The sequence below is a fragment of the Magallana gigas genome, chromosome 6, assembly GCF_963853765.1.
Source record: "Magallana gigas chromosome 6, xbMagGiga1.1, whole genome shotgun sequence".
NCBI lineage: Eukaryota > Metazoa > Mollusca > Bivalvia > Ostreida > Ostreidae > Magallana > Magallana gigas.
In genome coordinates, this window is record NC_088858.1 from 22,772,562 (window position 1) to 22,829,171 (window position 56,610).

The 56,610-nt window shown below is 32.4% G+C and overlaps 3 protein-coding genes across 3 annotated transcripts; 1 reads left to right on the forward strand and 2 right to left on the reverse strand.

The window, feature by feature from the left end:
- The first annotated feature begins 30,257 nt into the window (after positions 1–30,257).
- Positions 30,258–38,801, forward strand: LOC105346980 (melatonin receptor type 1A). Its single transcript, XM_034470998.2, has 2 exons — positions 30,258–30,490; positions 37,107–38,801. Exon 2 carries the CDS (start codon positions 37,536–37,538, stop codon positions 38,634–38,636), a length of 1,101 nt encoding a protein of 366 aa, XP_034326889.2. The 5' UTR covers positions 30,258–30,490; positions 37,107–37,535; the 3' UTR covers positions 38,637–38,801.
- Positions 38,802–41,530: 2,729 nt separating this feature from the next.
- LOC105346979 (lysosomal proton-coupled steroid conjugate and bile acid symporter SLC46A3) lies at positions 41,531–45,145 on the reverse strand. Its single transcript, XM_066088430.1, has 5 exons — positions 45,125–45,145; positions 43,179–44,302; positions 42,681–42,764; positions 42,367–42,523; positions 41,531–41,644 (listed from the first exon to the last, which is right to left on the reverse strand). The coding sequence occupies exons 1-5, from the start codon at positions 45,127–45,129 to the stop codon at positions 41,548–41,550; spliced, it is 1,467 nt and encodes a 488-aa protein (XP_065944502.1). The 5' UTR covers positions 45,130–45,145; the 3' UTR covers positions 41,531–41,547.
- A 4,797-nt stretch (positions 45,146–49,942) lies between these two features.
- Positions 49,943–53,058, reverse strand: LOC105341133 (lysosomal proton-coupled steroid conjugate and bile acid symporter SLC46A3). Its single transcript, XM_011447486.4, has 5 exons — positions 53,010–53,058; positions 51,279–52,447; positions 50,859–50,942; positions 50,404–50,560; positions 49,943–50,310 (listed from the first exon to the last, which is right to left on the reverse strand). The coding sequence occupies exons 2-3, from the start codon at positions 52,412–52,414 to the stop codon at positions 50,882–50,884; spliced, it is 1,197 nt and encodes a 398-aa protein (XP_011445788.4). The 5' UTR covers positions 52,415–52,447; positions 53,010–53,058; the 3' UTR covers positions 49,943–50,310; positions 50,404–50,560; positions 50,859–50,881.
- Positions 53,059–56,610: the final 3,552 nt, after the last annotated feature.

Genomic DNA, 56,610 nt, shown 5'->3' on the forward strand with positions numbered 1-56,610 from the left:
GACACTTGTGTGGAAGGATCCTCAGGTAGTGTAGATTCAAAGTTATGAAAATCATGACCCCCGGGGTACGGTGAGGCCACAGTGGGGGATCGAAGTTTAACATATATAGGAATATATAGAGTAAATCTTTAAAAATCTTCTTCTCAGAAACTAATCAGCCAGGAAAGCTGACACTTGTGTGGAAGGATCCTCAGGTAGTGTAAATTCAAAGTTGTGAAAATCATGACCCCCGGGGGTAGGGTGGGGCCACAATGGGGGATCGAAGTTAAACATAGGAATATTTAGAGTAAATCTTTAAAAATCTTCTTCTCAGAAACTAATCAGCCGGCAATGCTGAAACTTTTTCGGAAGCATCATCAGGTAGTGTTGATTCAAAGTTGTGAAAATAATAACCCCTGGGGGTAGAATGGGGCCACAATGGGGGGTCGAAGTTTAACATGATTATATAGAGTAAATCTTTAAAAATCTTCTTCTCAGAAACTAATTAGCAAGGAAAGCTGAAACATGTGTGGAAACATCCTTAGGTAGTGTAGATTCAAATTTGTGAAAATCATAACCCTGGGGGTAGGTTTGGGCCACAATTGGAGGTCGATGTTTTACATAGGAATAAACAGAGTAAATCTTTAAAAATCTTCTTCTCAGAAACTAATCAGCCAGGAAAGCTGAAACTTGTGTGAAAGCATCCTCATGTAGTGTAGATTCATAGTTGTGAAAATCATGATCCCCAGGGGTAGGGTGGGGCCACAATAGGGGGTCAAAATTTAACAAAGGAATATATAGGGTAAATCTTTAAAAATCTTCTCAGAAACTAATCAGCCAGATGTTTCTTTATAATTGTTAAGACTTTGGCCCCAGGACAATTCTTTGGCCTCCCGAGAAGGTTCAGAGTTTGATGTACGTTTATATCTAATATATAAACTATTGTTAAGGATCATTTTGAGAACTGTAATACTCAACATATGATATGACTATAAAATCATCTTGTTAGAAAAGGGACTAATGATTATAAACATAAGAATATCCAGGGGAAATGGATTTTATTTATACAGGATCTACATGTATTATTGTACATTGTCCAGATAGTTTGTATTAAGACTCCATTAAGCTGATTTTATCATACCTATTGTTCCTCAGGTGAGCGATGTGGCCCATGGGCCTCTTGTTTGTGTATATGTTTTATATATACAATTAAACAAAGTGGCTAGTACATGTAACTATGCATGTTTCATTTAAAACAACCCTAGGGGCTTCCTTTTGCGAATATTAAAAAAAACAGCTTTCAAAGCTATAAACTATTTCTCACTTGTCCTGTGCTACAAAGATGTAGCTTTTGAATATTCAACCTTTATTATGTTAATCACCATATGGCATTTATACATAAAAAATCATTTTACATGTTCTGCATATCAGTAATTTTGTTTTGTTTATTTAAAGAGTTCAAAAACTATTTTTGTTTTTAATGATAAAAATGATTGCATAACTCTTGGATCATACAGCTTCTTAATTACATTATATACAATAATTAATTTTCGAAATGTGAAAAACCAAAGGAAAACAACACTATATTACGAATAAGCAAGGGAAGATAACTCCATAAATTGTCTGAACTCTATCCAAATGCTTTCACAATATCTTAATTTTGATAGACAGTTTCATTCTTTCTCCTCTCTAAATATGTGAATTTACTAATTTATATAATTGAAATTCCTGAGCTGAATAAAATAATAAGACAATTATATACCCTCCCCTTTTTCAACCATCACCACTTGCCTTACATGTAGGGGTCATGAAATGGTATCATTAAAGATGACAGCTTAATCTTTTTGTTTTTAAATATTCAGTCAGTTTTAATTCTATGTGAATAGACGTTTTTTAAACATTATATACATTAACACTTGACTCTGTCCCGAGATTTTGCTTCCACCGCTTTTTGCTCGATATTTCGATAATCATAAATACCTCTGTGCTCAAACTACGTTCATCCACTAATATGAAAAATGTCCAGATTATCTGTTTTGAAACGCCCCTCTACCGCTTCAGGTTTCAATACACATCCAACAATAGAAAGTCTAAGGGGATTTTGCATTGCACCAGCCATAAATAAGACCGGATAATAACGTTGAAAAATTGCGCGAGGTGTCCCGAGTACTTCTGAATGAAGAAAAGATGTAAACATCTCCCATTATAAATCTCCGTAAAAAAATTGTTTTCGTTCCTGTGAACTTTTATGAGTGAAAAATGAAGATATCTTGGATATTTTCCATTTCATCGATTTCAACTGTACTTCTTTCACAGGCATGTGTATTTTTATTAAAAAATCATCAAAAAGCGGTCGAAGCAAAAACTTGGGACAGACTATAAATGAACAAGTTCGCTACACCCTGCATTAAGAACTCCTTCCCTATATGAATGTTTTGGCTCCGCTCTTGATTCAAATCCCTACATTGGGAGACATGGAATATAAAGTTTTGATAGATAGCTTTACTTTCTTTCTTTCTTTGCAGTCAGTTTTCATTCAGTATCAGTAGAAGTAAAGAAGATAATCATTAAAACATTAAATGTATTACCACTATATCACTATTTTGGCCCCGCCCTAGAGTCAAAACCCCTACCTACATGAAATTTATAATTTTGGTCGACAAAATTCTGGTCTACAAAGTTATGAATTGATTTCAGTTTTCCTTACAGGTGTGTGGAAGTAGAGAAAATAACTTTTAAACATTGTACATGTATGTATTCACACTATAATCATTTTGGCTCCGACCTAGAGTCAAAACTCAAACTCCAGTGGGCATGACATTTATGATTTTAGTAGAGGACTTTCTGGTTAACATAATTATGACGTCAGTTTTTCATATAGATGTGTGAGAGTAGAAAGGAGATTTTAAAACATAATATGCACTAACAGGGGCCACAAATTTCACAATTTCGGTAGAAGGCTTCATGAACATCATAACCATGCATTCTGGTTTTTTTTCCTCAGATGTATGGGGGTAGAGAAAATTTTTGAAATTTGGCTTTCTTGCATATTTGGACCCGTCTGTAGTGCCCGGGGGTGGTAGCGCCATAAATTACATAAATTGAAGCTGATAAATCATGCAATTCTAGAGAACATTGCACGATTGCATAAGACACGTTGAGCAACATTCTCATCGTCGCGAAGCACACGCATAGACAGCTGCTAATCATATCACGATCTTTATAAATCGTGATTCATTCTAGTGAGTACACATTGTAAGACGTTCGTACAAATATTCATGCGTTGCATAGCGATAATTTGGATCGCATTCGGTTGCGTCTGAATAGTGTGCATGTCCACTAATTTGAGGAAACTTGATGCGACCCCTAATCCGAATGCGATACATTGTGTAACGTACGCGAGTGCTCGTGCGAAGCTAAATCATGCCGATAGTAAAGTGTTGTAAAGTACTCGTGTGCCAATTGTGAAAGGGCCTTTACTACTGTACAGTGGTTTGAAAAAGGCATGAAACGTAAAATAAGTACGCGTTTTTGTTGTTTGGTTAATTTGTCGTTTCTTTAATTAATAGAAATGCATAATTATATACATTATTTGTAAAAGAACAATTAAAACCCATATTCTTCGAAATATTTAGAAAAAGACTGCAAGAAAAATTTCAAATTTCTATAGGTCTTTATCATTCCCTGCTAAGGAAATAGTGGTCGTTCGATATTGATTATAACTTGCTGATGTTTCAATGGCAGACAATTCTGACGCCATATATTAGCCATTCGGAAAATCGAAAAAGTTATAAGCTACATGCGCGAACTAACTAAAACACATAAATTCTTTGAGGAATCATGGCGGTCAACAAATTATCTATCAGATTTACCTTGAGTGTTTTTTAAATGATTTTTAAAATAATTACAAACTACTTTTAAGTACAGAAAATTTTTGTTTGAACTTTAAAATGTAAAAAGTTGTTTGTATCTTCATACGAGTTCTTCTAATAAAGGTAGATAGAGTCCAAAATTGACCATCAAGCCTTCTTCAGGCAATTTATTTTCTTTCTACCGTCGGAGCAATCTGCGTAGATAACCTCTTTATTTATAGAAAATTAATCATCTGTTTACATATTGATTATAGTATGTGATTTATTACTATTTAAAGAGAACAATAAATAGCATCTAGTGTAGAGTATAGTTACAATTTAAACTGAAGTCAACAAAATTGCGGCTTGCCTAGCAATTAGAGTTGGTTTTCAATTTATCAACTATATCCAATCTCTAACACTCCCAACAGCAAGTACATGTAATATGCAAGTCCAACTTTTCATACTGAAGGTGTGAACGTCGCCATTCCTCAATCAGTGGAGCTTTCTACTTGTTAATTTTTCTACATAATTTATGGTCTTACATACGAGTTATGTGCTCAAGACCAAGAGAATGATGCATATGGAACAAGAATATGCTTCAATGCCTTATTTGTTAAGGTACTACTCCTTTTCTTATCGGGTCCATGCAATATATGTCTTTTGGTGCAGGTGGGCTTGCAAATGAGTGAGTAAAAAAACCGAGTCACAGCTGTTGTTCTAGTACTTTTGTGCAGTCATCAATGTTGTGCAGATCCAAATTACACTGCATGAGAAACACTCCACTCCGTTACGTCTTTTCCATGAACAGTTTTGTACATGAAACGATTTCGTGTACTGATTAATGTGTAATGTCTCAAAGACCAGCTGATGTTTTGTATAAAGAGCTTGAAGGCTTCGTACTAGTTTTCACTGGCATGGTTAATGCACTCTGTCTTTGCCAGGATCGAATATGTAACCGCTTATATGCTATTGTGTTTACTCCAATTTTACCACGTGTGTCTTTGGAAGTAAGGCGAAGTTTTCATTGACTTGGAGTCAAGTTTCGTCTTCCGTTACTGTGATTCTCCCGGTTCTAGTTTAAGAATTTTCTTTTCTTCTTGATGCCTTTCTAAGTGTCTAATTCTTTTTTTATTATACATTTACATGTCACCATGTTCCAATTTTTCACATTTCTTGTAGAACACCTACATGTATCTGCAGAGATAAGCTAAAATCTACATAAAAATTATGATAAAAACATAAACAAATTTTGTTTGACGAAGAAATGGAAAGTAAAAAATAATTTTTAACGTGTTTATAATGTGAAAATCTTTTTAATATACATTTGAAAGTTTATGGAACACATCATACATATTGTTAACATAGCCTGAACCACTGCTACATAATGATGCAGATGCCAAGACGGCATTTTTGCACCCGTTTAACTGTTATTCACTCCTCGTTTTTATTTCATTTCAGTTCATCATTAAGCTTGCCACGCAATATGGTCCATGATTTTATACAAAACATCACTTCAAAAAGACAAAACCCTTTTCATAAAATTTTCGTACATATGAGATTAAATCATGATTAATGCGGAACAAACAGGAAGCAATATGTTGTACATTATAAACGCACGGCATTTAATGGTGATTATTATGAGAAACAGATCAGCATTGAATTTGCTAAAAGGAAATGAAACATTTATGACATGTGTGTTATATTAGTTGTATATATTAAAACGAGCGCAACAATCAACAATGACCATGATGCGTTCATAAAAAGAACCAATGTACCGTGTCTGTTAGTTTCGTCTTCCGTCACTGTGATTCGCCCGATTCTAGCTTGGGAATTACCTTTTCTTCTTGAAGCGTTTCTAAGAGTCAAATTTATTCTATTTATACATTTACATGTAATATGCTCCAAGGTTTCATTTTTTTTCCATTTCTTGTAGAATATCTTTTAAAAACCACCTACATGTATTTGCAAAGACAAGTTTAAACCTACATATGATAAAAATATGTCCCATGTAATAAATAATTATAGTTTTGTCTCACAAGGGTGAGAACCTTTTTAAGTTGCTAGAACCTGTGTCCAAACCTATCCATAGTATTTAAATATTTAAATAGATATATACAATAAATTATGTTCAAACCAACAAATGTTTATTAAATTTGAGATTTATTCTCGCAAATATCGAAAAAATGACTGTCTTAAGCTAAACGTAGTTTTAATAAGAAGAAATACATTTGTTTACAACTGAATACAATATCGATGAATAAAGGTAATTGTTTATAGTATTGCTTGAAAAGTTCATTTCTTTGAAGTACCCCCCCCCCCCCCGGCAAGATTTGAACGATCAATACCATACTCAGCTTCCTAGAAGACATACAAACAGATCTAGAGCTGCCAATTTACTACGCTAATGCTTTTACGTCTCAGTTAAACATTTACACCCTTGGTCGGCGAGAGTGCACAAGTAAAGTACATGTAACTTGCCCAAGGTAAAAATATAAATGCAGAATTTAAATACAATAGTAATGACAGACCTGACTCGAACCCGAGGCCAATGTGTCCCGATCGGCCTACGCTATCAACTGCGTATCGTAATTCAGCAATAATTTTTGAAACTAAACTGTATAATATTGTAACAAACAAGTATTTTAGTATATTTTATTTGAAGCAATGAAAGCACAATTTTTCTTAGTAACTTTGAACGTTCACAAATGAACAAGGCCAGGGCAAATCTATAGGTCATAGGCAGTATTTGTGTCAGGACTTTGCTTTTAACTAATTTCTATTACAAGTTATTGCTTAGACAGGAATCATACATTTTTGAAAGTGTCCTTGAACCTCTGTAAAATGGTCATTTTTGACAGTGACCTTGAAATTACTGTAAAAAAGTTGTTTACGCATAGGCTGTAAGCTTAAAACCGTATCCGCTTGTAAAACACCCCTGAGCGTATGGTATTAAATCTAAACTTTAGTTTTGTATATCACGCATCCGCGTATATAATACCCATGCGTTTTGTTTGACTGTAGAAAACGCGTGCTTAGCCACCAGCGAAGATACCCACTTTTACACTTTACACAAATGACTATAGGTCAAGACCATGACACACCCTCTAAAAATAAGCAATCAATAAGTAAAGTAGGGAATTTCCATGTTTATCTCAAAGAAATGTAAAGAGCGGACACAAATTAAGCACGTTTTTTTTCAAGTGACCTTAAACTTGCACGATGAATGGGTCAAAATCATGACACACCCACAGGTCATGAGTAATCTTTATGTGAAGTGGGAACTTTAATCAATGTTTTGTTATAAATAAAAGTAAAGACCAACCACGAATTATGTACTTTTCCTTCCGGTGACACTGGACTTGCAAAAATGACAATGGGTCAAAATTGTAACACACCCTCAGGTCATTAAACAATTTGTAAAGTTAGCGATTCAAGTGTCCTTCCATAAGAAAATATATTCGTTGAACGACGGAGGATAAGGTATACCCCCCCCCCCCCCCCGAAAAAAAAATCTTTTGTTTGTGGGGGAATGTAACAAAGCCAGATTATTACAGTATTTCTTTTGTGATAAGATTTCCAATTTCATAGGATAATAAGGCTTTTTAAGATATAATTCTTTTTTCTTCAAATTTTTATATAAAACTGAATTATAAAACTTTAAAATCTAAGTTCATATAAAGAAAACAATTATGAGAAAAAATACTTGATTTATTCGTTTACCGCTCGGCTTAAAAAAGTACACGGTATTGTAATACCCCCACTCCGAACGATAGGGGGTAAAACTATTAACACTGTTTTACTATTGAACGTCTGCCCGTTTGTAACAAATTTCTGTTGCATTTTCTTAGCAACCATTAATCTCGGATGCTTGCAATTTTAAACACTTGCTTGTTTTATGTATGCCATATGGTGGAATTCATTTTGGTTCCAGTCAGACGTCAACTCCCTGTAATGACGACTTTGTTTAGTTTTAGCCTAAATTTTCGAGAACATTTTTGTCAAAGATTTCTAAATTATTTTTATTTATCGCAAATAATTGTAATTTTAACAAGCAATCTTTGTTTATAGTGTTTTATAAAACAAATTCATTGTCCAATTCCCGTATACTGTCGACTTTGCTTATTATGGAATGTATATATTCACATCAGAGCGAAGGTATCACTAGTGAGCATTAACTCACAGATAACATTTTTTAAAGTATTACACACTAATCAACGGTTTAACAAATATCTTTGAAAACTGTATCATTATGATTATTTTGCAACAAATTGACTATAGTAGGCAATTTTTATTTTTTAGAAAACAAGACTTCGTAATTTAACTAATTTTGAATGGATTTATGTGTTGCATGAAAAATAACTATTTTAATGACAGATTTAAGCTATAATTAGGATATACAAAATTCAAACCCCCGCGGTGTCACTCATGCTAATGGCTTTGGTATAAAATTCTGTTTTTCTGAAAATGTAAAATAAGACCTCAATAGACCGAAAGGAACTACATGTATTTGCTAATTGGTGTTTTTTTTTGCTGAACTTGTGTGGGTCTCGGTTTTATTTTCACGGTAAAAACAATACTTGTACTGAAAAAAGGATCGGACCTATTGCCCCTGATACAATTTAATTAATTCGATGTCAGCTCGAAGCAGATTAATGCCTGTCACTTCCAGAGAGACGTTTAACTAGATTAAATGGTTATAACATGACCCATTTCGTGTATCAGGGTTGCATATTTTCATAGTCGTCCATAAAGCAAATCGAATCCTGAATTACATGTACACAATGATGAGAAAATGTTGCAATTTTAAACTACCTGTGCTCTAAAAAAAAAACCAGACAGTCTGAGACAATTTTTCATTTTGTTTAATTGGAATTTAGAATCGCGGAAGTAAGAATATCTTGAGCTTTGATGACGCTTTCGAGGATGTTTTCCTTGCGTTTGATACTACACTGAAGAGACATTTCAACGTTGATGGCATTCACGTAGAGGGAGATAGTGGAAGTAATGATTTTGGCTTCAGAAGCCACACGGCTACACTAAATGGTTTGACGTGTCAGCGCATTTCTAAAATCAAAGTATTGAATTTCTAAGACGAGCGATTTTGCTTTGTAACTACTTTCCAGGCACCTTTAGCTCTAGTTCGACGCTTGGGTTAATAATTTTTCTTAGATACAGATAATACTTTACACACTTTACACTTGATGACTTTCAACCTAAAATAAGATGTCTGAATATGCATCTATTGTAGCATCAAGAATCCCAAGTTTATACAAAAAAAATATTATCTTGCTGTACTTGTAATTGGAATTTTAAAGAAATTTAAGATTCTTATGACATTTTTAGTGTTTTTTTTCATATTTTGTGTCAATTTTATACGATCAAAGATATTGACTAATGAAAACTGTTTAATTGTTCTTGTAGAGTCATATACGGTTAAATTGTTTTTTTTCTTCGAGATATATATCATAACCATATTTTGTTTCAGTTTATATAACAAGTTCTTAATTGAATTTTAATACTGTAAATATGAATCAATTATCAAAATTCATTATGGAAAATTTCTAAAAATGTGCATATATAAATATTTTAAAAAATTCATTATGCAATAAGTTATTTTTTCAAACTATATTTGTTTCTCATAACGACCTTTAAGATTTCTTTTAAAATATTCTCTCGGTATTCGTTATTACTGCAATGAACATGTGTTCAAATCATGTAAAATTTACTGTTCTTTCTATATACCAACGTATTCATCGACAATATCGATGATTTCTAGGTGGATTATTGAAGAAAGATTCAAAAGTTAGCGTATTTTTCGACAATGCTCGCTACCTTCATAGGTAGTATGATAAAAAAGCAAATCAAATTTTAATTATATCTGTTGTGTGCCATTCAAATTGATATGGTCCATTTTCCATTTCAACACCGAGTCCGACAATTTTACCAGTGTCATGGTGGAACTTTTGTATCAGATCCCTCTAAAGTACCAAATGTACATTTTTTCAATATACTAGTATGCATGATGTATGCCATATGATAGATCATCACCTGTTAGGAATAAAACCACATAGTGTGTCTAGCATGGCAGGTGAAAAAGGATACTTTTAAAAAGTAATACTGATAGTCCATAAAAAAGATATTTAAAGGGAGAAACTATTTCCTTAAGGGCATTTTGAAATAGTTTGAATTTTCAAATCTATCCTCTTTTAAAAAAAAATTATTATCTATAGAGTTACTTTACATGTAACCTAATAGAAGGTTTTTCCCTACTGAAGATATCTCTTATATATATATATATATATATATATATATATATATATATATATATATATATATATATATATATATATTGTGTAAGTATATATATGTTTGTAAGATTAAATGAAACTTTCAATGTTACAAAAACAATTGATATGTGCTTTAAAAAAATCATTAATATATATCTACTCCTTAATAAAAAAGATTTTTCTTCACAAATTTCTGGCACTATATTTTTGTCGCGGAAGCTAACTAAATAACATGTTAATATAGCTAGGAGCGCAAATAATGGCTTTATAGCGGCGATACACAATATTTCATACAAATAGACATCAGTATGAAATTATAGATGTAAGCATTGGATGCTTATTTCTGGATGGCGTCGGTCCTATGACACACCAAGCGTTTCAGACAAATTATCATACCGTGCTAACGCGCGGTATTCAATTTGTCTGCAAACAGAGTTTGTCCTTTAACCATGCTTATAAAGTGTACGAAGTTTGATAAACATGCATGCGATGGTTTTCTTTGAATTTTGCTTCAAGGCTGAAATGGACACACATACATACACACACATGCACAAAAGCGATGCTATATCCCCCTCGCAACAAGTTGCGCGAGGGGATAATGAGATATTTTCATAACCCGAGACATGAATCTTCCTTGAAAATATTATCTTGAACGCGTGCAAGTTAACATAACATTGATTCGATGACAGTTGGGATCTCTGCGGAATTATTAAGCACATAATACCTCAAATAACTCTAACGTCGGAAATGGTAACCAGAATCTCCCTGATAGCTTGTTCGCCTGTCTAAGTTTAAGTTATTAATCTGATGACTGGAACAAAATAATCGACCAAGGAAGCAAGCAAGTTTTCTGAAAGAGAGTCACGAGGTGTACAAATGCGGTCACTTTTGAACAGTTGATTGTTTTAACAGTTGATTTCGTTAATTGATCAATCAATGAACTAATGAAAACCCAACAATGAAATGAAACATTTTCCGTCATTTCTCATTTTCGTTCTCTGGTTACTATAAAGTGAAAAGTTTTGCTGGGAACGCTGACGATCTAGTTTCTACAGATTAAAGTTGTAGCAGAATCCCCTTCCGTGTTTTGGATTTATCTGGCAAGGTTTCGATAAGCCATATTTAATCTGACGATGTTAATGCCGACAGCAGTACGTTAATTCCAAATAATAATCCTCTTTTAAACATTTTTATGTGTCAAGAACTATTCAGTAACCCGCCCGAAATATGTCAACTAGTTGTAATCCAACCAAAGTCGTTTTCACTTGCGCACCAGCAGATAATATCTATCTGCATAAATCGATGTTTTATATAAATTGATTCAACCCTTGAAGGACCGACTACTTCTGCGGCGAAAGCCCTATTTTCTGATGAGGCAATGATTTCATCATTGGAAATGACAAGATAAATAAAATCACAGCAGACGTTACAAATTCCCATGGTGCCCATTTTGTTGCTCTTTACAAATCTTGGGACATTACCCACATCATCTGGTATCTTTTGTGATTGAATACGACACGAAAAAAGTAATCAGAGACGTCATAATACTCAATCTGGTCGCAAAACACGGTCAATGTTAACTACAAACCTTAGCCTGTGAACAAACTGTGCCCTTAAACATTGTTTTCGTTTCTATAGGCAATATTTTGTCAGTACACTTAAAACGAATACTTTATTATCCTGTTTTATGTTGTTTTTATTATTAAGGCTATGTTATGTAGCAAAAATATAGGATTTCTATCTCCGTACAAACCAGATGGACAACAATAAATGATGGGGAATTAAATCAGTAAATTTACAGAATGAAATATTTCATATACAATGCTGATGTGTACGTGATAAGTTCAGCATACATCAGTTCAGTAAGGTTGAAGCTGATGGCATTTATACAAAATGGTTGATCACCTAATCTAATTGAATGTCCAAGGAAATAAACTAAATAAAACCCCACTATCTTAATGGTGACTGCCTAAATAATCTATCCAAAATGACAATAATTTGGGTCATCATCTTTAAGTCTAAACATTGCTATTTAAAAAATCATTTCAATTAGCCCTATTTGGTAATGAGATGTTTGTCGTTTTGCATCAGATCTGGCATTTGAAGAGAATTCTACGAATTAAGCCAACGCGTAAATAGGATGAGATGTCTCAGTGGGATCAGAGTGGCTAGTTCGTCCAATGAATATTTCAAGTAAGCGGTATAGCAATTAAGGGACGTGGCAGTTATATACTAGTGGAGGATGGTCAATGTATGAACCATTCTTAAGAAAAAAAAACCTGGAATAGTGGTTTGGATGAAGACACATTGAAAACGGTGGTTACGATCTTCATTGACATTTTAGTAAAAAAAAAAGATTTAGTTCAGTTTTCCAAACACTGCTTTGAGCTCCCTTGTCAATCAGAGACGCAGAAGTGTTACATAATTAACCTAATTTACGGTTGATGACAGTTATTGCTAACACCTTATGGTGCCATGATCTTCGTTTGTTTTTATTGCAGGAAATACTAGTCTGCATCCCCTGAATCGGAAGAAGGAATACTGTGAAACTTGTGTGGGTACTCTGACCTTCGATGTTAACGTGTAAATGTGTCATGGCCATTTGAATAAACTGTTTTGGTACATCTAGATAAAAACACTTTTTAAAGCTATATGTACCGTATTCAATGGACCTATGTTCATTGGTTGCTGATTTGGTTCTAGTGTATTCTAGTGTATTTTACGACAAAATTATCAATTAATAAAGTTTGTCAATTTACATACAATGTACAAACACGAGCCATGTCTACTTAACAAACTGTTTTTAGAGAGATGGATGGTCTTGGGTATTTTTAACTATAAAACCAGCAGACATGTTCATGAAGCTATCTTAGGACTATGATGTGTCCTAAGTACATCTTAGATATGTCTTAGTCTTAAGTCTGTGTCTCGAAGCTCTCCTAAATTTAGGAACCGCCATAACTTAGTCCTAACTTTAGGACATCACTTACCTTGTCCTAAGACCGCCCCAAGGCTGTAAAATCACTCTTTTTGGAATATTGGGACTGTTGTGAAGATTTTTCTTAAGACCGGTAGAATAAAGCAATATTTTTTCTACAGGTCCAGCATATCCGACAAACCTCAAACTCCCAATCCGTGAGGAGGGGTGGGGGGTGGGGGCATAGTCATTTATTCTATGATTTATGTTCATTTTAATAAAATTATGTGGAGAGAGACCTAAAACTCTCACCCACCCACCGACCCCCCTCCCCTTCCCCGTTGCAACATGCCTGGCTTTAAGCAATTTTTTAACGCAAATACTGTCTCTGTTTGGCGAATAAAATGTATTCACTTATTTTTAACATCTATAATGTACACTACGTGAGATACATTTTTAGTTTTAATTCTTTTGTAAATTCAAATATCCTTGGATAAAAAGAAAATTTACATCGGCTTATTTTTATCACTTCAATCTGAAAAAAAAATAATCTTGAAAAAAATAGTAATGTTGAATACTAGTAAACTGTATTTATGTATTTTCGAGGTATATTATGACTTATTTCTTATTTGATATGTTCGTGTATTTAATATTTTGCAGATTAAAGGGAAAATGGTTGTGTTTGTACGTGTGTTTATTCTACATGTAACGTTAAATTCTAAGACAAGTATTTCGTGGGGGGGGGGGGGGTTCTTTTTGTTTTTTGTTTTGTTTTTGTATTGGGTTTTTTTTAAACTAAATTGTTATTGGACACTGATATATATTTAAGAATTTGTAAATTTTTAAAAATGAATATATTAAAATTACTGGTTTTAGGCATAATGTGTAAACTACCGACACGTACACTATTCTCTGGTAAACTGTTTAATGATTTATCACCACAAAAGTCTCTCAAAATCTATCTGTATAAATATATATGAAAAATAAGAATACTGTGGAATCACTAGATTTCGTGTTGGCTCAATTTTCGTGGAATTCGTGGGTACCTCTCATCCACGAATTAACATCCCCCACGAATAAATAAATTAGGGCTATAAAGTCATATTCTTTTTGGATGTATACGAAAATACACGAAATTACGTCCCCACGAACCTGTAAAATTTAAGCAATCCACGAAAAATGGCCCCACGAATTTTAATGATTTCACAGTTGTTGTAGAAGGTTAGGATATCCTTACTTAAGATGTTCCTAAGTTACCGTCGAGCTACATCTTAAGACGTGTCATAAGTTGATCTTAGGGTGTTCCTAACTTTTTTCCTAAGTTATATCTTAGGAACACACTTAGGTAATATCTTAGGAAAGTTTCGTGAACATGTCTGCTGAACTCCGTATAAAGATATATGAAACAGTTTAGATTTTAAAGCTTAAAGGGACTTGGACACAATTTGACGTAAAATTCTCAAATTTTATTTTTCAAATTTCAATTTTCATACTGATAAATATAGAAGTTTATAATGCTATGTAAAAAATTGAAAGTCAAATATAAAGTTATAAGCAAGATGCTGAGTTCATAATTCTTTGATTTGTAAACAAAGCTCGAAGATTGTCATTCTTTACGTATGTATAGTATTGGTGTAAGTTTCAATCAAATGTATCTTTCTTTTGTTGATAATAGTATTAATGAAGATATTGAATTAGTTTAAATAGTTTTTTTACATGTCATTTTATCTAAGAAAAGGTAATTTTCTACATTATAATTTTTGTAAACAACTATAAGACTCGAGCTTTGTTTACATAACAATCGATTCTTATCTCTGTATCTCGCTTGTAACTTGACTTTAACATTCAATATTTTGGTCAATCATTTAAAATGCACCAGTAAACCATTTTATACATAAAAAACAAAAATATTTTTTTTTAAATTTCAAATCGTTTCCAAGTCCCTTTAAATAAATAAGTGTTTCTCCAATAAATAATAGTTTATGGTCCAAAAGGAGATCTGATAGTTATGTCACAGGATTAATTTATTTTAGTTAATTATAATTCATCCTAATCGTTTCATTCAAATGTATTCATTTTATTGCTCGTTTGTGTCCATTCATGCTGCTTCATTCATTCGTACATTCATTCATAGTATGAGAGATCACGTGGTTGCGTTTGGCGTGTGGATCGGTAAATGAATGGGTGTGTTTGACTGGTTTTTCGTGTTTGAGTGAGTGAGTGCGCATGTCAGTTTATGTAATCTAATTTTTACGAACTTTGAGAATAATATCACGACGTCTGCTTTATAGCTCGTTAACTCGACAAACCGCTCATTCAGTAGTCCTCAATCGCTGTTATACTTGGTGAGTTACTTTAATTAAATGTCTGTAATTCAAATACTACCTAACTAAAAATAAATTTAATGCGTGAATGTAGAGAATGAGAGTGTTTAAGTAATATTATGATTGTATTCTAGTATGATTAAAGATCACCCGAGAAAACCATATATTCAATAATATTCAAAGAACAAAATAAATTCAGTGTCAATCCACAAAAAATTCTTGGAGTTTTTTTTTCCAAATGTAGCTCGGAAGATATATACCCGTATATCAGCTATTTCTTGACAGTTAGTTTGTTAACCTTCCGGCTTCCTGAAGCTTTGGTATCACGCCTAAAATTATTAAGTTTTAAATTTTAGTTGATCATAAGAAATACATTGATTGTGCATTTTAACCAAAGTGGAAGAAAAAAAAATAACCGAAATCGTGAACAAAGCCATTTAACTGTATATTTGCGATGTTGGAAACAAGCCGTGAATTTGTCATTATGATAAACGACTTTTCAAAGTAAGGATAAACGATTTTTATGCATAGTAATCAACAACTGGTTGATTGTGAAAGATCTGTGTGTGTGTGTGTGTGTGTGTGTGTGAGAGAGAGAGAGAGAGAGAGAGAGAGAGAGAGAGAGAGAGATGAGTTTGGATGTTAAAAGCTTGTATGAATTGTCTCACCCTCTGTTCAAAGTCAAGAAAAGGTAAATATACATGTATTGTCAAAGTATTGATGATTTTTTTAACTTCACAATCAAGACAGCTTCCACTCTCTTGTCTGATGAGCCATGACTTTCACTACCGTAGACATCCTCGCTTATTACAAGCAATGTTTCTAAAATGACGATGACAGCCAGATACACAAATTTACATTTGAAAAAAAGATAGTTCGTTACCCATTTTGTACATAATTATTTAATAATATTAATTTTCATTTCATCAATCCATCTACATGTATTTGAACAAAACAATACAAACATGTTGGAAAAGCTTTACGAGCCCTACGAGACAAATTTATTAAATATTTTTTAAAATGATTATCAAATAATATTTATGTGCTAAATGAATCAATTGTAAAATTAGATAAAAAAAGAAGAGAATATGCATTTTGCAGCACACGAGCATTTTATTCTGCCTACAGTTTCAGAAAAAAATACTCGGTAGTTTTATTGAAGGATTTTTCTTACATAAAATAAACTAAGTCTTCAGCAACGAAGGCGCCGGGTTACATTTTGCCAAGTGCAGTAAACTACAGGAAAACTGCAAATCTTTTAACATTAAGACTTTATAAAATATTATTATTAATATAAATTTTCCTGCTTTATTTTAATTTGAGATGGCCGATGCAGTAACCACTGAGCTACGAATCTTGTTTAAAACACGGTAACCGTTATATTATACTAATGTAACAACGTTTCAGTATCCATTGAGCTACGAAACTAGAAAAGCAAACACGGATCATATAATACTACAGTATTATTAGTCATACTTAATGATTACATATCAATCTCCATGTTGTGAGGTACTGACGAAAACGGGTTCAAGAGGCATCCTAAAATCTTAAGCTTCTTGTGAAAATTTTAAGACAACGAGAAAGAATTATTGTTATTTGATTCCCTAATTGGACCTCATAACCTCAGTAAAAATATACACAACCTAAGACCTAAAATTGTCACCCCTGTATGACCGCTTACAACTGTATTGGAGAATATGGAATAAGTCCATTGGTTTAATCGTAAAATACAAGCCCCCCCCCCCCCCCCCCCCCACACACACACTTAAACATATTCTTATTGATACATTATATAATAAAATTTTGCAAAAGCATAACTTATAACTATCGTTTAATTATTTTGAATGACAAAATTTATTGAATTAAAAAAAATAATTGATTAGGTAGTCTATCCATAACTAAGGCGAATTTAACAATATTGATTGATTTATACTACATCAAATACGTATTTAAAGTTATTATGAGGCTGACAAAAAGCAAACTCGGGAATGTGTATATAGTTAATCTTTTAAATGAAATTTTTGCATTTAAAACTTTTGTAAAAAGTTGTCTGTGCTTTTGGAATTTTTTTTCTGGAAATATACATGATAAATTAATTATGAATTATTTTAGCATATTTGCAGAAAGGGAAAGCTTTTGCAACTTTCTACCACAATAAATGTAAGAAAATTACTTAATCCACTAAAATGTATTTAAAATGCATTTTCCCCACAGACTTCAATGTTAATTTCAACATACGATAAATTTGTTCATATTCATGTTTTTTTTTTAAATTTCAAAAGTCTGTCTTTATTGTTTAATAAACCCACCAAAACTTCACTTAGCTTTTAGTGATAAAACTTGCAATCTATTAGATATGAAATATGATAGTTATGGATGAAATATCTTAAGTTTTAGTGGTATCGAATTCTCAACTAGAACTAGTTTGTCTCAAGTTTGGTGCTTTAACGACTGAGCCATTTCAGTCACAACAAAATGCATTATTGAAATGCTTTATGTAACTTTGGCCCCGAATTAACGGACGTATTATTTTCTTAGGGTTCTCGACACCCTTTGAATTTACTTTTTATGACCGTACGTCACAACTTGGTGATTTAACTTATTGTGAAACTGATATGTCACCAAAATTGGATGCCTATCTCTATAACGGAATGGGTATAGCCTTGGTCTACTAACCAGCAGTTACCATTTTCGATTAATTATAGCACGGGATTTTGTTTTTATGAAAAGCAATACCTGTTGAAAATAGTGGTTTCCCCAAAATTGAACTTTTTTCTGTCATTCTCAAGTTGAATAGATGCTTGAATTTCATATCCAAACTTTTCCAGAGGGAGTGGAGTAACTTTAAAACATTCAATTGTTGGAATCCAAAACGGATTTTTAATGTGTAGTGGGTTTTTGTTGATTGAGAATGATTTAATTTATTTTCCATCAGACCTTAATTAGCTAAATACTATGGCAAAAATGTAGAGCACAGACCCGTTCAAAGAAATAAAAAGGCATTAATTCAAAGTTCTAACAAATTACACAGTTTGACGATTTAAGAACGCACAAACCAGCTCAAATCAATATAAACCAAATATTGACTATATTTAAGGATTACAAAACGATGTTTGTTAAATATATATTGTTTTTATTTTGTGAGGGATTATAAGATTTGTTGATATTTTTAGTACCTAATCTGTTCTTATGATTGCAATTTACACGATTGATTTCCTTACCTTATTTATTACATACACAACGTGTTAATGGTATTAAAACAAAGTAAATATACTAGTTGAGCAATTACACTGCATCTAACACCAACATTTATGCAAATAAAAAAGATACAACGATGGAAAGTATAGTCAGCCTTTGTTATCATTCGGTTTGAGACTGAATATTTCTCAATGAGTAGTGTTACAGTTGTAAGTGAAGAGCTATCACTTTTGACGCCACAATTTGGACTGGAACTTGATTCTAGATTTGGATTAGAACTTGATTCTTGATTTGGATTTGAACTTGATTCTTGAGTTAGACTTGAACTTGATTGTCAGCATTACTACTTTCTTTCTAGACACAATTCTTATTAAAGTTTACCAAGGACAGTATATTGTAGAGACATTTGTAAACTAATAGGTTTTCATCTTAATATGAAATGAAAATTTTGTTGACGTGCATAACAATATTATTGATCCAGAACATTACATTAAATTCTATTTTGTGTAAAGCAATATGGGATCCTGAAACATCATTAGAAAGTATTTTGTCCTTTTCGTGCAAGTTTTATATCTTTAGATGATGTGCTCTAGCTCTTCATAATAAACTATGGATAACTTCCAAAAGAGTAAGAAGATTAGATGGATCCCGAATGTGCAATATACGAAAGTTTACAATTTTACACACGCAATACTGGGGATTCTTACTCTTAAAATCATGACTTTTTTTTCAAAACCATTCCGAAAATTGAAAATCGTCTTAGCAAACCTTATTGCAATTTATTCTAATAAGTAATCACGCATACTCTGCAAGAGAGATCATTACTGTACTGAAGGTGGGAGAACGATAGAAAAATATATCGACACGATACCGAGATTTAAAGCTATAATCATTCTGTGTGACTTGTCGTTGGAAAATATTAGGATAACGATATCGGAAATAGCTATTGATATGGTAAAAAGAGAGTCATATACTTTTATAATGAACATCATGTGAAGCAAACGTGTACATGAAGACCTGAAGGTAAAAAACCCCATAAAGAACTCGATGGCTTTTTGTGGACACAGAGAGATCTGAGCAAACAAGAAGCCCAATCACCTTCACGGTCACCTGGATATGACACACCTTTGTTAAGAATGCACAGAATTGCAAATAAACAATTAAATAAAGGATTAGTGTAACATAACCTGATAGAAGAATTGAAAGTGATATAAATTATCGCCTTGCCAGCCGGTAGACTGAAAAAAAAACCGCATTTGATAACACGTGATGAAGAAAATCACTTTGATTTAAAGTAAATATATATGTGAAAGTAGTAAAGAAGAAAGAATATCCACTTACGATGTTACAATTACTGTACAATTGTTATATGTGCGTACCTGTGCGTGTGTGTTGACAGTGTTTGTTTACTTATTAACTTTGCAAACGAACATTTTAAAATAACAAAACTTTCTCTAAACATAAATAAAAATCTCTCTTTGTAATATAATTCCTCTCTTTATATGAGCAATCAATTGCACTTTTTACATCCATGAGAATAACTTCTCTCAGGGTAGATAAAAAATTAAAAACAATGTGAAAGTGCCAATTCTACTGAATATTTACTAATTTAAAGTTGATCAGTAAGTCATTTACCATAAATAAGCTAAATAATCCAGCAATAATAATGATGACAGGGGGAATATAGTGAAAATGAATGGTTGACTACATGCCACAACTTATACATGTAAACATTTTAATCCCATTCGTCATTTTGTTTAAGAATCTTGAAAGAAAAAGAAAAGAAAATGTTTCAATAACAGTATTAACGCCCTGATATTCTGTTGTTTTCATTGAACCTAAGTTATTCCATATCCTTATTCATTCAAATATTTTCAAATTTAATTTGGAGGTAGTTATTTTATTCTGACAAATCTAGTTGGTCTTGTTTTATAAGAACCTGATTTCATTACATATTCAAATTTGTCAATGAACACTATTCTTCTGTTTTGCTAGTATTGTAAATATATACATGTAACAATACACGCAAATCTGATTATTATTATTATAGTGATCAAAGTTGTTCTACAATTACAAGAGTGGTTTACATGGAAAGAAATGATTGTGTATTATAAAGGATAAAACCTATTTGTAAGATTGTTAAAATTGTCGACATTTCAATGAAATCACACTGATATAAAAGCATTTCAAGCACTTCTACAACCAACACCTTGTAAAAAATATATCCAAGTAGATTCAAGTTTTTAATAAGATAATTTAATTTTCAAAAAATAATTGAAATTCTAATATAGTTATTAATAATGATATCAAAGTGAAAAGGATCTTCATACGCCTTTCGTAACGAATTCAAGGATTACGAGTCTGATGTCTTTGAAGCAATCTTATTTGTAAAGTTTTTTTCTCATACTACACTGTGCTTGAGGAAATCAATACCCTAACCAAGTAATATTCTACCTTTTGCTAATTAAACACGATTTTAATCATCTAATAACTTGTCTTATTGAAAACCCTTCCGTAAGAAGCTTTTCAAGATGCATTAGTATAGCGATCGAAAAGGTTTTTCTAGTGTAATGAAAAAAAAGCAAAAAATTTGAAATTTTGTTTTTGATGTCTTGGAGAAAAAAAATCGAATTTCCATGGAGTTCTTCTCGATCCTATAGATAATTAAAATGTACGGGCAATACTTGATTCATCTGATGTGAAATATATACATTATCTATATCGATTAATGTCCCTATAAATGCATGTACACGAAGAAACTTTTTGAATAAATGGAAAGATTAGAATTTTCGAGCATTGCATTTCAATTTTCGAGTTAATGAAATATTGCTGCACTTTTCTTGTAGTCTGATTTAGAATTTTTGTCTTTTATTGTTCCATGATTGTTTTCATTCTAGCTTACTAAAAGTCTTTATAACTATAGAGTACTATTGTTTCTGATACTGTATTTACATGCATATTAAATATGCTGGCTAGTTTATTAGAGTGTCTTTTAAAAAAAAAAAAATCTACTCGGTCTGAGAGAGAGAGAGAGAGAGAGAGAGAGAGAGAGGGGGGGGGGGGGGGGGTTTGTTCCCGTTTTGCACACATTTGTAAATTAGGTATCGAAAAAATGTGTGCGAAACGGGAATTTGACTAGGTGAGATAATTGCTTAATTGCTATAGTCTATATTACAATTCCTGCGAGGGCAATATTAATTGACACAATAAAATAAATAAAATATATCTATACTCGCAACTGATATTTACATTTATTTTATGTTACAATATTACTTGAATAAAATCACATTTACATAATAATTGACATCCATATTAATGAATTTGATTTTAAACATCAATTTGGTCATGAACAATTTTATTATTTTTTTAAACATGAATATTGCAAATATGTAGCGCCTTTGCTTAAATTACTGCCTATATGAAGCACATGTTAAAAGTTTGAAGAGAAAATATCATATGTTAATATTAATATTTAATTATTGCTTTTGCTGACATAAATGGAGGAAATGCGTCTAGTGAGAACGCTGCTAAATATTTTTCATTTATGTTGTGGCTTGAATAATCGAAGAAATAGACAAACTGTATAATGATAAATCGGCAATTTTATATGCTTCAAAAACTGTAAAGATTAATTCACAAAACCTATCAAATGAAGACTTAATTCATGCATTATCAACCATTTTCAGATTGAGGTATATCGCATCAATATTAAATCAAAGTACTGAAGAACTGACGGGAGCTGATTTTGTCGATGTTTATTTATTTTAAAATCAATGATATGTTATTTAGCATGACTAGTACATGTAGTTTCTAATTTGAATTACGCACATTTTTATAATATGAATTTTTGGACTTTTTCGACAAGGATGTCGAGAAACCCCCATTTGAATCATGTTAAATAATATTTAAAGATAAAATCAATTCAATCAAACTATGTATCAGTAATAGAAATATTTCTCGAAAAATGTATGGATTCAAGCAATATTAAACTCTAGTCTCGTTCAACCAAACGCACGGCTGACACCGTAAATCTCCGACAAGGATTTACGGAGACAGCCGAGCGTCGAGTTGAACGCGACTATATTGAACTCTGGCGTAGGAATACATACGACTACAAAAAATATTTATAAAACAGAACAAAATATCTATATTCTTCTTGTTCTATCGTTAAGGCGCTGATAAAACACAGGTAAAAATCCAGGTAAAATCTTTGACCGAAAGCAGACTATAATTGCTATCACAACACAAATCACACCTATTGTTCTATACCCAATTATCAAATGTGTGCAAAACGGGAACAGAGAGAGAGAGAGAGACAGAGAGAGGGAGAGAGAGAGAGAGAGAGATGTAGGCAGAGAGAGTTCTATTTTATGAATAACTCGTTTGTTAGAAAAACTGTTTTTGTTTGGTCTTATTTTATACAGTGGTACATGTATTCAAAATAAGGCCGATCTCATACACAATCACAAGATATATTGTTTGTTTTGTACATACTATACTGAATCGTAATACATATGCATGCTTCATATCTGTCAATACTCATCCAAATAATTAAATCATTAAACAGGCATATTCAAGATTCAATTTTACCTGTATAGATAGATAAATTCCTTGTTGCTATTTATGCGTGAAAATAATCAGAGCATACTTACTATTTATTGTTAATTGCTTACTGATGTCAAATACTTGATTTTAAAGAGAACAATTAGTATACTTAATACATATAATTATCAAGAAAAAATGTTTCCTTTATGTACGGAAAAAGGAATCATTTTATAAAGTATTATGAGGTGATAATAGCGTTATTTTAGATTTGGCTACGCATCGACCATAAGTATATATTGTATAATTTAAACCAATTAATAAGTATACATTTATAATGACCAAAAATTTTATATCAAAGATTTAAAGAATCATTTTTAGGTGATAATAGCGTTATTTCAGATTTAACTATGCATCAACCATAAGTATCTATTGAATTATATAAATCTATTATTTAGTATTCTTGTATTATGACATATATATTTATATATTTTCATTTGCAAATATACTTCCTTATGTAAACCTATATTTGTCACGTAATAAGTCTGTGACTTGAATAAATTTACACTGAGATATAGTATCAGTTTCATTGGTGAAAGCTATTGATGTCAACAAAGAGTTTTCTCAGGAGTCGTTGTCGTTAATACACATGATAGGCGAAAATTGATACTGGAAATTAATAAGAACATTTAAAAAAAAATACTAGTATTGTTACATAAGACACATCCTGGAAACGTGGACCTGGTAATTAATCTTATGGATAAAAATGACGTAATACAGTAAAGAACACACGTATGTATAATAATTTGATTACATTAACCATTGGCTTTGTCTGCATGGGATAACACTACGAAGCAAATTTGTTTCAGTAAGTCCAATACCTTTCATAAACGACTTATTGTATTGGTTTGCAACCGAAGTTGGCATATTTTACGAAATGAAAATTAACCTAAAATGTCAATAATTTAATTTTTAGTCCACTTTAAGAAATAAACAGCAAGTTAAAAAGTTCACCGGGATATAAACTTGATTGTTCACATGATCAAATCTTATAAATCCCTAAAAGCATCTAAGTAGTTTTGATCACGTACCAACCAAGTTCATATCCCGTTGAACTTTTAAATATGGCTGTTTATTACTAATAGTTACGTTTGAAAAGGGCAAACCGTTTAGAATCATTGAAATAATCGTGTTTTTTTTTGTTTACAATAATTCAAGCGATAAGCGCGTGCTACTATTATTGTGTCGTCATAAAAAATTCACACAGAATTGAACGTTTGCTCTATATTCTATAGGTTAACATATTTGCTAATGTAAATATTAAAGAAATAAACAGCAAGTAAAAGGTTCACGGGGATATGAAATTCGTTGCTCACATGATGATCAAAAATTGTGAAGCCCGAAGGGCTTCTCAATAGATTTGAGCACGTACCAACCAAGTATTCTTAGTAACATAGTCATGTAGTGACCGGGTACGGAATGATACGTGGTTATAAAGTAAATTTCATACCTGGCGAGGCGAAGCTGAGCTGGGTATGAAATTTACTAACCAGGTATCATCCCGTACCCGGTCACTACATGACTTTGTAACGATTATATCTAACCGACGGTCTTTAAATGAGATATTTTAGATAATTAAACAATGAAAAGCGTTTTATAACCAAGTCACAAGTTTCAATTTGGTAACAAAACCTGACGTCACAATACTCTAATAATGACGTCATAACGCTCAAGTAGAGATATATTTCGTACTGACTGTGTATGAAATATACACAGTCACCACGTGACTGCTGTTTACCAATGATTTCTTTACAATTTAGCAGGAGGTAAGATATATACCACTTTTTACCAAGTATACGTTAGCCTATGGAATGCTTGAATGCTTGAATTTTTATATATGCTCTGGATCTTTACGTACAGCTACACTTAGAATGAATGAAGATTATAACTGGAGGTGTTGAAACGTCCAGGATGTGTCTTACGTAACTATACTAATAATTTATTGAGATGTTCTTATTAATTTCCCAATACAATCTTCGCCTATCATGCGTATAAACGATGCTGACTTTGATTGAATATCTCATGAGAAAACTCTTTGTTGACATCAATAGCTTTCACCAATGAAACGGATATTGTAACTCAGAATACTGCAACTCAGTGTAAATTTATTTAAATCACAGACATATTAGGTGACAAATAATTGGAGTAATAAATATAAATATCAGATACCTTCTTTTTTTTTTTAAATTGTTTAGGATAAAGTCGCGAAACAGATAAAAACGTGTTACCCCCCCCCCTTCCCAATTCATCTTTCCCCAATTACCTTCCGTGGTTCAGAAACCTTTTGTGTGACCCTTCATGGATTGTTCAGTGCGTTATTTTCATTCCTGGTAAAGAACTACATTCCAAGTATACGTAGAGCATCATTGACAAAAATATTTTTCAAAATGATTCCATTTCTAAAACATTCTAAAACAGACTGCAGAACCAAGCCGATGCTTTGACAACATAGGACATAGAAAACACCTCGTTATCAGCTAATTGCTTCAAAAGGTAGCACTGCGTAGCTTCGCTGATACCATAGAATCACGACCATCTTTCGCTCGATTATGTACGTGTATAAAATCCATAAATTCAATCAATGAAATTCCATTACAGCTTTCGTTGATCTTAATTAGACACTATAGAGTCTTTGTGTCAGTGACTTAATCGATTCGAAAATGTTCAGTTAATTTTTCTTATAAATATTTTTTTCACAACTGATAAATGCATATTTTCTTGATTCTTACTTACTAAATATGTTTTTAAAATTTGTAATTCTCTTTATATAAGCAACCTTTCCTGCAATTGACTAGTATTATTTTGATATTTTGTAAATGTTTATATCTGTTTTTTTAACAGATACTTACGTATTACACACTTCTCTGAATATCTGGTTTAAATGTATAGCACCTTATTGTAATAACCTTACCCTGTCTTATGATGGTCAAGCAGTATTCCCCACAAATAAGCCGGAAAGAAAAATTTCCTGACGAGTATTGCATACCATCAGAGGGAAGGTAAAGATGTGGTAAGGTCTTCATGAAATCAATAGAAATTCGAGAGAATGCATGAATCTCTTTCCATTCCAAACACTGAATGTGAAAAATGTCCGTGCGGCGAAAGCAGACGATGATTAAACGTACGTCAACATGTTTCAAGTCAACAGAAAATTGCTGTAATTAATTGTTTTACCAGAAAGACAAGATTAAACCTTGCGTCTGCAATATGATTGTTTAAAATACAAACGAAATACTTCAGGAATAATTATAAGATGTTACAAAGTAAACAAAAAACGATCAGCAAAAGATTTCAAACTTTGTAGAGGATTGGTAGAAAGTAGTGTTAATCAGACGTCAATTTCACGAAAGAGTGACATTTGTATATAGTTTAATACTAAAGTAATATTTAAACAATCACTCTAATTATTTTGTACTTAAAAAAGAAATCATTTTTAAACCTCTAGAAATAAAGTTATTTCAGTTTTCAAAGTAAAATCTTGAATGGTGGAAACAAGGAAAATCATTACTTAGTAACAATTAAACACGATGCATACACTCCGATGAAGACCACATGCTTTTATAATTAACTTTCCCTTTGCATTGCAGTATTGGCTAATGTTTCATTCTTTCTCCTTAAATGTGTTGATTATAATCAGTCAAATTAAAATTGAGGCCTTACTGCAAAAGTATGCGACTTGGAAAAGATATACATGTAATTATTACAATGTTCAGCAGAATCGTCTTATCATAGTACTGAGAAGCGCTGAGCTAGCTTTGTAACTTATTAAAGCAACCTAGACACGACTTCAGATCAACATTTCATTTTTTGATAATTCACATGTATATAAAATGGCTAAATAGTGCATTTTGAATGATTGACCAAACTTTGAATGTAAGAAGTCAAGTTACAAGCGAGATAAAAGGGTAAGAATTCATAATGATATATATAGATATAGATATAGATATATATATATATATATATATATATATATATAAAGCTCGAGTCTCTATTTGTTTACAAATAATGTAAAAATTTTACCACTGATTTGATAAAATGACTCGTTTTTGTAAACAAGATAAATTGATTCAATGTGTTCTTAAATCATGTTATCAGCAAGAAGCTACATTTTTAAATTCTCTATCTTGCTTATAACTCAATATTTCACTTTCAAATTTTGACAAAGTATTAAAAATAGTACCCATGTTAACCATTCTATAAATTGGGGAGAAAATTTTTTAAATTTTGCAGCCCTTATCGTGCCTTGGTCAGAGCTCTCAAATCAAACCAAACCTATATATTTTCAGACTTTCTAACGATGTTGATCTGTGATGTTACAGGATCTCCGAAATAAATGATAAATCGGTCACTTTACCTTACCTTAATGTACATGTCAACTAATAGGCTTGTTGTCAATGAAACAAAGCAACTTTTTGCTATAGTTTGGTATCGGTTTTCTCTGAGGATCTGCGTCATCCTTCTCAAATATGTCACTTGCGGAGAAAAGAGCCTAAGCCATCTGTTTTGATGAAAGTAATATACAGGAATACCTCATTGGTATTCTTCGGTTTCTTTTTCCTTACAGTTTTAATCATATTGCCCAAAACGGCTCTGTCAATTTTGATGAAACGTTCAGATCTGATATATATTGATCTTAACATTAGTGTAATTTGAAATGTTGATGATATCGCTTCCGATCCTGAGCCATCGAGAATTTGTTTGATTTTCAGAAGGTCGGCTTGTCCATCTATCTCAGCTTAAAAACTGATTGTAAATTAAAGGGGCATGGTCACGATTTTGGTTAAAAACTATTTTTCCGATTTTAATGTTGACAATGCTTAAGTAAGGCATTTTAAATATGCAACCAAAATTTGAGTGTCATTTGCTGAGTTAAAAGCAATTTACAGAGCTCAAAAATCTTTACTATGTAAACTATGCTTTTGTTTACATTTTGAATGTGGAAGAGAAAAGTCCAGTTTGAGACCTTTAATGATTGTGTTAAATACGTTATGAACTGTTTATTTTTAGCTTAAGATGAATAAGAAGATAGACAAATCAGCTTGAAAAAGATTTTTAACTGGTATATTGAACCTATGTAAACAAAACAGGGCACGAGTCTTGTTTACAAAACAAAGAATTGTAAGCTCTGTATCTTGCTTACAAACAAATGACTGACTCTCAAATTTCATTTGATCATTAGAAATGTATATCTAAAGCATTGTAAATAATAAAAACAGAAAATTAGAATTTGACCCAAATCGTGACCATGCCCCTTTAATTTTTCAGACATACTATTTCTCCCAGAAAGTTATAAACATTTACTTTATTAATTATATTTAAATTTAATTTGTTTATCCCAATTATTTTTGAAATCTTATTCGATTTATTACTTGCGAATGCAACAGTTTTAATAATATCATAATAGCCGCCTCTACATTATGACAAATTTGCAGAAGGGGCAAAATCAAGTTTCCTTGTATATCTGGATTAAGCTTGTGTATAATAGTTTGAACATCATTCTATTCATAGAAGAGTTGCATAAATGATCAGGAAAACTACTTTGAAAATAAATGAGTCTGCAGTTCCAAAAATATGCAGTTTATGGTCCCTGTGTCAAGAGTTCTGGTGTTAAGGTGGGGTTCTAAATGAATGCAGTCATTCTTTGAAAATCTTCTCCTCTGTCCCTGGGTTAATATCCGCTGAATCAAGTGCATAGTTATGAAGTAGAAGAAGAGTGTCTCTTCCAAAATAATGAATTTCATAGCCCCTGGATCAGGGAATTTTGGTGGAAGGGCAAGGCTATCATGATTATATAGGCTAAGATGATTTCGACCAATTTGTTTTTTGTACTTCAGATTTGTTTTGTTTGGTTTTTTTTTTTGGTTCAGATTTGTTCAATTATGTCACTGTATCTTATGGTACAATTTTTAATAATTTCGTTAGAATTTAGAAAGTTTATTTCATTAAACAATTCTGGAATATTAAAAATGATTTCAGTCGCCCTGTAATTAAAATGCACATGAATATACATGTACATGGCAAAAGTCACATTACAGTTACTAGTACTCAGGTGACCGAGGCTTTGTTCTTAAAAGGTACGCGTATCAAAGATGGAATTTTCCAATTTTCAGCGAATATACAGGGTTTCTAAAGTCACAGTGCCTTTATCGTATATAAACGTTCGCCGTTACTTCTGGTCATCAACGGAAAGATACAAAAAATATTACATTTTCAACATTTAAATATTGTTTTAAATATTATTCTGGTTTTTTTTTCAAAAGAAACTTTTAATGAATGCAGGGTATGTTATTCCTTATTTTCTAGAGATTTGGGCTCCAAGATCCTGTAGCGAGAGGTGAACTTGTCTCTAGGCGTGCCATATTCAATCCCTGAGTGCCGATGTTTTTCTGTATATAATGGATTTTACTATTTTCCGTTTTCATCACTAATAGCGCAGATTTCCAGTATAGATATACATGTATGTCTATTTAAATCCTTAGAGGAAGAAATGAACAAGTATCCCGATATTGTGTATAATAATCTGTACATTGTATTCAAACGCAAGCCCTCTCGTTGCAAGCAACGAGATCGCATCAAGTTTTCTTCTTTTTATCGCTTTAAATAGAAAATGTTATTTATGAACTTTACCAACGGCAGCCAACAAGACAAATATTCTTATGACTTCTCTTTCTCTCTCCCCCTTTCTCTCTCTATGTAATTTTTTTTTAGATAGGTTGTACATTTTTAACGCCTAACCCCATCTTTTATTGTAATTTTGATTATTACAGTGCCTGAATGCAAGCTGTAGTACATCACTATAAAACAAAACTCGCCAACTAAAACTATCATATCAATATCATTAGCTTTTATTCCTAAGATTTTTTTGTAGTTGAATACACATTGTAACAAGTGCGCTGTGGTAACGCAAATTCTGAGACCATAGTCCAGAGATAAAGAGAGTAGTCTGCAGAAAAACACAATAAAATAATATAGTTAATGGTATTAGTTTTGTTTTGCTTAACACTGTAATGCATTGAAGAAAAATACAGCTTCACTGGAAATAATAATCCTCGCCATGCGTTACTAGAGGCGGTACGTAAATATATGGAAAGCCACGCAAATTCTCGCGCAAGCTCAGATTCTTGAGTCTATAGAAACAGTTGTTCCATATATTAGATTTGCGAGATCAATAGCTGGAGTAGCATTCTTCGAAATCCAACAGAAGGTTTATACAGTCACTTAGAGAGGTGAATATAATCGAAAGAAGTGAAGATTTCTGTCATTAATGATATGAAAATCTAGTTCGATGTCGGCGTGATTTTCAGGATTTGAATTAATCGGAGTGTAGAGGTAAGTATTTTAATATAGAAGTATTCTATTTTATGAATATAAATTGCAAAAATGGATTAATATTTAAAACAAAAATATTCTATGGATTTCTAATTTTAAAAATGATTCACTTCAAAATACTTCAATATTTGTTCAATCTATTAGCTCACACAAAAATTATTACAATAAACACGGTTTTAAAAAACGATTGTTTAATAAAATTATATGAATTGTCTTTACTGAGCCATATACTTATTTATTTATCATATCAAAGTACGCAAGAGAATATAAAACTACCGTTTGTGTAGAATTGAAAAGAAAAAAGTTGGACGGCAACAAAATAAGAAAAATTGGAGCCTATTTAACTATGACGGTAACGCTGCGCATGCCTTTAATAATGGGCATGTGATTAACCGTTACGAGGAACCTTCTTTAAATGAAAGATGAAATCCGAAACGTAAAGTAATTACTATCTGTTTATTTTGAGATGGTCGTAGATATTTCAGGCAGTTTCATACTGGCGAGAAATTAATTATCAATACACTAATGGATGAATACTTTCATATCACCTAACTGTTAAATGATTTATCGTTCGTTCCAGCAGATTATTGTTGACCTAGAAATTGTTAAGCATCATTCTTTTTTTCCCTCATCATAACAGCTAAAATACTGTAAACTAATGGGTAAAAAAGTTAACTTTGGTTAAAAGTATTCTTTGATTTTATTTTTGAAACATAAAATGATAAAAGTGTCGGGTATAATCTATTTGAAGCCGCAAATCGAGTAGTTCAATAGATAAACACTAGACAAACAAAAAAAATCCACACGCTTATTGATAAATTTTTCAACACAAACCCTGTGCTAATCTTATGTACAGATTCAAAGAATAATCTATTGAATAGTGTAAACAAGTTTATAACACAGGAAGTTAATACGCCGTATGAACTTAAGAGATACGTTTTTTTTTTCAAAGTGAAAGCTTCCACGAGAGAAAACATAAGGCAGAAGTTCTCTGCTTTGAAATAAGAAATAATATCTTATAAATTCAATGTGTACCTGATTGATAAGCAACGGATACAAAAATATATACAGTTTCTGTAGTTTTTTGTCTGTCGTAACACTACGAATCAATTTGTAATGTACATGTATAATTGCATTCATTCATCAATGACTATCTTAATATGTATTCGCATAATCGCTGAAATTTATTTGTCATAAGGAATCATTCTTTGAATTTTATGAGCTAATCGAATACGATATCACGTTGTATAATCTATCATTAATTCTTCGGGCTTTATTGGATTTGATCACTGCCGACTGTACTTGATCAGCTCATATTACTCTAAGAAGGATTCCTTATTGCTTATTTAAAGATATATACTAAAAAGCTATGTACAATGCATGCAGTGCCCTTTATTCTAGAGTTTGAATAAAAATAACGTAATTTTCCAGTTGGAATAAAATATATGGTCGCATCTTGGCATTTATATTTCCGTTTGTTATCTTTAAGAGGAATTTGATATCTGCAATTAGATTATAATTATTCATTAATATTTCATATATCAATCAAACAACTGATTAACAAAAATAAAAATAGCTACAAGCTGTCAGAGATTTTAGCTCATTTGCAGATTTCCCCCCTGATAGCAGGTTGGATTAATAATTATATTACATTTTGATAAGGTATATGGTAGAACAGTTATTCATTTGCTGTCGTTGGTACAGTATTCAGCAGGTATAGACGACAGCTGTGGATGAAACCTTTGTGTGCTTTTCCCGAAGTTCATTAATGGACGTTCGTTACGTAGCCAGAGATCCCTCCGATAATTAGTGGGATGACTAAGACCTAGCTAGGTCATACATGTATGTCCTGTCAAATTACAAGAGGATCAGAATCCTTATTAGGTCTTCATGACAACAACAAATGGAACATCGACTGTAACCACATTGTATATATACTTGTATCTAAGAAGAATCCCACTTAGCAAAACAATTCATTAATGATTTATAATTGCTGATTGATAAAAAAAAATCCTTTCTCATGGGACAGCTGTTAATAAACATATTTTTAGAAAATTACCTCAAATTGGAGAAAGCATTCCCAAAGATGTAAAAATAAAACTTTTTTCTTCTTTATTTTAATATTCCCAAACTGCTGTTATGTTACGGCTCGATAGATTCTTGTTTTGAGTCACAAGCAAGACGAATTTTTTGATTATACACTTAATACATAACTTACTAGGGTAAATAAATCGTATACATATTGTATTATCTTAGGTGTATACATAAATAATTACGTGTATATACGTTTTTATGTTTTCTTTAGTCAGCAAAAGGACTAGAAAAAGGACTCCTTAAGCGTAAATACCGAAAGTGGGTGGTATAAACATCATTTATTTCACTTTAATTCCACTTATAGGCCTTAAAGAGTGTTCAATGATGAACAATAATTTACAAAAATAGCATGTTATAAAAAACTGATTACTTTGAAATTTCTTATAAATCATTTTCTTCAAGCATTTTAAGCCCCCCCCCAAAAAAATGAACTTCAGGAACGTATCATCGATTTAATAATACATGCTGTCTCTGTTCTTTACACCCATGCTTTGCTGATTAAACCAGTCACGGGTTTGCTTTTTCTTTTTTCAGTTTTTCAATTTATTTTTGATAACAGAAACTTTCGCTAAACCGATGTGACATGAAATTTATTAAAATGTGATAGGTAAGCCGCGGTCGGCACATTTAGATATCTACAACATGTTTGATGGCAGCAGGTGCTTGCTACTTATGTCAGACCGCCAGTCGATTAGATACGCCCATTCTATAAATTTTAAATGAATAATGCATTGGAGTAAATTTTCATTCAAAGGTATTAAACCCTTTATATTACCATCATAAGAACACACCAACTCAACATATCTGTATCAACTTGCTTATATGTTTCTCTTTGCGTTTCCTCTTTTTTTGCATTTTAAAGATAAAAGCTTACATTTATTTAGTATCTTCATAATTTTACTCCGACTTTACATCTATTTTATTCTTGTTCATTGAACTTTACAGCCCTACCCAACCCCGAAAAAAGAAGAGAAAAAAACCTGATTGAATAATTTGTTGCTGAGTGTATTAAAATGAAGGTCTTGTCAAATGTCACGAAAATCACATTTTCTCAACTGCACAACCATCTCTTCATTTATTTAAAATAAGCGAGCACTGTGTTCACATTTTAAAGACTTGGCTGGTTATTAGAGCTACGTGATTCTGGAAGCGTGCAGTTCCTAATTCGAATGCTGTAATCAATTCACAAAACATCAAGTCGTGCTAAGCTTTCGTTCAATACAGCCTAACCCACGTTTCGTGATCTGCAGAGTAAAGAGAAGAACCGTTTTGAACTCTGGCACCCAACAAGTAAACCGAAAAGATTTTAACTCTAGTGTGTAAACAATAAATGTATTCATAAATAATGTTCAAATCTTTCTCTTTATTGACGTCTATGTGTTGCAGTAACTTTTACGCACCGAGTACAAATATTTGCGTTTATTTATACACCAACGTTGCAAGAAGTTTTTGGCAATTAAAGTTAAACGAGTTTACTGCGCTCTTTCTTCATACCAAAAGATACCTACGATGTACGTTGTGTGATCACTGCTAAAAATTGAGACTTAGTTTGATGTTTTCAGATTCCCGGATCAAGTTTAAAACAACAACAACAACAACAAAAAACCCCACTGTTTACGGTATTGCATGATTAAAAACTGTTCGAGCAGGTTCTAAAGTTTTCGTCATTGATACATATCCTCTATATGTAATATTTCTGCACGCAGCTACATCCTTCGCTGTTATTACGTTTAAATTGCTTTCACGTTTTCAGCATTATTCAAATACAAATTTTTGGTATGAAAGAAATACCCGGTATGCATTGTTTGCATATGTTTTAATGGTCCCAAAGGTCAGATCATATATTCATATGTAAGTTTCTCCTTCTGCTTGTTTTTCTGCTTGCGAAGAATAACACGTGACTTCAGTTGTACGACTGTTAATGCAATTCACATTCACGATCTGAATATTTTCACCTCCTCATAATAATAATAAAATGATATATGTTTTTATTGCGGCGTACAAAATTGAACATAGACCAACCCAATTGAAATTAATTCGGTCATATACATCTACATGTATTATAATAAACTAGACTTTTACCCGTGCGTACACGGATTGACATTGCATATGATATCGGACATTTATGAATAGATACATCGACACACCGTATATTGTTGACATTTTGTATAACCAATCTTTAAGCCTACAATAATGCTATTAATTTCACTACACTCTGCTGAATTGGAATAATCTAACTGTGTCTCGGAAAAAGCCTTCGCCACAGATAGAATGCCTCCCATATACCCTAACGTAGCAGAAAATTGCAGAATCGCTCCAAAACGATTTTGGAGAACATAAATAAAGTTGCATTGTTCATAACAAACCACTTTGAAGCTGTTAATACCTTTCTTCGAAAAGTTTTAATTCTATAATTGCAGCATTCAACATTTTTTCAACAACGTTTTTTACACATCATGTTGACATTCAAAACTCTCGGGATTTTTTTTTATAGTAAATGCAGTGTTAGAGTTATCTCCCGTATTTTCTTTGATGAACGGAAAAAAATTTCCAATAAAAATTTACACGCATTTGTTTTATTGTTTCTGAATTTATGCATGCAAATGTGATATTGTGGAAACATTAAAATAAAGATCCTCCCTCGATTTAGCGTGAATTGTAAGGCACATGCGCAAGATTGTAAAATCCAAAAAATTAAGATGATTTCCAGAATTGTTTTAATGAATTTTCGTTGTTAATTAATTAGCGAAGCTTGATTGAGAAAAAATAAAAACAAATTGGTAATCTTCAAGTACCAATGATATTTAAAATATATAAAACAAAAGACAGTACTCTTCCGATTTATCGGTATTAAAGCCCCAAAATTCGAGTCTATTATTTTAATATAGTAGTATAGATGTATATTGGGCAATTTATAATTGCCTTTGAACGTAGCAGATAAATTTTGCCTCAATGCCATGTAAATAGTATCCCACGTACTTTAAGGCTTGGAGCACAGAGCGATTTAGTTATTTTCAACCTGCCTTTATGGGATATACACCCGAATGCATTACTTGTTTAATCAATATTGTGATGGGTGGGGCTATTTTTTCTGACTTTCGGTTCAATATTAAAGCACATTACATGTAACCAATTTAAACGACATTTTGCCTTCGTATAACAATTAAAATGACGGACAGACTGATGGAATGTCGAAATGTTAGATAAGTACTTTTTACTTTTTTTATAATTAAGGTTGGCCGAGCAAACGTCAAAGATTATGCAAAATCACGACAGAGTTTTAACGTGACAACAGTCTATCTTATATTGTCTTACTCAGACAACAGCTACACGGCCTTTTATATGTATTTGATTTGTCTGTGGTTTGATTTTAAATCAAAATGTCGTTGAAATTGGTGAACTCGAACTCTGCTTTACTTAGACAAGGTACAGTTTGCAACAAAGGTCCTGTATGATATATATTGGTAATACACGTACCGGCGTTTTGCTTTCTTCCTGAAAAGGTTTATGTTTTATTATTTTACGCAAACTTAAGACTGTGCTTAACTTCTAATTTGATCGTTCTTGTTTATCGGCGTCTTAATTTGAGATACGTGAAATGGTCTTAGGCTAATAAAGGTAGAAAAAACGGCTTCGGGTTTTAGAAGGCAATGTTTTGTGTAAATGTATTATCAATATTGATTACACATTATTTGCACTAGAATATTTCTATAGCCGACAGTTAGGGTATGAACTCTTGACCCGATAGCCACGAATTCCTTGTTTAATTTTTTTACTTGTTTTGAGGACATCTAGACTACATCAGACATTGTTCAAATCCCCTCTTTTAATATCTGTAAAATAAAATATTTTAAAGAGTAAATGAGAGCAGAAAAAAATGCTTATAACGGTATCCTAATTTAAGTATAAATGATTCATCAATCTCTTAATCTATATAGTTACCTCTTGATATGATGAATTAACTGGTATATAACTTTACAGGATATCAGTTGCTACTCGTAACATACATGTATCTAGCATAGCTTCAAAGCACTAAACCAGTTCTTTATTAGATAAATTTAGCAATAAAACCCTTTTAAAACGCTGGTAACGAGGAAGAAATTGCAAATTTCTGCGTGCAGGCTTCGTTTTAAGCAATTCAATAGGAAAGCCTGTTCCAAATAATCTTTAAACCGCTTCAAAATGTGACAAGCACTTTTCTTGGAAAAAGACAACTGGGGTATTTTTTCTCTTGGTTTTGCTCGTTTAGCTCTGTCAAATGTGGTGCATAATATGGAGACTTAAATTAATGTTGATTGTTTTCCGGCGTGTTAAAGTTTGAAGAAACCGCTTCTTGTAATTAATTGCATACAGAGAGAGAGAGAGAGAGAGCTTTTATAGCAGTCGACATGTTACGTAACGAAGACTGTAATCACTATTAGCATTTAAAAAGCCTTCGAGTTTAAGTCATAAACACGCTTTTTTAGTCATTGAACCCATATTACCTAAAACTAAAGGATAATTTTTTTCTCATCTTTTTCAGAAAACTCACAGTGAACAATACAGGAAAGCCATATTTTACCAGAAATCAGACATGAATGCAACGCTATTCAGAATAAGTACCTTGAACAAGCATTAAACATTTCCCAACGAATTCATCCGCAAGTTTCTAATATTGATAACACTTTCAGCATCAGTTCAAAGCCATTATCTTATCTAGATCTTCTTAAGGATTTGTGATTTGGCTGATCAGATTAAAGTCATAAAGATAGAAATTCCTACGAATGTGATTTTAATGTAACAGAATACCAATACATGTTGGATATTACAAAGAAGTGTGGACAACGTCCTGCATCACAATGTTTCATCTATTGATTTCGCCGTCTTAGTACGGATGGCTATAAAATGGTTTATATAAAAAGCTGAAAGCCAACGCACCACAACATATTCTTTATTAAAAAACGACGCATAAATGGCAAAGAACATCTCTGACAATATGACTTTTATGTTGGAGTCATTCTCAGAATTTAATACTTCTTACAATGGATCATCAAACGACACATCTTTTGCCTCTGGTCCTTCGAGGACGGCTCTATATATTGGCGGTATTGTCATGCTCGTCGCTTTATTATGGGGCCTGTTTGCAAATATTCTTATTTTGCTCGTAGTCTTCACAAGGAGAGATTTGAATAATATTATCAATATATTCATTATTAGTCTCTGTATTAACGATATCATAAACCTCGGATTCAATAACAACCTCGTAATGCTCTCATATTTCATGGGAGAATTTCCTACAGGTATGTTAGGATGTGAGCTTGCCACGCTTTTCACAGTTTTATTCATGGGCTCGTCGCTCTGGCATACAGGACTGATTGCTATACACCGCTTAATAGTGGTGGTATTTAATAATTTCTACAAGAAAATATCAAAGAGAGCATACACTTGTTTCGTTCTAGTTTTTGCTAGAGTTATACCCCTGCTTTTTCTGGCTCAACCCTCCCTTGGACAGATGGCATATTATGAATCGAGGTTACTTCGGTGTATCGTTAAGAAAAACTATGGTCCATATAATCTGCTTGTGATTATGTTTCTAATGATTCTTCCATCTATCATCCTTGTTGTTTGCTACATAGCAGTTTTTATCAAGGTTCACCAATCGTCGATCGCTTTTAGAGCTTCCCGCCAAAAGGAGTGGTTGAAGCGGGAAATCAAGATCACAAAAATGTTTGGAATGGTGTTTTTGTTGATCGTGATCGGATACATGCCCTATGGGATCGTGCGATCCATTGATAAACAATTACAGCTGAGTGCCGATTTCTATGTTGCGATTACAGTTTTCTTTGCAATAGGAAATTGTTGCAATCCGATTGTTTACGGGGCAATGGACAGATCAATCCGTCTCGAATGCTTCAAAATCTTTCATCTCATCAAGAACCAAGAAAAAGAAAACGGAAACGCCCTTACCACTGCTCAAACAACTCAAATGGTTGTCGAAAATGAAGGCGAAACTGAAGTTATCCCTCTTAATATGTCAACTAAAATTACGCAAACGAACGAAAGCTTCACCTAATGAAAACCTAATCCGAAATGTTGTTATTTGTTCAATTTCAACTACATGTATACGTGAATAGATGAACGTTTTTTTATATGCTGGACAATTGTATTTTGAAAACTGTTGTGTTTATCGGTATATTAATTAATCGGTATAATAAAGTTATTTTTCTGTTTATCTTTCTTTTTAACTTATGTTGCTTATTTATTACATGACCATCAGACTATGGAAAAGATACTGCCATCAAAATCATTCATGTAATGGTATTAAGCCAGTAAGTTAATTTTTTAAACATAATTTTGATTAAATTCTACACAGTTATTGTCTAATATTTTGCATGATTATCATCGACAGCATGACTTCCTAAAGTATTCATGAATCATAACATGATGCTTTGTTGAAAGAATTAAACCAAATTAAGGTGGCTCTATACACCACTTTTTGATGACGAAGTACTCAAAAAAGTAAACCTGGAAGCATGCCATTCCGGTACTGGCTGATTTAAGCTGAAGCGAATTGTACGGGTTCCCCTCTTTACAAAAAAATTATTAAATGAATAGTCTTAGATTTAATTTGTTAATTGGAAAAATCATTACTTACAAGTAATGTGACACCTTCACGTTTTGTCGTATTATTTATCGAAATAAACAATAAAATCAAGTATAATTTTATAAATAGTATCTTTCCCATTTTCGACATCTTACAGCGTAGGGCAGTGGGTTAGTGGGTTCACTACAAACCTGTAGGTCATAAGTTCGAATCCTGTTGAGGACAATCAAATTTTTAACTTTCCAAAATTTTCTAAAACGTATTTTTTGGTTGAATACTGTGAAAGAAAATTCTAAACCGGTGAAAGTATTTCAATTATAATATAATTTAATCTACATTAATATTGACAGATGTTCCTTACCACCATAAGGGGATGGGAGGGTGGCTTTGAATTTCTCTCAGGTTGGGATACATAAATCATATTAGTTAATTTTCCCCTTTATTTATTTGACTTAGTTTTGCATAAAAGCGAATAAATTCACGTATATAGGCCAATAATGAAACATGTATGTATTTATCATTCCATCATGATATTTAGGACGTTTTCTTCAACTCAGAAATGAAAAGTCCCCATGATGTTTGGGCCTTGGGACTTAGGAACGATAACTCTTACCTTAGGAACTTTAATACCAAATAAAATTTAAAATATTTTTTGTGTTTATTTGCAATGATTTTCATTCAAATTTTTTATGTCACAGTTATTAAATACATTTTCTTATAACACCAAGCAGCTTTTTCAGATGATTTGTCAACAGAGCAAGAAAATATGAAAAATTATGTTTTGGGGAAATGCCAAAAAAATTGCAAATATAGCATTCTTGAATGTTAAGAAGTATTATATTTATTTTTAGGTGTCGAAAGAAATATCCATCATATGACAACAAAATTTCTTTCAATTTATTAATAGTTAACTTTTTAAAAATTATTTTACAAAAACACGAAAAAACATTTAAGAATTCTTTAAAAATACCTATATTACCCCTATCATAATTTTAATATTTGATAAGTATATGTTTTGTGATCTTCTATTGCAAATTGGATTAATCTGTGAGTGTATAGGGCCACCTTAAATCTGAGCTATGTGACAAAAGTGATGATATTCCAACTACCACATTTATATATATATATATATATATATATATATATATATATATATATATATATATATATATATATATATATATATATATGACGATACCATTTATCTTAAAAATTTAAATGCAGGACAAGACTTTGCTGCATTAATGCTTATTAAGTAAGTGAAATCGCTTCAACCACATGCATGAAGAAACCATCATCATAAATGTTTTACTGAAAGTTCCATGACGATTTAGTGCCGACGTAATCGATATTTAAATTTTAAAACACGTGTTTGAATGTATGGAAAACAAGCACTCTGAGAGTATTGCATAAGCAATACACGTCCCCTTCCGGCTTATATTATTCTATGAAAGCTTCGAAGAATCCTATTTCAAAACTATTATAAACGAGATGTTATGCTTTAATAATTTTTAATAATAAGAGATAAAAGAAAATGGGACATTCAAACTATACAATTGATATCGAAATTAAATACAAAGTGGATTAGATAATACACTTTATTTTACCTCCTGTAATTTCGCCAAGTGCAAGTATTCGCTAGTAGAAATTTGTGAAAACAATGCACCGTTATGCACAATATAATTTCTTTCCGTCTTCTGTACCCCAATTCAAACCAAACAGTTAAACAGCTCAACCCGAAAACGTACCCGATTGTAATAATACCCCCCCCCCCCAAAAAAAAAAACTGCCGATTAATATAACAACACAATACCTGACACTTTTTTACATAACTTATTTGTTTGTCAGAAATGAAAAAAGTAATGGTACAAGTAACCCACGATATTATTACTGGCCCCATTTATTCACTACACACCGAACCCGAACATTAAAAAAATGGAATATATAAAAAAACATTTTCTTGAAAAGATGTCAACCAGACGCTACAAAAGTGTAACTTGATGTGTTGTTTTACATTTTGAAGCTGTTCAGCAGGTTTTGTGTTATTTCTCAAACGCAAAAAGTGTGGAAATCTGAAGTGGAACAGTCTGACGGACGCAGAGAAAGGCTTTAGTCCCCTTCGGTGGAAGAGGTATGGGACTAATAAAAACACAGAAAATAATAGTTTAGCTTTTTAAAAACTTTTTTTGTTTTCATTAATTGTAAAGAAAACGCGATCAGCTACATTTTTTTTTACTCAAAATTATTGAACACTGAATTTTAATAATTTTTCAATTAATTTCTGAGCGAAAGAGAAATAAATTGTAGACTGTTTTCAGTAAAATTACAACTGTCCAGAATTATTTTTTCATATATGAGGATGGATTCACCTTTGCTGTAATCAATATCTTTCAATGTGTTCAGTGGCTGCGATGTCTATTTCCTTTGATTTTAATGTGTATTGTTTGATCCGACTCCTGGATTTCATGTACAAAATTCTGAAATGGAAACAATATTCGATCTATCTATCTATCATTAATAAAATAATTAAATCAAAATGAATTCATTTTAAATAAATATTTAAAACTTATTAACTTGAATTGTTTATCAGTCATCAAAGTTTAGCATATGGTATTTTTAAGTAAAAGATGCAAGAGTAAATCAAAGTACTGAAGAACTGACGGGAGTTAATTTTGTCGTTGTTTATTTATTTTAAAATCAATGATATGTTATTTTGCATGACAAGTACATGTAATTTCTAATTTGAATTACGCACATTTTTATTATATGAATTTTTGGACTTTTTCGACAAGAATGTCGAGAAACCCCCATATGAATCATGTTAAATAATATTTAAAGATAAAATTAATTCAATCAAACTATGTATCAGTAATAGAAATATTTCTCGAAAATTGTATGGATCCAAGCAATATTGAACTCTTGAATATTGAAATATTGGCGTAGGAATACATACGACTACAAAAAATATTTAAATTGTTCGTACCATTTAAAATCTGACTATTTTCAAGGTATTTATAAATAAGTTTCCTTGAAAAACAATGCTTTAGCATACATTACATCGAATTTATCAATTATTTTCAAGAACTAAGTCTTGTCAGCAGCAATGATTTGTGCTGAGGTCCAAACACTGTTTCACTTTCGGTTTGTCTGAGTAACTGCATAGAGTTGTTTAAAATCAACTCCCAAAAATCATACTTACATTGACATTATCAACGTTACAACCAATAAAACAATGATAAATATCAAAAATATTCTTTTGTTGGTATGGACAGTATTCTTGTAAATTGCACTAAAAACCATGGATCCAAAAAAGGCAAAGATGGTCTGTATTGCAGCCAACCCACCGTAAAGAGCACCTGCAACAATAAATGGTGTACAAAATTAATGTGTAAGGAAAGGTAAAAACGACATGAAATAGTTGATGTTTAATGATTAAACATGAGCTGTTCATGGAATAATAATTGTAAATCTTGGATTTGTTTAATGTTTTGCCGCAAATGATCATAAAAGTACCCTGTTTATTGCCAGGCGTTTCCACTGACACAATAGCTCGAATAATGACAAAACCGAGTACCAATCCAAAGCCGAAAACAGGAGCTGAAAAATATGATACATGTATTCATTCTTACGTGGATGAAATGATGTCTAATTCAAAATACCTCCGACAGCATTTCCTCTGTTATTCCTTTCAGAAGTCTATATATTCTTTGTTTGGATGTTAATATTTAAGAATTTATTAAAATCAGATTTTGAAAAATATATCAAATTTTTTGTTGTTGTATAATCTTAATATCGGTATTGATGAAATATAGCATCCCGTTGCCATGTGGTTCATGAATTGTGATAGAAAAAGGATTTTTTTTTCATTCTTAAAGTTTATGTTTTTGTATATACCGGCATCGAGAATAGAAGTGAAAATCAATTTATTGATTGATCTTTAGATCGTTAAATTCAGTTAATCGTGGATCGGCCATAATTTGAATTTCATTATGCGATTGTTTGAAAATTTACCTAAAAACAGCGTGAGTGTTGAACGTGCCAAAGTCTCGACGACAAAGTATGATAATCCCGATATTGCTCCGAACACCGTTATAAATTCATTGCTCCAAAATTTCAAGAACACCCGTATAAGAATCATAGGAATTATGAGTTGCATCATCGCTTTGGTAGCGTTAAACCATCCGACAAGAACCGGAGTGAAACAGAATGGGGGGCTGATTATGTATAAAGTCTCCACATTGTCTCTTCCAATTACTGTCATATTCCCAATGATAAAGATGATAAGACACAGGTTGTACTTCCATCGAGATCCAGAAAACTCTTTGGAGTAATAAAACTGGAATGATTCTTTCAAAGATCGTATAACTACTTTGCAGCTCCACTGGGATTTCGTAGATGGGACGGATGAAGGAAGGAGAACAATGTTAATTAGGTTTGCACTTTTCACAATGCATGTGAAGAGCACTGTCAATGTGTATCCCAAAGACTGAATCAAGTACCCCGCGATGATTTGGCCTAGTAGGACCCCAATGCCACCAGAGAGCTCAAGTAGAGCTATCCCAAAGGTTCTCTTTTTCGAAGCTTCTGTGATATCAGATATGTAACTCAATGAGATCTGGAACACTGCAAATATATCCCCAAAACCAGCAAGAATAATCGACGGTAGTAGAAAGTAATACAGATCTACTGAAACGTACATGAACACAACTACGATAATCTGGGCAACCAGTAACCCCAAGGTTGGTATAATAAGCAACTGTTTTCTTCCATAACGATCACTCATGCTTCCTAGGAGTATGTTAGATATTAGACAAGGGAATCCCATAGATATGGCAGCATAAACAGAATATTCTGCCACGACAGACTGGACGATTTGCTCGTTCGTCGAACTTGAATTTGTTCGGCTCTGACAAAGGGAACTTTTTTCTTTCGTCACCGATTCGTTTGGGAAAAGCTCTCTTCCAACATGGTAAGGATAGTAGAGGTTGATAGAGGTGTTGTACAACGTTAAAGTTAGTGTGTGCAAAAACACGAATGGACCGATCAAATATTTTCTTCGCGATGTTATTTCCTCCTTAGCTGTTTCTTGTTCTGAAGAAGTTGTCTCGGACTCTGTTGCCAGGGACATCTTGGCACTTGATAAAAGGAGACACAAATATATTAACTTAAGTTTGATAATTAGATGAAGGTGTGCAGTGGATTCTCAGATATGAAAAACTCTGCGTATTATATTTATTGTTTACGCAGTGGTCATTTTGTATCATTTAGCCCTGATTTTGTTTGATTTAATTAAATTCAGCATAAAGCTATTTCGACAGTATTATAAAACTGAGTTGGCAAACATGGTAAGGGAATCGATTTCTCGAATATCATTGTTGGAAAGTCCGTGTTACGGAATGAATTTTAAAATAAAATAATTACTGTATCTATGATAGTTTGCAATTCATCAAAATTAGAACTCAAAAATATGATTGTGATGGACATTAATAACTCCGAATATATAAAACTTTTTAGTGCAAATTCATTGGTCATCTGGTGTATTTGTCAACACTACTTAAAGATAAACGAGTAAGAGAACTTAGGTTTGTTCACCACCTTTCTCTATCAGAATTGAAAAGCCTATTTGAATTTGCTGTAAAAAGTAATTTACAAAGTAATAAGAAATTCTATCCCATACATCTTAAAGTCTATTCATTTGTATTTAAATAATATTTGAAAGACTTATTTACATGTACATTCATATTTGCTCTATCACGCATGTCGTTAGAATTCACGCTATAATTAAAAATGACACTGAAGTCACGTTTTTACTTGAATAATAACTACATTTCTTTGCCCCATGGGTCTCACTAGCTTAAGATCCTCTCATTGTTTGAAAAAAAAGTTAGGGACATTGTGGTTTTTATTATTCTCCGTAATTTTAATGAATCTTCTACTTATATCGCATGTAATCTTACCTCATACCCGTTACGTCGAAGAATAAAGATAAACATGTTAAACAACAAGCAATATTATCTATTGAATTGGTGCAAAAGTCCAACAATCTGATTTTGTCACAAATATTGTGATCAATAACACACAATTTATTAGTTTAAGGTCAAGTTTTGGCTAGAAATATTATGTAATTGGCGCAACTACGATATAATCATTTATATACATGTTTGAATTTGAAAGGTAAATGTCTCTCGCAAATCAGCGCGTTTAAAGATTATATTTTATTTAGTAAAATCCAGGCTTAACAATTTTCATATTTCATCTTAAAGAAGACTTAATATGCTATTATTATGTTTGTAAAGACCGAAGTTAGACTATTGATAGGTATGCTGATTTTCAAGAAAGTGATGTGGAATTATCAGATCTTTAATCAGGCACGTAGCATCAGGGGGGGGGGGGGGGGGGGGGGGGGGGGCGGGGGGGCCTGGCCCCCCCCCCCCTTTTTCTCGCAGCAAGAAATTTTTTACAATTAACATATAAAAAATTGAATTATCATGGAGTTGCCCCCCCCCCCCCCCCACTTTTTTTGGGAGAATGTAAAAAATTGAAATGAAAGTAAGGAAATGAGGAGTGAAATTAAAGTTACATACTTAGCCAACCCCCCCCCCCCCCCCCCCCGCCCCCCCAAGGATTAGGATTTTGAAGATTTTGAAAAGTTAAAATTTCCACTTTTTTTTTTTTTGCTTGTCAAGATTTTTGGATGAGTCTGCCCCCCCCCCCCCCCACTTTCACAAACGATGCTACGTGCCTGTTAATAACAACTGTTAGTTGTTTTGTCCGATAATAAAGTTAACTTATCAACAAGATAACTTTCACCACGTGTTCACGTTTGGTTTTGAATGTTTAGAATGTTTAGACACGTGATTAAGCCCACACAATTATATGGCAAAACAACATGATGAACACATCAACATTATGATATGAAAAGTGATGGTAAAAATCTTCCACCATTGATATTGACAGTGAACAAAATAGTTGTATTTACAGTTTATAGTCTTGCAGGACTCATAACTCTACGCACTACAACACGTTCGGGGTCATGGTACAATAAACACTGCAGGGGATAAAGAATTTAAAAAAAAATTGTTTTAAATAATACGATTTGCTACAACTATTTTGTAAGTTCACCTTGTGTTCTAGTAGCGAGACAAATATCTTGAAAAGATATATATGGCTTGTCCTGTCAGATTCTCCGAGTATGTTGAAATGTTATTTTACACGATGACGATAGAATCAAGCAACAACAGCTCAAATATGTGCATAAGCTGACGGCATATCCATTTTGATTTTTTTCTTCTTCTTTTTTTTTTAGATATAAATTCCTACACAACCATTCCAATGCGTTTATAATGTTTAATCAACATTTTGTGGTTTTATTTTTGATCAAATTATGTTAATTATCAAAGGAAAATAGATAATAATTTTTTTTCTGTCCTGTTTGTTTTTTGTGATACGTCAATCAAAACAAAACTATATTATAACACTGCTCCGAAGGAGAGGGGTATACTGTTTTACCCTTGTGTTTCTGTCCGTCTGTGTGTCTGTCAGTCAGTAACAATGTTCGTCAAAGATTTCTCATCAACTTTAAATTGCGGTAGCTTAAGATTTTAACACCCTTTTGGCTTAGACATGCCATATGGTGGGATTCATTTTTGTCCCAATCATATGTCAACTTCCTATTAAATGACGACTTTGTTAACTTATCGTTACAGATTTTTCAACAATTATTAATTTCAGCTGCTTGAAATTTTAACACACTTTTTATACCCCCGCTCCGAAGGAGAGGGGGTATACTGTTTTACCCTTGTGTGTCTGTCTGTCTGTCTGTCCGTCCGTCCGTCCGTCTGTCTATCCGTCCGTAACAAAAATTTCTGTCGCATTTATCTCAGCAACTATTTATCGCAGATGCTTGAAATTTTAACACAGTGTTTGTTAAGGCATGCCATATCGTGGGATATATTTTTGTACCTATCAGACGTCAACTTCCTGTTAAATGACGACTTTGTTTATTTTTAGCAAAAATTTTCAAACAAATTTCCGTCAAAGATTTCTCAGCAACTGTTTATCGCAGATGCTTGAAATTTTTACACAGTATTTGTATAGGCATGCCATATCGTGAGATGTATTTTTGTACCAATCAGACGTCAACTTCCTGTAAAATGACGGCTTTGTTTTTTTTTTGCCAAAATTTTCAAACAAATTTCCGTCAAAGAATTCTCAGCAACTATTTATCGCAGATGTTTGAAATTTTAACACACTATTTTTTTAGGCATGCCATATTGTGGGATATATTTTTGTATCAATCGGACTTCAACTTCCTGTTAAATGACAACTTTGCTTATTTTTTAACCAAAATTTTCAAACAAATTTTCGTCAAAGATTTCCCAGCAACAGTTTATCGCAGATGCTTGAAATTTTTACACAATATTTGTATAGGCATGCCATATCGTGGGATATATTTCTGTACCAATCGGTTGTCAACTTCCTGTTAAATGACGACTTTGTTTATTTTAAGCCAACATGTTCAAACAAATTTTTGTCAAAGATTTCTCAGCAGCTATTTATCGCAGATGCTTGAAATTTTAACACACTATTTGTTTTGGCATGCCATATTGTGGAATATATTTTTGTTTCAATCAGACGTCAACTTCCCGTTAAATAATGACTTTGTTTATTTTTTGCCAAAATTTTCAAACAAATTTTCGTCAAAGATTTCTCAGCAGCTATTTATCGGAGATGCTTGAAATTTTTTACACAGTGTTTGTTAAGGCATGCCATATCGTGGGATGTATTTTTGTACTAATCGGACGTCATCTTCCTGTTAAATGAGTACTTTGTTTATTTTAGCCAAAATTTTCAAACAAATTTTCCTCAAAGATTTCTCAGCAGCTAATTATCGCAGATGTTTGAAATTTTAACACACTATTTGTTTAGGCATGCCATATTGTGGGATATATTTTTGTATCAATCGGACTTCAACTTCCTGTTAAATGACAACTTTGCTTATTTTTTAACCAAAATTTTCAAACAAATTTTCGTCAAAGATTTCTCAGCAACAGTTTATCGCAGATGCTTGAAATTTTTTACACAGTGTTTGTTAAGGCATGCCATATCGTGGGATATATTTCTGTACCAATCGGTTGTCAACTTCCTGTTAAATGACGACTTTGTTTATTTTAAGCCAACATGTTCAAACAAATTTTTGTCAAAGATTTCTCAGCAGCTATTTATCGCAGATGCTTGAAATTTTAACACAGTGTTTGTTAAGGCATGCCATATCGTGGGATGTATTTTTGTACTAATCGGACGTCATCTTCCTGTTAAATGAGTACTTTGTTTATTTTAGCCAAAATTTTCAAACAAATTTTCCTCAAAGATTTCTCAGCAGCTAATTATCGCAGATGCTTGAAATTTTAACACACTATTTGTTTTGGCATGCCATATTGTGGGATATATTTCTGTACCAATCGGATGCCAGCTTTCTGTTAAATGTCGGCTTTGCTTATTTTGCATATTCACATCAGAGCGGGGGTATCACTAGTGAGCATTGGCTCACAGATATCTTGTTATTTTGGCGTGCCATATGGTTGAATGATTTCTTATCATATCAGACGTCAACTTTTGGTGTACTGACGACTTATTTGATTCACATCAGGATGGGGGTATCACTAGTGAGCTTTGGCTCACATGTGATTGTTTATTTCATTTCTAAAATATTATACCTATGCTTATCTATTGAAATGTCCGTAACATGGACATTTGAAACGAAAACTTACCCTACTATCTCTTAAAATCTTGTTTTTCTTTTGTTCATTTGCAAATGCACCTTCGTGTGGATGTCCTTTTGTAAATTATTAAGCGAAACAATTGGGGGTGGGGGCTCTCTCCATATTTTCAGTATAAGCACGCTATATATGCAATTATATTCTGTTATATGTAATGTATTACATGTAGTATTTGCATGTGCGAATTTATGTTTTTTAATGCGAAATGCAGTGTGGAGTGAACCTTCATTCTGATAATATTCAAAGTTAGAACATGTGTAAAAACTACATGTATGTAAGCACTCAATTCAATGACTTAACCACATATATTGTAAACATTATATTTGGCGTGTACGGTCTTTGGCAGAAATTAGTTTTCGAACAAGTTGGTGTGGATTTGAATTACAAATGTAGCGTATTCCTGAATGTGACTATTTTTATACATAGATGTATATCATTTAGCGATGTACTAGATTTAACGGAAGCCGCATTCCGCCAAAAGCGCTAAATAAAATCCACAGCCAAATGTAGTACGTTTACAGTAGTTTAATCATAATAAATTGCGCCCAAGTACTCCGCGCAATATTGGCGAATGTTATATAGAATGGGTGGTCAACAAATTAGTCAATAAATTAAGTATTACTTTAAAATCCTATGAATGATTTTTTGAATTATAAACTATTATTTCAAATATTTCAGTTTTAAAAAGTAATGTTTCTATCTTAATTTTTAAAAAGAGGTCTTTTTAAGGACATCAGTATGATACAAAAAAAAACCCATGACCATTCAGCTCTCTTAAAATTCGATGCTTCTAATAATTCAAAGCTTCACCAGAAGTTTCAATCTCCTTTCCTTCAAAAAATGCCACTGGTCGTAAATCTTCGGGGAAAGGTCTTTGGCACAACCTATATTTTTGTGATAAAATTGCTGCAGAGATATTTTTGAGGGAAAGAAACATTGTTGTCTGTGTAATGCTGTGCAGAAAACCTATAAAATTAAGCAATGAACAAGTAGAGTTTATGTTTTAATTACAATTCCTGAATAATGTAGTTAAGTAAAACTGTCACCATTAACGTCTTATATAAAACACAACTACATTCCCATTAATGTAGTGTGTTGACGTCTTTCCATTAAAATCATATGTATTATGCACTCCTTTTTATGGTCTTTCAAAAAAAATTACATCAGTATTATTGAAAATTCGAACGACTCGGGTATATTATTTCTCGATCATTCAATACGCCTATTTTTTTTTATATACATAATGTACATTTAAAATGCATGATTTTGCTCAAAATTAAAACTTGGGCTTCATTTCAATATTTGCAGTGCTTTGACGAAGTTTGTAGGTCCTTGCTTTTGATTTTTCCCTAATAAAAAGAAATCTGAAATATAAAAAAAAAAACAACTAAGTGTTAACTACATATTCGTATTACAAAACTTTTTCAGACATTTCAAAAGGTAAAATAACGACTTGCATTGTTAAGACTAAAGAGATGAAAAACATTCCAGCCATTAGAAGAAAGATCGTCCCCTTGAAGAAATAAAGGGTGCTGCGGTACATCGTACTGAAAATCAAGGAGCCGAAAAACGTACATGCCGTTTGGAAAGCAGACATACCACCAAAAAGGGCGCCTATTTAAACCAAAAAAATACATACATGGTTTAATTTTCAAGCAAAATTGGATTGGGCAGAAAGAGTTCATAAATTTTTGCATATACACAAGAAATGGGAATCTTTACCTTAATAAGAGATGACATATCTGAAAACATTTGTTAATTTGATTTGGGAAAGGGGTCGTCAACCCAAATGTTCCCTTTTTTGACCCATTCCCCTTATTAGGTCATAGTTTGTTCGCTAAAAGTACAGATGGAACGTAGAAACTAAAAATGTCAACAGGTGAAAAATGTTATATGTAAAAAGTACCCTCACCTTGATTTTCCGCAGGAATTTCTCTAGACATGATTACTCTGACCATAACAACTCCTAATGAAGTTCCAAATCCAATAACTTGAGCTGAAGTAAACAATTATAATTCATTTGAATAATCCCAACAGAATTTGTCCCCTCTTCTACGGTGAACAGATTTTTTTAAAATAATCCTTTTTTAGGTCGAATAGCACATATAATGAATATTTTCTACTTTTTGTAATCGAGGAATAAATTTTGTGCGGATCAAGATGGTGGTGGTGGGAAGGAGGTCTGAACCCTTGAAAAATTCAGACTTGATAAAAGTACCAAAATTTGATCCGCACATCGTAAAGTAAACGAGTTTTTCTAGTATATGGAATGACACAAAGAAATTAATTAAACTTCATGTATACTTACATCTAAGACTGTTGAATAACTTACTTAGAAAAAGGACAACGGTAGAATTGGCAAATCCCTCCACTATCAAAGATATTGTTCCCGACACAGCCCCTATCATAAGCTATAGATTCTGCTCTCATACACATCATAAATAGCCGAATGAGAATCATTGCAATGCCATGCTGCATTACGCCTCTTGTAGCATGGAACCACCCAACCTGTATTGAGTTTAGGCAAAATGGGGGACTTATTGTGTATAAGATTTCCGTATTGTTTCTTCCAATTAAAACTACACATCCAATGATGAAAATCGAAATACATAGGATAAACTTCAAACGCAGTCCCGCATACTTTTTGGAATAGTAGAACTGAAGTGAGTCCTTGAACGAATTGAAAACATGAATAACTCGCCATGGTTCATTGTTCCTCTTTTCGGTATTTTCAGGAAGCGAAAATATAAGAACGATATTGACAATGTTAATAAGAAGTGAGGTAATTAGTGACCACATAAAACCGCTTAAACGAATAATGTACCCTGCAGTTATACTGCCCAATAGAAGGCCCATCCCAATGCATATTTCCATAATTGCCATAGCGATAGTTCTTTCTTTGTTTGTGTTTGTTATCTTAGAGGCGTACGACAAGGTAAACTGGATAATTGCAAACGCTTCACCGCCAAAACCGTTTATTACTAAGGGAATTAAAAAGTAGAGGAGGGTAAATTGGTAGTGCATGAACACTAAAATCAACCCCTCCGTCAACATAAGTCCAATTATTGGGATCAATAACATCTTCTTGATTCCAAAGCGATCGCTGCTGCTCCCATATACCAGATTTGAAAGAATGCATGGTATGCCTTCCAACACTGCAGAATATACCAAAAATGTCGCTACATCGGATTGAATAAGCTGCCCATTCTCTACACCAGTTCCATTTGTGTTGCTACCGCAAACTGCACTATTTTCGCTTGCCACGGATATATTTGGAAAGAGGGCTTTGCCAACATTATATGGGTAGTAAAGGAAGATGGTTGAGGCATATGTAGCATACCCAAGCAAACCTAAGAATGTAACTGGTCCTATTAGGTATTTTCGTTTCGACGTATTTTTGGGAGAAACGATGTCGTCTGATGGAGATCCGTTTTCTTCTTTTGCTGACACTTTACCATTGCTTTTCATTTTCAGAATGAATATCGTCGGTGTTGCAACACACTTAACCGCACAAAACAAAAAAATGTACATGTAATAGAAATTATTTTTATGATATCTTGATATTACAAATAGTTGGCTTAAGGCGGCTGGGTGGTCAACAAGTAAACTATCAGATCGTCCCTAAGTTTTTAGATACGATGTAATTAACCATCATTTAATAAAGAAAAATCTACATATTTTAGCATCCCAATTTGAATATTTTGCTTCCTATTTATACTGAGCTTGCTTTTTTTAAAGGAAGTATGACAACGACGAATAGTCATCCTACCTTAATCTCCAAATGAATATGTTAGCTGTTACATGTACATTTTCGCACCGTTCAATAAACATAATGAAAACAAAAATGCATACGCTGCACAAGATATATTCAATAGATACAATGTAGGTCCCTCTTTTACAAATTGACACAATGGATTTTGTTACAATTCGGAATTTTTTTTTTTAATTATAGCAATCAAAATAATAATTACGACAAAATTGTTTAAAGTACGGTGCAGATTTATTGTTTGTAAATAAAAGACTTTTTTGGAAACGAAAGCTATGTAACTACATTGTAAATTACCTGTTTATGGTTGTACACCTTGTATTACTCTATGTATACATGTTCTAGAAAGTGAACTACCCCGATAAAGCTGGTTAGGTATGGAACGCTATATAGTCGACGTCACTTAATGTGATAACTTCAAGTTAAAATGGGTTACTAATGGGGTGATATAATTATGTCTTTCCAGCTTTTTTTAGATATATATATTTAAGCAATTTTTTTCTATATGTAATTGACCATCAAAAGTTATGGTACCGAATGACCCTTTGCTTTATAACTCCCAGAACTTACAAAGTTAATGCCCTTGTGTATGAAAAGCTTGTTATCGCAATTTCTCTAAAACCATTAGAGGTAGAGACTTGAAAATTTTACCAATATGTTAAGTTTACTTAGAGGCTCCTTCAATCAATTCCTACCAAAAGAGTCCGAAGTCCCTTCTGAAAATTTCGAACACTCAATAAAAATACTTACAACTTTCTTACCTCGTAGAAATATCGGACCACTTGGATTTGAAGCGTCAAACTTGGTCGATCAAAATGACATAAAGGTCAACTGTCAAGGTCACTTGAAAATTTATGTAGTAACGAGTTCTAATATTTCTTTTGTTTATAAAGGTATTGAGAATTTTTTCATATATGTAGTAGGACTTCATAAGACATTTAAAAATATAACCCTTCAGCCCCTACATTTAAACAACTATATAATTATTGCCCGTATTGTACAAAATGCTTGTTATCGCTCATTAATCGTTATAGGAGGAGACTTGAAACTTTCAACAATGTCTTCAGTACACTTAGAGGCTCCTTCAATTTATTCATACCGAGAGGGCCCGAGGCCCCCTTCTAACTGGTATTGCCCCTTAAAGTTTCAAACATTCAATAAAAACACTAGCAACTTTTGAACCAATACATACAATGTAATCATAGATATATGGGACCACCTGGCATGGACGCGTCTACCTTGTCCGATGAAAATGACGTAAAGGTCAAAGGTGAAGGTTTAATCGACAGGCTTTGTATAAATGAATTTAATATCGCTTATGTTTAAGTTGGTATATAGAAACTTTTTTTTTTTTATAAGGAATCGTTATTAGCGCTTTAATCTATTGCGCTTCGGATACGTATGGTTTTCCATATTTATATGTATATATTTGTTTAACTTATCAAATGTAGATATGAACCATTGTGTCAAGGTGTTTTATCGTATGTCATACTATTACTTTTCTATTTGCATTGTTATTGTCTGTGATATTAACAGCCATGCATTATTTACCTATAATAATTTTGTTTAGAATGATTTCGATTATCAGTCTCGCATAAAGGTATATAAACTGCTACATGTACCAACATTTACCTCATGATAAGTGTTTAGATACATTTTTATAATTTCTTATCTCGAGTATCTTCAAACTGGTCTATCTTCAATCGCATATTAAATTGTCATTATATGATCTTTTACATGTTTAAATTATAGTCAGGTGATTATTTGGACATTCGTAATTATGGTGTTCCGATGGGGTCACTTCGACCTTCCCACTTTCGCCTTTAGGTCGAGGTGCGAAGTTGCGAAAGTGCGAAGATGCGACGGCGAAGCGCGAAGATGCGAAGGAGCGAAAGTGAGAAGTTGCGAAGGCGAAGAAGCGATACAACTATCGCTCCTTCGCCATACGTAACACTGTTTCTCTTTATGTTTATTAAAATGATTGCGATTCGAGTTAGAAATAGTTGCATTTTTAAAGTGAAATGATGACGTGAATTGTAAAAGCTTTTAACAGACGAGTACACGATCTCAGTGTTTCAACAGTCAAATTTGGATTTTTAAAAATATAATTGACTTTAGCAATGGTAGTGCTCGATCAGTAATTGAAAATAAGAAATAAAGTTACATGCGACACAGAATGTAAGATTTCTTTATTTTGTAAATAAGAATATTTTTTTTCGCTTATAAATCAAATAATTTATTATAACTTTAACCAAGCATTAGAAATGCTCATGACAGGTTATTTTAGACATCAAAAATATTGGAAACATAGAAGTGGAGAAACTTTTTTTATTTTACTATAATGAATACAAAAGCACGTCAATTTGTTATGTCATATATATTTTTATATAACCTTTTTAAAAACTAGATTATGGTTTCATATCAAATTAAAAAAACTTTTAATTTTTTTTAAATTCATTATCTTGCAAAAAAAATTTAAATGCCTTTTAAATTTCCCCAATTGTAGCACCTTAAGTCTCCTACATCCAGGAGTAATTGAACCCCCCCCCCCCCCCAATAATTCTTCTTATTGGACCTGTTTGTCATAAATGCTAGTTTTAGTTTTAATTTTAATTTTGAACCCCCTTCACCCCAAAGGAATTATAGTTATATGACACCAATACCAGGTTATGCAATAAAAATTTCTCAATTTGGTTTTTTTTCCGCCTAGTCAGTGTAAAAATTGTTTTGGGTGACTTCGTACCTGTATTTAACACCTGTAATGTAAATTTTAAACGAAACACATTATATAAAGAAACAAATAAAAAGGAAAAAAAAAAGAGTAACATTTGTAATAAACTTAAATGTATTTGTCATCAAATTCAATGGCATTGAAAATATTTTCAGAATCATAAAGTAGAATAATACATAAGAGATAATTATTGTTACAACGTTATGAGTACATGTAAATTACCAAGCAGGTACACAAAATATCATGCAATTAGTGTTTAAAAAACATTTTTGGACTTTTGATCTTAGAGATTTATATGTTACAAGAGTTAATGCACTTCTACCAATAGGTTCGTCCATATTTTTTGAAAAAATTATAATTCTTTCATGACATTCACAGTTATGCCCAATAGGTTTATTCCCGTTTCGCCTTAACGGTAAAAGTTGGTAATCTCATTTCACCTTAGTAGGCTATAAAGTTGAACTACGACAAGATAGTTACTTATACATGTATAAACATCTAATTAGGTCTAATACTGTTTGCAATTCAGGTACATAGAGGATAATACGTACCCTTTTCCATATCATAACCTAAGCCCGAAGGCCCTAGGGATGATATTGGTCGAGGGCTAATATAGGCTGTGATATGGAAAAGGGTATCTATTATTATATTCATTACATACTTAGTAATAAGATTTAAAAAACATCAACTTGAACAAATTGATTTTAATTATCATTTGAAAGTAGTCTTTCCATGACATATTAAATAAAAAAATGACAAAAAATAATCGTTAGGAACTGTTTATTTATGCTTAAAATGAATAAGAATTTTGACAAATCATCTTGAAAAGGATTTTTTTACTGGTATATTGAACCTATGCAAACAAAAACAGGGCACGAGCCTTGTTTACATGACGAGGAATTGTGAGCCCTGTATCTCGCTTAAAACTCATTAACGGCCACCCAAATTTCTATTCATCATTAGAAATGCATTCATAAAGCATTGTATATAATAAAAACAGGAAAATAAAATTTGACAAAAATCGTGACAATGCACCTTTAAGTGGGTTTATGCCTCTACGTTCTTAACAGAGAAATGAAAATGGACTAGCAAATGAAAACTCTTTAAAATATGATATAAACTATTACATTTTAGGGGATAACATTATACACAGTTGTGTAATTAATA

What these genes read in the sequence shown, in the direction of transcription:
- LOC105346980 (XM_034470998.2), top strand. Translation starts at nt 37,536, where the DNA reads ATGGCAAAGAACATCTCTGACAATATGACTTTTATGTTGGAGTCATTC.
- LOC105346979 (XM_066088430.1), bottom strand. An exon ending in AACACTCACGCTGTTTTTAG is followed by an intron (nt 42,765 to 43,178) that starts GTAAATTTTCAA and finishes CATATTTTTCAG; the next exon opens with CTCCTGTTTTCGGCTTTGGA. An exon ending in GTAACGTTGATAATGTCAAT is followed by an intron (nt 41,645 to 42,366) that starts GTAAGTATGATT and finishes TTTCCATTTCAG; the next exon opens with AATTTTGTACATGAAATCCA.
- LOC105341133 (XM_011447486.4), bottom strand. Translation starts at nt 52,414, where the DNA reads ATGAAAAGCAATGGTAAAGTGTCAGCAAAAGAAGAAAACGGATCTCCA. An exon ending in TACCGTTGTCCTTTTTCTAA is followed by an intron (nt 50,943 to 51,278) that starts GTAAGTTATTCA and finishes TGTTTACTTCAG; the next exon opens with CTCAAGTTATTGGATTTGGA.